General features: G+C 42.1%; 1 protein-coding gene across 2 annotated transcripts; it reads left to right on the forward strand.

The window, feature by feature from the left end:
• Positions 1 to 12,021: 12,021 nt before the first annotated feature.
• ZNF518B (zinc finger protein 518B) lies at positions 12,022 to 29,133 on the forward strand. Of its 2 annotated transcripts, XM_059721578.1 has the most exons (3): positions 12,022 to 12,113; positions 20,870 to 24,315; positions 26,723 to 29,133. In XM_059721578.1, the coding sequence occupies exons 2-3, from the start codon at positions 21,060 to 21,062 to the stop codon at positions 26,743 to 26,745; spliced, it is 3,279 nt and encodes a 1,092-aa protein (XP_059577561.1). In that variant the 5' UTR covers positions 12,022 to 12,113; positions 20,870 to 21,059; the 3' UTR covers positions 26,746 to 29,133. The 2 variants fall into 2 exon arrangements, with proteins under 2 accessions (XP_059577561.1, XP_006264794.1); XM_006264732.4 differs by having other exon boundaries at positions 20,870 to 29,133.
• Positions 29,134 to 72,089: the final 42,956 nt, after the last annotated feature.

Here is a 72,089-nt window from a genome sequence, read left to right on the forward strand (position 1 = left end):
CCCATGTTTATGTAGCACCAGCTCCATTATACAGAACATGTGATAAGGATACCTGACTACTGACTCCCAAAACAGGTCTTATACTCCTAGCTCACCAATGGTCACTGCTCTAGAAGTGGTCAAAAGAAGAGATACAAGAACACGTTGAAGGCAAATCTGAAAAAATGCGATATTAACTACAATACGCAGAAGATTCGAGCATTGAATTTCCTCCAGTGATGCCATGATGGCATCAATCATTTTGAGCAAACCTGCCTATGAAAGCAGATGGACGAGAGAGACAAAAGGAAAGATCTGTGACCTGACATCACAAGAATCCACTCCTTTCCCCTGGAACTGTTTCCTATGTCTGCAGTCAAACATGTGGACCTCAGATTGGTCTCTTCATCATGTCTGGACTTGCTGTTGACTTCTCTGTTTACTGGAAGGCTGTCATCCTAATACTGAGGGACTGTCAATGATGATAGTGATTAGAGCACTAATGTGGGAGGGGAGGGACCTGGGTTCAGGTGCCTGCTGCAAGTGCTGTTTATGTATTTATCCCATTTGCATTTACTTCTGCCCAGCTGTGTGTCCTAATCAATAGATTAGAGAGTTATGCTCATTCTTGCTTTTTCTTTCTGGCCCAATGAATCGTATTTTCTGCATCATGGACCAGCTTCATCAGGAGGGCTTGGGCACTTCTATGTCAAAATATGGTATAGACTTGGTGGCTGGAGCTCTTTCCATGGAGGTGGGAGGTATGGGTTTGAACACCCTCAGAAAGGGAAGAGAATTGAACTTTGATTTCCAACATTGTGGTGGTTCCTGGATGAAAATTACTACTGCCACCACCAACACAGTCTGTTTAAAAAAAACAAACCCAAAACCTTGAGTTTCTGAAAGGAATGACTTAGGCGCCTAAGCTTTATGAAGGGTTGTGAATCATGACTCCATGTGGGAAGCAGAGCCCTTCCTGCTGCCCAGTTAGATGCTTAAGGCCCAAACAGGGAAAAGATTTAAAATACCTCCCTGTCTTCTGCATTTCTTGTTGGTTAGCTTAGACATCAGGGAGGTAGAGGGTCTTTTCATCTTAGCCTTGGCTATAGCCTGGCATCTGAGGCACTTCTTGGGAGCTAAGAGATATAGCATTGAACTTCTCAAGGCTGAGAAGGGCATTTAACTTAGATTTCCAACTTTCCGAGCTCTGAAGGTAGAGTTTTTTTTTTTTGGGGGGGGGGGGGGGAGGTCAGTGCTCTGTCCACTAGGCTCCTATAAAGGATGGAAACAATGACACCATCACCACTTAAAGTGGCTACTTCTGCATTTTATGCAGAGCACAATCTTGTCAGGGTGTTAAGTGTGCTCTGAGGATATTTTATCGGATCAAACCCTTCAGGCAAATGTCTTAATCCTGAGTGGGCTTAGGTATGATTTGGGTGCTGAGTTGCTCAGCCTTATAAAAACTATACATTACAAATATAGAAAAATTTATGGATGACTTAATAACTTCTAATACTGCAGCTCCAATGGTTAATAAGACTTGTGGTTATGATTTAGTTGTAAACACAGAAACAGGTTGTAATTCTATAATATAAATATTTGGCATTCTCAAATTAGGATAGATGTTTAACAGGAAACACAGTCAGAGGAGAACAAAAGCTTTGGATTTTGTGAATTTTCTTTTAAAATATATTAATGAATTTCTGGATTCTGGGAGGAACAACAGTGTTTAAGCAGTGAACCAAATGCGGATGTCAGATATTGGAGACACAGGAAAAAAGAAATAAGACTGATTGGCCAAGAACAGTGTGAGCTGAAGATGGACCAAAATATTGGAGGATGTTGGCAATGCCACAGGGCTTCTTCCTAGAGAAGCTCAGGAAATTGGGGGGTGGGGAGAGACAGACAGACAGACAGACAGAAAGAGACAGGGTGAATGAGTGAGAGGGCAAGAAAGGACACTTTTAAAGTGTGAACATGCAGGAATGGAAACCACAGAAATAAGGAGAAGGTAAACTTTAGACTTGGCAAAACAATAGGGCAATGGATTAAGGGGGGACAAAGTTTGAAGGAGTGTCTATACAAGGGATTTACTTTTTAATTTTATACAAAGATCTACATGACTTGATTCCTTGGTATGAAGTGAGGTGTATGCTCCTGTTGAAAAACAGCAGTAAATACATCTCATGGTGGGTTATACCATGTTAATGTTCATGTGGTCATGTCCAGGGGCACATTTAGAGGGGGCACAGTAGCACTCACCTTTCAGACCATGCCAAGGGACTAGCAGCCAAGGACTTTTTTCTAGGTCCTGGAATCAGGTAAGAATTCCCCCACCCCCTCCTTCCCCTCCATGCTGTGGCATATCCCTTTCTTTTCTATCCCCCCCTCTCCCACCTGCCACTATCCCTACTCTCTCTGACTTGGGGACATGGGGAATTGTAGACCTGCTTCTGCCCAACTTCAGCTGGTATGCATAAGGAGTTGAGCAGCAGTGGCATTGGGAGGGTTCCTCTTCCCTGCCCAGTCCCTCTGGGTGTTCCTGCCAATCCAGAAGCAGACTCAGGGAGGGGGAACCCACATACATCTGCTGCAGCTGTCCCTGGCTGAGCCCAGCTCCCCATGCAGCACAGCCCCAGGTGAAGTGGATCAGGAGTGGCTCTTGAGCTTCCTCCCACTCCTGGGGCAGCCAAGGACAGTAGTAATGGCAGGCTCAGAAGAGAAGGAATGGAAGAGGAGACGACATGCTGCACATGAAGGAGAAGGAAGGGAGGGAAATTCTTTCCTGATTCAGGGCCTTAAAAATGAATCCTCAGCTACAGCTCCCACAGCAGAGTCTACCTGCCCTAATATGGGGGAAGGAGGGGTTGGTTGGGAGTGGGGGTGCTGCCATCCTTGCAGCACTGTTTGCTGTATCCACACTCCCCTTACAAAATCCTGAATCTGCCCATGGTCATATCTCTACTACAAACTATTTGATAGTCTTCCAGCTGCTTTCCTACATTACTTAGTCTCACGTGGATTGGCTATTCTTTTCACTTATATTCTGAACTGCTCTAAGATTATGGTGACCAGCTGTTTAAATGTAAGCAAGCAAATAGGTTCTGTCTATTTGTGTCTGCATGTTCCAGGGATGAGCTTCCTAATTTTTTGTTCTAGCTTTACGTCCAGCCAATTCACCATGTGCCCAAATGGAGCTATTAAAAGATCTTCTGAAGAGAACGTGAAGATTCAAGAAGGCCTGAAGACATTAAAAAAGAGGCATTTTTGAGGGAATTACTAACAAGGTGGCCAAGAAGGATTACAATACAATGCCCTACAGTGTTGCAAAACACCCCCAAAGATATGAAAATGACTTACAAGACAGTGAAAGGCAAAAAACAGGTTTCTAGAAGGGCATGAGTGACCTGTATATATTATGAGCGAGACAGTATTCTGGCACAGGGCATTGAGCTTTGTTCCACACTTCATCTCAGTCACGGTGGCTGATGAGTCCTAGATGCTCAGGATTGTGCAACCAATAACTCCATACTTAAACATGTGCCTGATAGCTGGGACTTCTTTGATCTGACCAAAATCCATCTAGAAACAGACACCCAGGCTCCTATGCCTGTTGTCAACCAGCCTTTTGTTCTTGAAAGCATTCGTGATGCCAGCAGCATGGCAAAGGAGACGAGTAAGAATCATTATTTTTGCCTTTATTAGAAGTCATTGGTATTGTATTCTGTGACTCACATCTCGTATATGTCTTTATTTCTGGAACTGAATGTTGAAATCATGGGTAGATGTGAGCAAGTAGTCTTTCTGAGAGAAACTGCACCTCCTTCCAAGTTAACCTGTCTGCATGCCCAAATAGCACTGTATAGCAGTTGATGATAATAATACAATAACCAGCTTTGTAACAAGAAACCTGTCAGCTACAGCTAGTCTCCATCTCTTTTCCTGGATCCCTCTTGTCTGCCCAACTGAGCCATTTCCAACCCCTCAACCTCCCTGCCTAACTGGTGACCACGCCACTTTCTGCTTCTGTCCCTCACAGGCCATACTCTGCCTACTATTTCCTGTATTCAAGTGCTAACCATACCCGGAAAAAAGGATACTTTACCCTAGAATATGGTCATTGGGAAACGTGTTGTGTAGCTATATTTCACAGTATAATGTATATTTCAATCAACCAATAAATTAATTCAGTTCAGCAATGAAAATTATTATTTTTTAGTACAAATGTTAGCAAGGACTTTTTCTCATTACAAAACTAGTATAAAAACTAGTTGCAGCAATAAACAAACTACTGGTAGGAAACTCATACGCTGTGCAGGACTAGTAAGAAAGTATCAACATTATTAGGAAGAAAATTGTTAGAAAGAGCTTTTTGACTATAAGAGTGGCGAAGCATTGGAACAGGTTACCTAGAAAAACTGTGGAATCTTAATCCCTGCATATTTTCAAGACCAGGTTGGACAAAGACTTGCCTGGAATGATTTAGTTGGGATGATTCTGCCCTGACCAGGGATCTGGACTAAGTGACCTCATGAGGCCCCTTCCTGCCCTACTTTCCTGTGATTTTTCTTTTTTTTTTAACTTCCATTATGTTTGTAAATGATTGCAAAATGGCCCAAAATAGCAAATCTGAGTATGTCCATGAGGGGAGGGGCATAAAAATGAATGTTAAGTACAGGAAATGCTCTAACAGGGCTCTCATGTTACACAGCAGGACTTCTTTTTTCTTGAAAAGGCTGCCATACCCCAGCCACAAAGAACATAAAGAAGAGCCATTTTGGTGAATAATAGCAATGTACATGTTGATAGATTTCTTAGATGCTTCAGAAATGGGTGTGTTCTAGGACTGTGCAAAATGTTGCCACCAGTTTTGTTTCAACGCTGTTTCGACCTGTTTCAAAGTCGAAACAACAAAATCAAAATGAAACAGATATGGTCAAAACAGCCTTGAAATGAAATGAGGCAAGTCAAAACGTTTCGCTTGTTCGACGATGTTTCGATGTTTTGCCCATAGGCTATAATGGGGAAGGTCAAAAGAGCCTATAACTTTGTCATTCCTAGCTAGATTTGGATAAAACTTGCAGAAATAGTAGCCTGTTCTGAGGGCATAAAGCATGCCAAATTTCAATAAGATAGGTGCAGGGGGTTTGGAGAAACTGCACCCCAAAGTCTTGAGAGCCAAACTTGTATCATGTGTATGTGTTAAGCCACAGCAGGGTCAAATGCTAGCCCCTGCTGAGGCCACAAAGCCTACCAAGTTTCAAGAAGATAAGTGCAGGGGTTTGGGGGAAACTGCACCTCAAACTGCAGACAAGCAAAACTCATGACATGGGTGATCCTGTGTGTGTTAAGGCACAGCAGGGTGAAAGCCGCAGGCCTGCTAGCCCCTTCTGCAGCCAAGGTGCCTGCCAGCTGTCAAGGAGATAGGTGTAGGGGGTTCTGGGGCCCTGCACCCCTAGCTGCTGACAGACAAAATTTGTGACATGGGTGCTTGTGCAAATGACTGTCTGTCTGTCTTGGGGCAGTTGATCATCTGTATTGACTATTTCCTCTCTTTTGTCATGATTTTGTAGGTGTTAATCCATGCTTGTTAGGTCGCTATGTAGTAGCTAGGTACTGTGTATTGAGCTGGTCCTTAAGTGAATCATGATTAACTGGTAACTGGTAACACAGTAGCTTAGCAGCCAGGCCTGCAATAGTGTCCCCACCCCCTCCAGTGCCCCAAGACAGACACAGTTGCACAAGCACCCAAGTCATGAATTTTGCTTGTCCGTAGCTTGAGCTGCAGTTTCTCGCAAACCCACGCACCTATCACCTTGAAATTTGGCAGGCTTTGTGGCCTCACCAGGGGCTACTACCCCTGTGGTTTTGACTCCACTGTGGCTTAATACATACACGTGACATGAGCTTTGATTTAAAAAAAATGTGGGGTGTAGTTCCCCCCAAACCCCCTGCACCCATCTTCTTGAAACTTGGCAGACTTTGTGGCCTCAGCAGGGGCTAGCAAGCCTGCAGTTTTGACCCTGCTGTGGCTTAACACATACACGTGACACAAGTTTTGCTTTTAGGATTTGTGGTGCAGTTTCTCTGAACCCCCTGTACCTATCTCCTTGAAACATGGCAGGCTTTGTGGCCTCAGCAGGAGCTAGCATCTCTGCAGTTCTGACCCCACTGTGGCTTAACATGTACACAACATGAGTTTTGCTCTCAAGAGTTTGGGGTGCAGTTTCTCTGAACCCCCTGCACCTATCTTCTTGAAACTTGGCATACATCATCCCCTCAGAAGGGGCTACCATTCATATAAGTTTCATCCAAATCTGGTCAGAAATGACAAAGTTATAGGTTGTTTCAACCTATAATAATATCCTATGGTTGAAACATCGAAACAGGATCGAAACAGCAAAACGTTTCATCGGAACGAAATGGAACAGCCATTTCAACTCAAAACAAAAGTCAAAATGAAACAGTGTTCTGTCGAAATGTTGAAATGCTGGTTGAAATGAAACATTTCTGTTTCGCACAGCCCTAGTGTGTTCTCTACTGTAACATGGAGCAGGGATATATCCTTGAAATGTTAGGATTGTCTATAGACGTGCAAATGGTATGGATTACTCTTCTAGCGCCAAGCTTACCCCAGCTTGAAAACAGTATTGCTAACTATCATGATTTTGGCATTGTTCTTAAAGTCTACACTTTGGGAATGTTTTGTTTTTGTTTTGTTTTGTTTTTGCTTTATATATATATATATATATATATATATATATATATATATATAATTTATATATAATTTTTTATATATAAATAAAATAAAACATTCCCAAAGTATAGACTTTAAAAATCATGAGAGTTAGCAATAGTTTGCAGGTTGGTGTAAGCTTGGGGCTAGAAGAGTAATCCACAGCATTTGCACATCTGCAGGCAATTCTAACATTTGAAGGATATGTCCCTGCTCCATGTTGAAAGAGCTAAGTTTTTCACATTCCTGAAGCATAGACTTTAAGAACAATGTCAAAAATCATGAGAGTTGGCAACACTGTATAAATGTGAAATGCGATGCCACAGAAGACTTGAGCATGTCATATGCTGTCAGCCAGCCATGCACTGGTAGCAATCTGAGTGAGCCAGAAAGGAGTCTTTTATTATGATGCCAAAGCTCATGGGAGAAAAGGTAGAAAAAGATTACCATTTCCAAACTCTCCCTAGAGCGCCCTTCAGATGACATCTCAAAATTGTTGACTGAAAAATCTTTGTTGCAATGGAAACTGAACAATTCATAGATTCATAGATGTAGGGTTGGAAGGGACCTTGCAGATCTTCTAGTCCGACCCCCTGCCCTGGGCAGGAGAGAAAACTGGGCTCAAATGAACCCAGATAGGTAATCGTCAAGCCTCCTTTTAAAGACCCCCCAAGGTAGGAGCCAGCACTACTCCCCTTGGAAGTTGGTTCCAGATCCTAGCCGCCCTAACTGTGAAGTCGTGCCTTCTAATGTCTAGTCTGAACCTACTCTCTAACTACTTATGGCTGTTATTCCTTGTTACTCCGGGAGGCGCTCGGGGGAACAAGGTCTCTTCCATTCCCTCCTGGTCACCCTAGTAAGTTTATAGATGGCCACCAGGTCCCCTCTCAGCCTTCTCTTGTGAAGGCTGAACAGGTTAAGGTCCCGGAGCCTCTCCCCATGGGGTCTGCCCTGCTGTCCCTGGATCATGCAAGTGGCCCTCCTCTGGACCCTCTCAATGCTGTCCACATCCCTCCTGAAGTGCAGCGCCCAGGACTGGATGCAGGATTCCAACTGTGGCCTGTCCAGTGTTGCATAGAAGGGGAGAATCACCTCCTTGGCCCTGCTTGTGATGCATCTGTGGATGCATGACAAGGTGCGGTTAGTCCTACTGACTGTGTCCTCACATTGGCGGCCCATGTTCTTCTTGGAATCAGTAATGACTCCAAGATCTCTTTCTGCCACTGTGCTTTCAAGAAGAGAGTTCCCCAGCCTATAGGTATGCTGCTGGTTCTTACTGCCCAAGTGCAGTACCTGCACTTGTCAGTATTGAATCCCATCCTATTCTCATTTGCCCACCCCTGTAACCTGTCCAGGTCCACCTGTATCCTGTCCCTCCCTTCTAGCATGCCCACCTCACCCCAAATCTAGGTGTTGTCCATGAATTTAAACAGGGTGCTTTTCACCCCCTCGTCCAAGTCACTAATAAATAAACTGAACAGTGCAGACCCAATGACTGAGCCCTGGGGGACTCCACTGCTCACATCCCTCCAGGTTGAATATGGCCCATCTACCACCACTCTCTGAGTGCGGCCTCTCAGCCAATTTGCTATCCATCTAACTGTGTAGGCATCAATGCCACAGTTGCCTAGCTTTTTAATGAGAATGGGGTGGCAGACAGTGTCACAATGAACAATACTGCTTGTATCTTTTTTTCTTACTTTGTAAGCAAGAACACCACTGAGGTGTTCAGATTCTTATTAACTGACAAATATCAGACAAAATGTCATTGAAGGAAACCAGAACCAAAGAGAAGTTCCATGACTTTGTGAAAACATCTGAGTAATGAGGGAAGATGGTTCAGAAATTAAGAGGGTTTCTCAGTGATGAAACTGAAAAGGACAGAGAAGCAATAAAGACAGTGTTTCCGTACCCAGACAGCTTCCAGTGAAGGGGTTTTCTGCAACCAGAATACTATTGACAAGAGAAGGGAAATGCAGAGGGACTCAGCAGAAAACATGAGCAGATGCACATTGCTATTGGAAAGCATATTGCATTAAAGGTTTCTACCCCACTCTAGCCTCAAGTGTGTCTAGACTGTGGCGAACTCCTACTGGAAGAAACATTTTGCCAAAAGAACCACCAGCTGCACTTCCTTCCATTGTAGCAGATGAAACAGCAATTTCTGAGAGATGACTGGGACCTTTCACTTCTCCAACCCAAATATAAGATTTCTGCATACAATTCCAGCCCTTGGGATTCCTATTTGGTTGTGAAGAGCAAAGACTGAGGCAACCAGCAACTATAAGCTTTATTTGAATTTGGAGAAAAGAAGTCTAAAAGATTCTGAACTAGAGTTTTTTTTTCCTGCTTTTGCCAACCCCACTACTGTTGCATCATTTGCACAACGTTTTAGCATTTGCAATTTTAGGACAACAAAATGATCTCTTTTGTTCAGCTGCTTCTCTCTTATCCCTCTTATTTTCACCCAAAAGCCAGAGTATTCTGATATAATGAAAGCACATCCCCAAGTCTTCCTACAGAAGTCCTGCATATTGAAAAGCAAATCCACTTTTTAGGAAAAGGACATCCCCTCTCAAGCCCAGCAGTCACATTGTGCTAGCATCTCCATATCATCCACAGTGAAGCCATATTCCTGATTATTTTTCAAATTAATAATGTGCACAAAGCATGTTAAACTAATGGTGCACCCCATCATAAACCAGCCCCCCTGCAATCCCCACCAAACAGAACCCAATGTTTTCTCATGTACTATACCACTCAATTATGGCACCTGTATGAGCTTCCAAACCAGTAGTAGTGTAGCTACCATACTGTAGTGCTGTATATATGCTAATGAGCTCTACTGTGACAGAATATACCGATGTGCTCAGTGCCACACAAAAGTAGCTTCACTACTTCTGGTTCAGAAAGTAATTGTAGATTACAATATATTTATAATTTTAGGTACTTACTGGCTATACTTCTAGCCTTTCCATTATCATCATCTACTGCTCTTCCAAGGACATACTCTATTGTTATCTTATAATTGCTTAGGAGATTAGTTATGCAGTTCTTTACTACAATCCAAGTGTCCAGCGAAAGGCTTCATAAGCCATGATAGGATGAGGAAAGCAGGTCTCAGAATACGAAAGTGAATGTGCACGCTATAAGCGTCTATAGGTTTCCATGATAACAAATCTACCTTTTTCAGTAAAGAAGAGATGCAAATTTCTGAAAACTCTAGCATCGTGATTTTTTTCAGGCCACCCCTTGCTAATACTGTTGGTAAACCTTTCACAGTGATTAGCTAGGTCTTCAAGGATGGTAGAGAGAGAGCTCTATGAATTCTAGGGACTATTACAAATATTTCATATCAGGAGTATGAGTTGCACCAGTTGCAAATGTGACTGGGGAACACTGTGTATGCAAAGCCATCAATAATCTCAGGTGGACTGGCAAATCTTAAAACATGTGATGATGGTACCTTTTAATAGCAGCACATATTTGTAACACCATAGTCTCAACCATCAATCCACCTACACCACATTGGTTAGCTCCTGATTGATAGCAATTTGGTTAGTGGCAATGTCCCATGCCAATGTCCATATACTTTGGAAAGGATACAGGAATGCTCATGGTGGTTTGCTGCCACTTTAGCTCTGAAGTGACTTCTGCTCAGATCTCCAGGAAAGGGCTATTTGTCACCCTAAAGTTTTGCAGCTACTGCTAGTTATGCCAGGCCTGCAGCACAATACTACCAGTCAATGCTCGTTTCTCAAGTCCAAAAATGGCACTGCACTGATATAAAATGTAGTACCGAATGCATTTGTAGAAGCTGTTTTTTATACCTAATTTTCAGTACCATGGCATTGAAAAATGTTTTGCCCATAAATAAAAATAGCCTATTAACATCTTAGAGAGGAATCTAGTTTGTCTTTTTGATGCTTGGATTTTCAGAGTTTGACCCTCAGAATGGTATGGCTTTCCAGATAGATTTGCTGGCTATCAAAGAGTGAGCTGCTGGAATACTTCTTAAATGCAGTGTGTCTAGCAGTGCTGGCAAGAAACTTGATAAATATCTGTCACAAAGCTGAATTCATAATTTGGAATTGAGCTCCATGTGCTAAAACAATGACTCATCGTGAAGTAAAGCTAGGTTGTTCATTTGGCTGTTCAAAAGCAGTTATAATGAAGCATCTCACTGCAGAGCGACCTCACTCTCCCCACCTCCCCAGCACTGAGAATACCTAAATTTAGAAATGATGATGATGGTGGTGGTGGAGTCAATAGACAAAAGATACAAAAGGAATGGCAGCAGCAGAAAAACAGAAGACTTGTGGCATGTCTTGGAATGAGAATGGGCAATGATGAAAGCAATAATGAAAAACAATCCCCAGCTGACTTCCTGCCCCTGGGGCAGGGGGCTGGACTTGATGATCCTCTGAGGTCCCTTCCTGCTCTAATGTCTATGAAATCTATGAAATTCTGTGCTGATGGTTCAGACAGATTGAGAACTGGTAACCAAAGGAAAAAGTGAGAAAGAGGAGTTAGAGTAGCTTGGTAGCTAATTTCCTTGAAGGCTTAAATCACATGGATTTAAGTCACATTTGACTTGAGATTAAACGCTGGCATTCAAATCAAGCTGGTCACCTGCTTTTCAGCTTGGATACTTCACAGGAACTTAATGCGGGTTTGCCCATATCCTGATTTTAATGCGGACACGGAGCTTGTCCATCTCCTGAGTTTGGCCTCATACTGGTTTAACGAGGGGAAGGGGGCTTATCCCTCTCCCATTTTTATGTTTGGCTCCAGGCACTTCACAGGCCCTCAACATGGGGCCGCAGCTTGTCAGTCTGTAAGGTCTCGGGCTCGCTGCGAGAGACAAAACGTTCAATCCGAATCAAGCCGGTTGCCTGTTTCCAGCCTCAGCCCCACCTAGGTTGTTCTCCAAGGTGTCTTTTTTCTTCCCCCCCAGGAGCTGGCACCGGGCAGTTTGCAAATCCCGCATCTTCCTGCCACGTGGAGCCAGGCCTTGGAGCAGGTCCGGGACAGCCCCCACGATGAGGCTTACCCCAACCCCAGGGCGACACAAGCGCGGGCCGGGGCCGGGGCCGGGATCACTGAGCAGGGCGGCAGGCGCGCTCCAGCGCGGGGAGGCCCCTCCGGGCCCGCCCCGCCGCGCGGCGCCACCTCGGCAGCGCCCCCCAGCCGACCGCCCTGTAGAGCTCTACTGTGCCGCGGCGGCGGCGGCGGCGGCGCTGGCCAATAGGGAGCAGCGGCGGCGGCGGCGCTGGCCAATGGCGCGGCGTGGAACGCGCCGGGGAGCTGAGGTCACTTCCGCCGAAGGCTGTCGGAGTCGGCGGCGGCGGCGGGGAGCAGCGGGGTCGCGGGAAGAGGTGCTGCCGCACAGCGGGTGAGTCCAGGCGGGGCTGGGCTGGGCCGGGTCTCGGGGCGGGCGGGGTCCCGGGCCAGGGGGAAGCCGCACCGGGGTCCCGGGACGGGCCCGGCCGGGCGGTGCTGCCTCTTGCGGCCGGCGGCGGCTCTGCACGGACCGCAACGCCCTCATCAGGGCCCGGCTGTCGGGGGAGGGGGGGGAAGAGAGAGCCAGAGCCGCGCCCTCCCGAGCGGGGGCGCCGTCGGGGGTAGGGAGCTCCGTTGGACCCTGCAGCAGTGACAGTGACCTGTGCCATGGCTTCGGGCAGCAGATGGGCTGCAAGGGACCTCGTCCAGCCCCCTGCTCGAGGCTGGATCACGGAGTCGTAGAGAAGCGGGGCCAGAAGGCGCCTCCGGAGATCATCCCGCTGCCTGAGGCAGGGCTGTGTCCAGCTAAACCCTCCCGAATAATGCACAGCCTAATCTCTTCCTAATACTACCGTCAGCCCTGACGCAGCACAAGGCCGAGCACCCTAACCTGCCGCAGGTAAAGCAGGGAGACCAGGGCAGCCAACGTCTGCTCTTAACCAAAGGTGTTGATACATGCTGGAGGGATGCCTGGGGGAGGGCCAGCCCTCACCACCGAGGAAGGCAGAATCCCCCCCAGTCTGACCAGTCTGAGCGCCGGGTAAGGTCCTGTCCTGACCCCGAGCATGGTGATCCGTCTCGTTCTGATTGGAGGGGCAAGACCCTCTAGTGAGCAACTTCCGGCTGTGGTCCTAGCAGGAGTATTGGCACATCCAGTTGAAATCTCCAGGGATTTTCATTCATAGATTCATAGATTGTAAGGGGCTGGAAGGGACCTTGGAAGATCATTGGGTCCAGCCCCCTGCACCGAGCAGGAAAGATAACTAGGGGTTAGGTGACCCCAGCAAGGTGACTGTCTAGTCTCCTCTTGAAGATTTCCAGGGTAAGCGATTGCACCACCTCTGTAGGGAACTTATTCCACAGTCTGGACACCGTAGCTGTGAAGAAGTTTATTTTTGGGTCCCATTTATTGCTGCCCAGCCATTGTGCATAGTTAGTCATGCCTCTGCAGTTTGTTTCTCCCACTGTGTTTCCACTGGGAAGCCATTCTGTCCTCCTAAATTTACATCCCTGTCAGTTCTTCAGAAAAAGAGAAGCTTTGGCCATTAGTTCAGTTACCTGGGAAGATTCAACCTGGTTTATTAATACACAGATAAATATCATCACTGTCAGGGCAGAACTGCAGTCAGTTTATCTAAATTAAATCTTTCTCTGTCTGGAATTTCAATATTTCAAAATGAAGTCTCCTAAGGCAGTTGTAGAGCTGAGAAGTTTTTACTCACATGTAGTGATTTATAATTAATGTTTTGGGTGAAATGATGCTACCTTATCAGAAGTTTAGAGTAAATGTCCTGAGATATATTTTCAGTATCCAGTGTCCACACAGTTACAGAGAAGACTGCCTCATCCAACGTTCATAAATATTGCAGATTTATTCTGTTCTAGACATCTGGTTTGTTTGGGCTAAAAGGACCAAAAGATACATGCAAAATAGGCAAATTTTAGAAGGTGTTGAAATTTGTAGTGTTATACATAATTGCAAACTAGGTACAGGTATAAATGCTTTCAGGATTAGGGCCCAGGATACATGAATATGCATTTATAAGTAGGATGTCCTTCCTCCTCTATATTCATGTTCCTCTGTGCCGTACTTCATTGATATATGCTTATTTGCCTTTAAATGTACAGCTTCTAAATTTAGTACAGTATTGAATTCTGGTTAAATATGTCTTGACTATTAGTAAGTATATAGTTTAAAGATTATAAAAGTGCCTTAGATAGAATACTATGAATTCTAATGTTAAAAGCAGGTTATATTATATTTCCAGTTATAAGCAAATGTAGGTGTGTCTCAGACACCTGCGTATTCAAGTACTCTTCAAAAGTAAGCACTTTGAGGCATTTCTGTAAATTCATAACAGGACTACTGTGTAACTTTCTACTTGAGAGAAGTCACAGAATTTTGTACATTTAAGATATAACTAAACTGATGACACAGTCCTTCACTAAACCATATGATCTCTTTCTCCATTTTCTTTCTCTCAATGCAGAATCAGGGCTCTTGACTACTTCATAATATACTGAAAGCTTGTTTTTAACTTAATGTTCTCGCTGAATAAAATATGTGTAAATTATTTTACAGCAATAACTATAACTTGTCTTTAACAAGATATTTTGCATAATTTTATAGTAAGTTGCAGTAAGGTTTTTTTCTGGGTATAATTAAAGTGGGGACTTCCTACATGAAGTCAAAATGTGAAATAATTGTGTGCATTTTATAATAAAGGCAAGCTTTGAAAACTTGATACATGGTCCTTTGCTGTCTTTAATCATGTGTGTATGTGTGATTATTGTGAGAGGAAAAACTTTTTATTGAGCTTTAAGTACAGTAGCTGTTGGGACAACATGATTAATAATCATTTGGAAATTAAGTCTCCTCTTTGAAATAAATTAATTGTGTATTGTCCTTTTGACTTAATTTAGTGGCTTGCTCTGCAGTATATTATCGATTGTTCTGCAGTACTCAGGAGAAGCCCTTTCTTGAAATGTATCACAGTTGACACATTTAATCTGACATTAGTGAATGGTAATGGCTAGTAAATTGGGCCAGCATTAATGGAAACTCTGGTTAATGGAGACGCTTCAGTGACACACAAATGATTCTTAACCAGATTATTATATAGATGTCAATTTCAGATACAATCACTTAAAATAAAAATGAAACAAATATTTTTCTCTTAAAGATGGAGTGCAGTGCATATCCCTGTTATACAGTGGCATCTGATGTCATCCAAATCCTTTTTCTCTTGTACTTTTCTCTTATCTTGGATTTGTAATACTAATTTAATCATCCCATTTAATCTGCAAATCTAGGGAATATGACCTGTTATACGTTTTGTTACAATTGTATCTTATTTGCTTCGGTGGTGTTGTAAAACTGAATATGGCAAAATCACACTGCAAGGCATTATTAATAACATGCATTTAAAATAAAGAGATTCCATACACTAAAAAGGGAACATTGCCTTTTTATAATGGGCCTAATTTTGGCACCATAGAATTAAGTAGAAGTTTTAAGAACATAAGAATTGCCAGTGTCTCATTTAGATCAGTTGCCAGTACCAGATGCTTCAGCATCTGATGCAGGAAAGCCTGTGCTTGGTGATTCTGGAATAACCTGGATGTAGAAACAATTTCTTTCTAACCTCTAATGGAATGGGGTTAACCTAAGCCTTCCAACATGTACGTGCCATTGCAAAGCTGACATCTTGTGTATCTTGCGTTTCTTGACCTCACTGATATATGTGACTCTTATCATTGAAGGTATGATATCATGTAGTAAGTAGGCAGGAGTATTTACTACATAATTTTAAAGTGTTGCTTTACAATTGCACTGAATATTAAATTTATGACATAAGAATGAGGAATGCCCATTTCACTTTCTCTGTATTATTCATTATTTTATATTCTTGTGTGTATTCCTTTTTCACTTTCTGTCAAAAATAAGCCTTTTTTCAGTTCCTTTTAATTCAGGTATCTTGTCTTTATTCTAATAATTTTTGTTGCTTATCATCAAATTATTTCTTCTTGGTTTTTTTTCCCCCTACATCTTTTAAACATAGGCAGTAGAACTGAAAACAGCATTCTAGGTCACTTTAACATTTTCAGGATTTTCTTCCATTTGGTTCTTTAATTATCCTAACGCTTGTTTACCATTTGATTCCACTAAATCAGTAGTTCTTAACTTTTTTAAGACTCAAGGCACTCCTCCTTAGACTCGAGACATCCCTTGGAAAATGCTAGCTCTTAGCTTTCACTCGACTACAGAAATAAGATAGAACAACTCTTCCGTTGCAAAGCAGTCAGAAAGACCATAACAAATAAGAATGTTTGACCCTATGACTTCCTATTGGAAATATCTAGGTTTATTTTGTGAATCAGGCAGGTGTTTGCACATCTAAGAGTAATGATATTGCCTGGCATCCCACAGCACTTTTAAAAGAATCTTGTGGCATTCCAGGACTTGATGGTACTTGGGTTGAGAATCACTCCACTAATGAGGTTCACAGTGCTGCCTTTGAGCTGCGCATTCTTTACTGAGGATTAGCTCTTAGAAAAAAATATGTGCTTATAGCTAAAAGTTGCTCAAAATAGAACCACTCACATCAAAACCTTTCCAGTTGGAATGTCCAAACGTGGGGGGGGAGGAGGGGTGGGGGGAGACCACTAGTTGGAGTTGGCAAAAAATGAAAAGATGCATCATCAAGACATCATTAGCTACATAGGACCAACTCAGGGGATCATAGTAAACTCTAGTTCATTTGATGGGATGTGAAGTTACCAATAAAATCATAAATGCAAACTTTGAGTTATGTATGGGTGGTACTAGTCACCTTAGTGTGTGTGCGCGCGCACACACACACACACATATTCAAACCCATGTAATATAGTGTGTAGTGGCTGCTGTAGTGATTGTGACAACTGGTGTCAGTATATCTACGTATCTGAGGCCCTGGAGTCTGCTCTCGATGGTCAGCTTCCTTCAAGGCGACGTCTTCTCCAGAAGGGGGGGCAAATGCTTGTCATTCTGTCACTAGGTCAGGTGCTAGATGAGAGGGTGCTACTGAGGGTCACGCTTCACTGCCTTTTATCCCTTTCTGGCAGACATGTGTGATCCCCCAGCATCATCTTGGCTACCCAAGCTGGAGGTCATGTCCCACATGGGTCTTGAGTACTACCTGACAGCTGTTAGTCACAGGGGTCTCTGCCTGCTGGTACCTGAAGTTCTGGGAGTCCACCCATAACTTATTGACTTAATGGCTATATTGTCATGAGTTACAGGAATAGTTCATAGGGTGAGTGCTCAGTTCCAGGAATAAGTTCCTTAGCTTGATTAGCTTAAAATGGGAGTTCCTTTGTCTACACTATTGTCTACTGATGATCATCATTCACTTGCATTCACTCAACAGATTTTATCACTTTACAGTTACAATTTCAATGTGGTTTTAACAGTGGTCCAGGGTATAACTTCATTCTACGGGGAGTACATTCCTTAAGAGTTTAAAAGTATAAGATATAAAATACAAACTGCCATGGTAAAGATGAGGCAGATGAAACATGAAAATGTATTGTGAGAACTATATAAAAATGCAATGTGAGATGGTGAGGATCAAAGGCTACTGGGGACAGTAAGTGAGTTAGGTTAGCACCAGGATATATTTACAGTCTTTGCAGTGGATATTTTAGTTTTGGGGTTTTTTTAGTGACACTGAGCTTAATTGATATGTAGATGTAGTGTCTAGGTTTCTCCTACAGAAAGCCACTTCAGCTTTCTGGCTTGCTCTGTCTTGCCACACCCATGCAATGAGTGTGCTAGGTCTCTGCCTTTCTTTTCCTTCTAAGTGTTGGCACAAAATGGGGGTCGGGTGGGGGTAGGAGGGTGCAGGCAAGAGGGGGCTTCTGTTATATCCATGTCCAGAAGAAAAATGTACAAAGGGGGCTCTCTGCTACAACACCGCCTGATTATTCACTCTTTTTCAATCCGTTTCATTATCTGGATTCTAATGTAAGTTTACTGAAAGCTTGAGATTTTACATACATCTATATATAGGATTTCTTCTCCTAAATGCAATATCTCCTTGGTTGAGAAACTCAAAGGAGAAGGTCTTCTGAAATGCTCTAAGAAGGTTTCTGCTGAATCAAACATACTACATTTTAAACTGGACAGCTTATTTGAAATGTTTGCTTGATCAGTCCTTTTAAAATGGCTGACATTTTCTTGAAAACATATTTCAAGAGCTTCTCTTGTCGGTTTACTAAATACTGCTCCAATTAATGTACCTTTTTAGTCCTGTTCTTCCATATTTTTGGTATTTATCTTCCTGTTGTTTTAAACAGCATAAACTACTCTTTCTTGTAATTCTAACATTTTGTGATCAAGTCACAGGAAGCCTAAGTGTAGTACATGTCATTTCTGCAGGTCAGTGTATATGATGTTCTGTTAGTCTCTTTGCCATTTTTTAACTCTTTTAATTGTGAAAAGATTATGCATCTCTTTAATTATTAATTTAATTTTTTCCACCTTGTGAACTTGCAGTTACATTCTAAACAATTCAAGCCATTGTTGAAGTAATCTGTGGCCTGGATTCATCCCTTTAGTTTTGAGAAAAATCAGATAGACTTTTTGCATTCTTCTTTATCCTGAAATGCAGCAGAAGACCTCCTGTTTCTGAGCTTAGAAGAAATAGAGATTTGGATGAAAAGTAGTTGACTTGGCTGCAGCTTGGGTAAGACAAAGGCATTATTAGCAGCAAGAGAAAAGAATCTAGATAGACCTTTTAGAAATTTTCACTTCATTCTTTATTGAAGGCATATGCCCTCCAGTTAACAAATAAATTATTTTTTTTCCAATCATAAATAAATCTCAGTTATTCAGATGACTCAGTGGCAGCTGTAAATCCTTGGTGATTGAATAGGAGACTAGCCAAGTTCCCATTTGTAAAAAATGGCAGTGTCATCTGTGCCCCTTTGAGAACGTATAATTACAGCTTGTTTTGATCCATACAATGCACTCTACCATTTTATTCAGTATATAGCAACCCAGCTGCTAATTGGAATGAACCAAGGGAGTGTATTACAATACATTACTCAGATTTGCCTTGGTTCCATCTGAATTTGATGAGATCTGTGCACTTGCTGGTATCTTTAAAGCCCTTTCAGTGCTTTGAGAATCACTCTTTTCTCAGCAGCATTCCACAGAAGCAATGTACTATCTCAAAGAGAGATGTATGCTTAACGGAGCCATCCCTAGGGCATTTGTAGGAAAAGTCTCAGTTCCACCGAAGTCAAGTTGCTGTAAAGCCTTTTATCATGATGTAAAAAATCTGAAGATGGACATTAGCAGATGAGAATATTTTAAAGTAGTCACTGTACTGTGCTTATGGAATGGCAAACCAAATATTACCTATTTGTAAGCAGGGAGAAAATAATTTAGTAGATTTGTGAATAGGACCGGTCTCGCAGAGAATGCATTGTAATGCAATGTCACCTAAAAATGCCTCTTTCCTTGTATATGCATGTGCAGTCTACCTAGACAGGTACCTCTATGTAGTGGGATCCACATATTTAAAAATGCACACCCAGGGAAGACGAGTGGGTTTTAAATGTTTGTGGAATCCATAGACGGACACTATCAATGATCTTTACTTAGTTTTTATGAATGCTCTTGAAGAACTTTTTACACATTTAGCTAGGCAATGCCTGTTGTAGATCAGGTACCACTTTAATATAAAACTATGGAAAAATTTGAAAATATTCTGAAATATTCTTCAACAACCAATGGTTGGTGCCTTCTATTTTTCTTCCTTCTGCCTTCCAGCCTACTGTTTGTTGTGTTCTTTTCATAGATTTCATAGACATTAGGACTGGAAGGGACCTCGGAAGATCATCGAGTCCAGCCCCCTGCTCGAAGGGCAGGAAGTCAGCTGGGGTCATAGGATCCCAGCAAGATAAGAATCCAATTTACTCTTGAAGGTATTCAATGTAGGTGCTTGAACCACCTCCGATGGCAGGCTGTTCCATACCTTGGGGGCTCGGACAGTAAAGAAATCCTTCCTTATGTCCAGCCTGAATCTGTCTTGCAGTAGTTTGTAACCATTCAACCTCGTCATCCCTTGGGACACTCTGGTGAACAAACGTTTCCCCCAGGTACTGGTGGTCACCCCTGATAAACTTATAGGTGGTTATCAGATCACCCCTGAGCCTGCGCTTTTCCAGGCTAAAGAGCCCCATGGCACTCAGCCTGTCGTCGTAAGGTCTGTTTTCCTGACCTCTGATCATGCGTGTGGCTCTTCTCTGGACTCTCTCAAGCTTCTCCACATCCATTTTGAATTGTGGAGCCCAAAACTGAACGCAGTACTCCAGCTGTAGCCTCACCAAGGCAGAGTACAAGGGGAGAATGACGTCCTGGGATTTGCTTGAGAAGCATCTATGGATGCAAGCTAGTGTTTTGTTCGCTTTACTAGCCGCAGCATCACATTGCATCTTTTGTTGCATCTTGTGTTTTCAAACTGCATTCTCACTTTTTTCTGGGCAGAGGACATATGTCTGTGCATTAACTAAGACAGTAGACTGATCTTAATGCAAATCTTTGATCACTACTGCATCGCAAGAAATAAACTTTTTTGTACAGAAATGGGTTTGTTTGCATCATTGCTAGTATTAGGCAAACTGGAAGCTTTGTCCTAGTTTTTTTATGAACTATTATCCAAATTTATTTTAATGAGAAACATTAGCACTGACTATCAGAAAATTTCATTTAAGTGTAATAGTGTACTTGAGGATTTGTCTAACTGCAAAATGTGGTAGTTAAGGACATCTCAAAAAATAAAAACTCAACATGAGAATGCATTGCTTTTGCTCTCAGCTGACTGCCAGATTTCTTGTTTGATTAAATACTCCTAGTTTAAAAGAATATAAAGTAATGCATAGCATGGAGAAACTACCTTAGAATATTGTTCAAGTTTTACAACATACAGATAATACCCATTGTCAGTATGTGATTGCACTAGCAGTGCTAAAATATCATAGATTTACAAGCGGTATTTCAAGTCAGATTTTTTTTCATTCTGCAGATCATTATGATGGATTACCAAAACATTTGGAAGTGTGTTTCAGTAACTGAACTGATCTTTTGTTTCCATTTTTTAGTGCTTCAAGCTGACAGAATTGAGCAAAGAAGTGAAAATACAGAATCTTTTGAATGCAGAACTTACAGCAGCATTTCTTCATAAAGATAAAATTAATGCTCTTCAGAGAAGTTGCTTAAATAATAGCTAATAAACATTTGAAATACTACCACCAAGAAAATAATTTTATCTCCTGTTGCTATGTTTGACTTATGTGGCAACAGGCCACTTCTTCTGAAATGCAGCTGAAGAAAATGAGGGAAATTTTGCCAAAATTATATGCCAGCCCTGTTAATGACAAAAGTAATTCCTTGACTACATCCCCGAAGAAAGTTACCGAGGATAAAACAAATCTTCCAAAAAGGAATGAAGGCCAAAATTGCTACCAAGGGACTGAAGCAGAAGATAAACTGACATTGGTAGGTTGTATAAAATGCAGAAGTGTGCAAAAATTTTCAGTGCATGGATTGCAAAAGTGTGATAAGCTTAAGAGGACTGAAGACAGAAATTTTATCTGTAACAAGTGCAGTCCACCAACTTTCAATTTGGTATCTGATAATGTCAGTGCCACAGACTTAAAAAAGCAAGGTAAACCATCTTCAAGTAAAATCCAAAAAACGTTTAAAGTAAAAAACTTTCAGCCAGGTAAATATTACTGTGATAAATGTCGATTTTCAACAAAGGATCCTTTGCAGTATAAAAAGCACGTAGCTCAACATGAGGAGATTAAGTTTCTTTGTTCCCACTGTAATTATGTATCCTACACTAAAGGAGAATTCCAGCGGCACCTGGTAAAACACACTGGAATTTTTCCATATCAATGTGAATACTGTGAATATGGTGCCATTCGCCATGATTATATAGTAAAACATACCAGAAGAGTACATGAAAAGATCACGAGGAGTCGACGAACAAATATGGCTGTAAAGCGTGAGCAAAAGAGGTCTTGCTTGCCAAAGCAAGGCACTTTACCTATAAAGCAGAGATGTGATAAAAAAGTACTTCTTCCAAATGAGTTTTCAAATTTGTCATCAAGTGCAGCTTGTGGTAAGATTCGCACAGAATTGGCCAAAACAGTTAGTTTGTCTGATGATATAAAATGTAACATAGATACAGCATCAGTCCAAGATAAAAGCTTATTGGGGCCAGCTGAAGTGAACATATATGAGAATCCGAATGTGGAAGTTGAAGTTTATTCTCCAAAAAAGAAGCCTGTACAACCTGGAATGCCATTAACAGTAATTGCACCTTCAGAACTGGTTGTTCCTTCAAATTGTTTAGCTCAGTTACTAGAGATGAAAATAGTGAATGGCACGCAGCAGTTGGTTCTTAAACTTATCCCTCTGGAAGAAACAACTAATAAATCTATGAACTGTGATGAAGAGGAACTTGGGAACCAAGATCTAGAACAAATATACAAAGGAAATAAAAATATGTCAGTGGCTGAAAACAAATTATTGACTACAGAAGCAAATGAAGACAGATTAGATCATGTTGCTAATCTGCTTGCTTCAGATAAATGCAACAAGAATTCTGAATGTCTTAATCTGTCTAGTTCGCATGTTTTAGATTGCAACTCAAATATGCGTAGGGAAGGCAAATTAAGGTTAACTTGTGATATGGTGAAAGATTTGAGGAAAGGTGCTGAATTTAAAACGGGTATCCCAAAACTTTCTATTCAATCCCTGGTAACTAATCATAGTGAAAGCAGCTGCCCCAGATCTTCAAATAAGTTAACTGATGAAAAATGTGTTTTAAGTCATGATTTGCACTGTTATGAGAGCCTGAATACATCTATAGGTCTACATGCTGCTGCTTCTGAAGATAAAACAACCCAGAATGTTTTGTTACAGGCTTCTCAGGAGAAGAAAAATTCCTCATGCCTTGTCCTTGGAGAAAAGAACATGTTGCCTTTAAATAGCAATGATAAAAAATGTAGGACTCAGTTCTCCAGCTCTCCAGAAATATGTCTGTTCAATGACAACAATTTTGTTAAAGAGCCTCTTACATCTTCTGAAGCAGGGAAAAAATCACCCATGGGTAAAACTGTATCATTGGAGGATTTAAATGTTGGCTTAAGTAGTGTAAAAAGAGTCGATTCTAAAGGTCAAATGAACAATCTCCTTTTGGAATCTTTAGAATTACAGAAAGTTGAAAATGAAGATAGCTGTTTAGAGGGTCCTGTTATTTCATCTGTATTTTCACTTAGCTCTGGTGCTGAAAACATCCCAGAGGGCATCAGATGGGACAGGAATTCACGGAATAAGAAGTCAACAGCTTTGTTATGTAGAAAGATTGCTCAGTTGATGTCTGCTGCTGAATCCCATGTGAAATCTACGTTGGCTGCTTCACCTAGGCCTGTAAGATGTCATGCTTCCAATGACAAGATGCCTTTGCCTCAGGAAACTTCAGCAAACTGTGAAAAAAATGTCCTCACTACTGAATTGGAACAATCTTCATCTTCACTTCAAGCATTATCGAAGGGTGTGATTAATAATGAAGAGTGTAATATAGAACAGCCACTGACAACTACAAAAACCCCTAAAAGTAGGGTTACTAAAAACTCACATGTTGCTACCCCAGTGTTTATTCCAAAAGGGACAGTTCTTAGAGTGCTGAATACCACCAGCAGCAAGAGCCCTAAAGAAGTAGAAAATAAAGATAAAACATCACCTCCTTCTATATACTGCAAAGAAATGTTCTTACCAAGGCCGGTTCCTTTCAGCATTTCAGAGAAACTAAGCAGAAATCCACCTACTTTGGCAAAAGAGAATGAACTTAAAGAACAGTCCAGAAATATAACACTTAGATCAAAAAGAGAGGTGCAGACAAAAACTAGTAGCAAACAAAATTGTATGTTGTTGTATCAAAAGAATAATAACCTAATCAAGCAGAGCAAACCTAATTCAAAGAGTCAACTTGCACCAAAAAATAAGGTAAAACAAGCAGGTTCCAGGGATTATATTTCTAAGAAGAAAACAAGAATCCCATCAGAAACCAGTTACAGTTCTGAGATGACACCTCTTTTGACAGCAAGACGTCTTAGGCTTGTACCTCTTAGAGTGGATCAGTTGATAAAATGTCCTCGTCGTAACCAGCCTGTAGTTGTGTTAAACCATCCTGATGTTGATTCACTAGAGGTAATTAATGTAATGAAGACCATCAACAAGTATAAAGGCCATGTTCTGAAAGTAGTTTTGTCAGAAAGAACAAGTAGTTGCCTTGGAGTGAAACGACATCATAGGCGGCTTACACTTCAGGGTGTTGAAACGTTAAGCCAAGTGAAAAAGCCTAACATGTTAAAAATGAAGCTAAAGAAGACCCATAAAAACAACTACCAAGTAGTGGAAACTTCACCAGCTGAAACACTGAAGTGTATGTTTAAGTGTTGGTTTTGTGGAAGAATATATGTCGACCAGGAAGAATGGATAAGTCATGGACAGAGGCACTTAATAGAAGCTACTAAAGGTTGGGATGTTCTTTCTCTTCCACTAAAAAGCCACAAGTGAGAAACTGGCTATTATTTCTCTTAGTTTAACATGAGTGCCATTAATTTGTTAGGAAAAAAATGCAGAATGAAATTATTTATTTTAGCAAAAGCTTTTTATTTTTGGCCAGATGGGGAATGAGAATAGAGATTATAAACAGCATGCGAAAGTATTCAGCACTACAGAACATTCTTTTGCTTCAAGAGGCCCTCTTCTAGCTTTTTGAGAGCATTTCCTTTAAAATGATATACTACGCAAGCATCTTTCCAGTGACCATTTGCTGCACTATAATGCTAGATTTGCGTTAGGTCACTGTGGGTTAAAATCTTAAATTATGTGACATATATCAAATTGATTTAATCAGTCAGTAACAGGAGGTCTTCTCAGTGCTGATCTCTGTTACCCGCCCACCTGTTCCTGGGCCAACTGCCTGTGTTTTCGCCTGCCATGCCTTGATGTTAATTGATTAATAGGGATGCTAATTCGGCGGGAGGCTGCCCATTCTCTGCCCCGATGCCGGGGGTGCTATCTGTGGCTCCTTTTCCTTCCCTGCACCACAGCCCAAGCCTCGCACATGGTATCTAGGTGTTCTTATCATCACCGGCCCCACACTGGGCCCCAGAATTCTTCTATCAGGACCCTTCCAAGATCCCTCGATTCAGGCAGCTACCCTGTTTTCATTCGGCTATCTAGCTCCCTGAAACCATTTTCCCCTCTCAGATGTGGTCCCCCCGGGACCTTTGGCTACCAGCCCTGGCCCACCTCCAGGCCAGTTGGGACCCCAGGCCCTCAGCTCTTGGGCATCCCTCGTGGTGGGCCCCTGGCCCTTCTGACCATCCTGGTCCTGGCCCCAGCATGGGCCAGTTGGGGTACTCTCTTGATCAGGTCTGAGTCTCTAGCCCCTCACTCTCTCCAGGGGTCTGCCCTCTGGGTTCTACAAACAAAGGGGTTACCGACCCGGTGGTGGGGGCTAGGGGTTAAGGTGCCCCGACCAGCTTTTCACCGGGGTGGTAACTGGCCTGGCATTTCCTGGGGGCTCCCGCGCCACTGGGAGCCCCACCAGGCCACCCACTCCCAGCAGGGTACAGTTTTAGGTCATGCCCAAGACCGGGAGCCTCCTATCCATCCCCTACAGCTCCTCCCTTATCTCCAGATGTAGCTCTGCAGCCCTCCAGCCTGGCAGTGTTGTTGCCCTGGCTTCTAGCAGCCGAACTGCCTTGTTTATATGGGCAGCCCTGAATCTAAAATGGCTGCCCTCATTAGGCACCTGGCAGCTGCCTGCTCCAGGCCCTTAAGTGGCAGGCACCAACAGTGCCCTGCCTCACAGTCCAATTTTATTATTAGAGTTTATTGGTTCAGAATTTTGGCCTCTCGTGAAAAGCACTTTGACCCTCCGTGAACAAAAAGTATGTCAGTTTGGTGACACATACAAGATGCCATGTAGCAAAAAAAAAAAAAAAATAGGAATTTTGTGAATCAGAACTACATTAACTAAATAGAATGACAATGATAAAGCTAATTTTTGTAGTACAGCAGAAGGTCATTGAGAACTTATTTATACCACCTTTTTATTCTGTACAAACAGGGCAGTTTAGATTCCATGCTGGCTTAGAACTGTATTTGATGCCCCTCCCTGCCAAGTCCTGGACTGCTAATGAGAAATGAGCCCCACCCAGGTACTCATGCTTCCCACACACACAAACCTGTCAATTATACAACATAGGTGGTTTATAGGTTCTGAGTGAAATGCTGTGGATCCCTTTAAACCCTCCCTGTTGCCTAATTCTTGGGCATAGAAGAGATGTGTGAGTAGCAGGAATGAATCGGGGCTTGGCAGGGCAGTGGTGTAAACATGGCCACTCTGAAACTAATGGGTTGTATCCAGATGTAATGAGAGAGGACCTGATCTTGCAAGCACTAAAGGGCACACCATTCTTTGTTATTCATAGTCCCTTAGTTTGCAAGATTCCATGTTCTGACAGAGTATCAGCCGGCTAGCTAGTGCACATGTAGGAAACAAACTGATCTTTTGAAAAAGAAATCATATTAACCATCTCTGCATTGGTAGCTTCTGTCTGGATTTGCAGTAGACTTTTTTTATTATTTAATTCCTATTTTTTTTTTTTTTTTTTTTTGGATTTGCATGTCATTGGAATCTATTTATGTAAGCCTCATGTCAGAAGTTATTTGAGCATATACATAATCAGGCATGTACATAGTCCCTTTGACTTCAGTGTGTTATTTAAGTTAATAAGCACACAAGTTATCCCAACTACCTTGCTGAATCAGGGACATAGATTGAGATTAGAGTAGGGAATGAGGAAGGATGGGTACTGAAGTTTAATAATTGGATCTTTGTGTACAGAATTTTCTTTGTTATTTTATAGCAAAACAGAAGCTGGCCTTTTAAAATTTCATTTGGAAGAGGTGATGTTGAAGTAAGCACATACTTGCAATCAAAATTGGTTCTTACATTTTTACAGGTAAAAAAATCAGTACTGATTTTTATGCTGGATATATATGATACATTTGAACTTGGACTGCTACCTGAAAATGCCTGTAGTTCTTAATTGTTTTTCACTGTTATCACATTTTGTAAAGAATTTAACTAGGCTGGAAATATTTTTGTTCTGTTTTTATACTCCAAGACAGTAAACATTTGTTTTGATAAGGTATGTACTTTATCTATTGAAATGTAAATATCTTGAAGCTAAAAGCACATCTTGTTACTTAAATTTAATTTACAAGAACATGTACAACATTTTTTCATTAAACCATTTTGCAATACAGTATTAATATTCTTTAGACACTTGGTGCTTTCAGAAATCAGATGTGTATACAACATAAAATAACATTGCAGCTTTTGTTCTGTAGGCTAAAATGTCCACTGAACAAATTTTTGTCTGGCTGTTTAGTTGGTAATAGCTAAATGTCAATTTTCATTTTGTATTAAATTGAATTATTTTTTTAGCTGGTTACACTAAAGGTTTTTCTTTTCACTTTATGTACTTTGAGGCCAAACTTAAGAACATAATTTGCATTTTAAATGATGAAAGTGGTTTTCCATTTCTAAATCCTTGCATATTACATTGTAGTACATATTGAAAATGTTAACATATGAAGAAAACTGTTTATGGCTGAATTTGATCCATGCATTAGACTTATTCCATCCAGGCTGTTGACTGAACCTACTTTAGTTTCTGTAGAAGGTGCTAAGGTAACAGTTATGAATTTTCACTTGAAGACAGTGGATATCAACTTGTCTGGTAGGCATGCCACAAATTAGCCCTGCCCCCTTCCTGAATGCCACTCTGATCTTTTTCCCTTATCCAATCTGCTGCTCAGGTTTCTGCTTCCTGCCCTGTGTTCCCTGTCCCATCTACCATTGTGCTGCCTGTCCCCAACCAATCTGCCATGTGCCACAGACAGAGTTTGCCTGTGCCATTTGTGGCACACAGGTTGGACATCTGGTTTAAAAGATGTTGCAGGCAAAATTTGAACTTATTTGATGAACCCTATGTTGTAAAAACCTGTGTTGGTGCTTAGCATCATAAGTTTATTTTAGATGGTTTAAGTACTGTAGTAATGTTATGTCTTTCTGTATAATTTACTAAACAAATGCAAAGGCTTTGTATACCAGTGACCTAGAAGAGTTAGAGTTGTTAAACTACATGTAACTGTATTCTCTTTGCATTTAATTAAAAATATAAATGCTTTTATTTTAACATGAAAACTGTTAGTAAATTTAATTGTATGATGCTTATAGATATCTGAAAGCAGATTCTGTCTTGCCTTTTTTTTTTCTTTTGTTGAGGACATCCAAACTCTGTCCAGATGATTCCTTTTTAATTTTGCTTTGTTTTTGGGTTATTTTTTGATTCAGGAAGTTTCTCATCTCAAACACTTAATTCAGGACTGTGATCCAATTTTTTTCCTGCAGTTAGTTTCGGAGAACAAAAAGAGGCTGTTGGGGGAGGTGGGGTAGCATGTCTACGCATGCATTGACATGCTTTTTTGGATTCAGGCTGAATCTGAATCGAATACAGCCCGTTTCACACACCTCTAATGTATACTGTACCAATAGTGAATGGTTAAACAATAAGTATTCAGATAGATGAAATGTTGCTTTGTTCCATTGCATGCTATTAGTTTGTGTTCCTAATGTGATCTCTCATATGACTTTTCTGGTAACTAATGTGGGTTTTTTCATGCCAAGAGGAACTATAAAAGATTAATCAGCGTGCTGCTAAGTTGTTAACAAGAAAGAATATATCTTGTTTAGACATTAGCCTCTTTTAATAACTTTTCATGCAGTTACTGTACAATGGCATTTATTGGCACATGCAATAATGCTCCAAACTTTAGTACACAACATTGTTCATAGTAATCAGCAAATTCCAAGCAGATCTATGGTTTTATATTTGAGAAGTCTCATGTAACAGAAGACAGCTGTCTTCCTAAGGTTTAGATCCCCTGTATTTATTTTGAACTCAAGGCCTAATCTCCAAACTTTTATACAGTTTATAAATAATGAAGTGTTGTTATTTTTAAATTTATGGAAACAAATTGAAAATGTTAAGGTAAGAAGCATCTTCTGTCCAACTTGAAAGATTGTGTAAGGTAACATTGTTCTTTCTGGGTTCCTGATTGATCCTTTCCATCAATAAGTGTGATGGGGATGCATTTGTAGAAGTCAATGATTTCCTGTACAGAGTCAAATTTCTGAAAAACATGGAAAAATATCACAATAAATGCAGAGATATTTAAAGTCCTTTTCTCTTTTAACATGGACTAAAAAGTTGTCATTTTGTTTTTTCACAAAGTACAGGTAACAGTATTTTATAAGAAATAAGGAACTTAAAAGAATTAGCAGGGGGTGGGGAGTGCTGGGATCATAGCTTCTCCCATATTTCATTCCACTTGTCTCAACAGTGAATTGTGGAGTTAACTTACTTGCTTCCTTTATATGAGAGAGCCACTTGATAAAATGCATAGTCTTTGGAGCACAGACTGGAAGCTAGAACTCCCAGAGCAAGGGTAAAGCATATGGCTTGCAGACCATATTTGGCCTGTGCAGCCATATGATCTGGAGTCTCTGGACTAACCTCACATGCTACATGGAGCCCATGCCAACTCGAGCCCTGTGTGCTGCATGTGATGTGTGGCTGGACCCAGCACCATGCTTGTTGTACGCAGCATGGGGGTTTGGTATGTTGCCTGCATGGATTTGCACCCAGCTCACAAGCTAGACCTGGCACAGCACGCAGTGTAGGGTGCCAGAGTGTGGTCTCCATGCAGCACCCTGCTGGACTGGCCCTGTGTGCTGGCTCTGGTGCAGCCCAATTCAGACCCACCCTGGAGCCAGCATGCAGGGTTGGTCCAGCAGGATGCTGCACGCAGCCCATTTCCCCAGATCAAGTCCCTGTGCTGTGCGCAGTGCTGGGTCCAGCCTGTATGCCATGTACAGCACAAGCCCTGGAGCAAAGCTGGTTTACACTACATGTGATGCATGGGCTGGACCCCATGCTGAGGGTGCTGCACACCTGCGTAGGGATCTGGACTCATCCAGCCCCCAGACCTGCCTAATGACCCTTATCCAGTGGCTGGATGTGTTTGACACTCGTGCCTTATGCCATAGTCATAATTTCTCTTACTGCTTGTTTTGCCCTAGGATACTTTCTTTCCTTCTTTTTTGCAAAGTGGGAGTGCTTCAAGAGGAGGCTGGATAGTCCAGAACAGCTGTAGCTTGAGGTTCAGACTCTTTCTAAGTTAGTTGTAATTGTGGGTTTGAGTTGGAGGTGGAAGCCTGGCTCTCCTATGTCCTAAGTGCTCTAAGCAGCTAGATTTTGTATATCAGTTGTTTGGCAAAACTTCTTTGATAGTCATGACATAAAAGAATTTAGGATATTCTGTTTTCAGTCTAGGTCCCAATTTTGGGTCTAGCTCTCATGTGTGATTGGATATTGTGTGGTATTTTAAAAAAATGTGTATTTAAGTGGGTGCAGCTGGGTTTAATTGGTGCAACTGTGCCTTCTTTGCTAGCAACACTATTAACATTTTCACCTGAATTATTTTTCTTTTGCTTTTATTCATGTATTATGGCTTTACCAAAGTATCTACATGGAGCTTGTCAGTTATTGATAACCACGGTGCTAATGTAGAAGTAGCAGTTTTCTAGGATAAATCTAAGTTAACCAGAGTTCTTTATATGTCATGATGAAATATACAGGAGACCTAATTCTGCTCTTGTATAGAAATGTAATTGTCATAATTCCTTTGAAAATTCCTCATGAAGTATGAAATATCAATTCTATTAAATCTTTTTTATTGAGAGCAATACAATATTAAAAAGTTAGTAATATGTATAGGAAAGATCAGGGATAGAGAGGCTAGAAAAAGTGCAGGATTATATAAATTATATAAAAATTATTCTTATTAAATGGAACAGAATCTATCCAAAAAAATTCCTATGCGAAGAGACTGATTGATTGATTTTATTTTATTTTATTTTATTGAACACAACAAGAATTTAGGGGAAGAAGGGTTAAATGCAGGTTTTTAATAGGTCTGCAGCTGCTAATTTTTTCCCCTTCCAGATGTATTTGAACTCTACTATATACCTCAAAACACAATATAACAAAGAGCCTTCCTACCAAAGAAATGATGCATGGCATCTTGAAAAAGGATTTGAACAGACAAAGTGAAATTGTAGATGGTGGCTTTACTCTACATTTTCACTGACTACCTGTCTTGTATGCATTCCAGCCCAGCCACTGGCTGTACTTTTCATTCCATCCAGGAAGAGCACACACCAACTGCTGAAACTTCCTTAGCCTGATGAAGGGTTTTTGAACCTGAAATCTTGTTTAATAATTATTTTCCAACTATTTGGGTTGGTCTAATAAAAGATATCAGATTCACCCAAGGAACCTTGTCTCCTTAATGTTGCCTTTAAAGGATGCACCCAATTTTAATATGGCTGTTTTTGTATTGCATCTTTACAGAGCTGACCAGTTCTTTTTCTTTGTTACTCTTTTTATCTGTAAACATTTTCCAGGTATAAGTATTTAGTAGCTATTTTACTCTATTATTAAGTAAAGGGAAACTGCTATTTAAAATCTATTGAAGTTCGAAAGATGTGCTAAATTGGTCCTGTACTGAGTATCCATGGCAGTTATTTTTTTGGTTTTACAGTCACATTTTCCCACTTCTACAAAATGTTTCCCCTCCTTTCTTATGCAAAAATGCACAAATGGTAAGGGAAACCGGCTTGACTGCACTGGTATATATCCTATACCAGCAAAGTGCCCGTCAAGAATGACGGGTGGGCGGCAGGGAAGAAGCTCCACCACCCACCACCCCATGCTGCTGCCGCTCCACATCCGGCCACGTGCAACCCCACCACATCCCCTGCTCTGTGTCCGGCCCCATGCAACCACCCACACCCACCCAACCGTACGTCACACACACCCACCAGACCACACGCCACATACACCCAGCCGACCAGCCACATGCCACACCCACACACACAAAGGCCACACACAAATGCCTCGCTGCCTGGCCTGGCCTGCCCTGTGGCAGGACTCGCATGGTGCCACTGTCAAAGTACGGGCAGCAGGCAGGGAGCAGAGGCCACAGCTGCAGCCACCCCTGCCCCATGCACAGACCAGGGGCCATGTGCCCCCTTGGGCTCCCCAGCACCACCTCAGGCCCCCCCTGGCCCTTCTGGTGGTGACAGTAATGGGCTGCCGCAACTCCCTTCCTCTTCCTGCTTCACTATGCTGGCTCCACGTGTGGCACCCCCCAAGGCCACAGCAGGCAGTCGCTCCCCTCGGAGGGGTGGGGGCACGGCCACAGGATGCCAATCAGAAAGCAGGTGCGGGGGGGCACCCTGTGGCCATGTGCTGCAGCTGGTGGGTGCTGCCCACGTGCCCCCTGCACTGGCTCTTTGCACTCTCTCCATGCCACACTGCAGTCAGCAGGTGACCCCGCATGGGAGTGCCTGGTGTGTGGCCCAGTGTGCCCCATGGGGAGCAGGTGTGAGGGGGGGCAACACCCTGCCCTGCACTCATGTGCTGCAGCCAGCGGGTGCTGCTCATGTGCCCTGCATGGCACCCTGCAGCCTCACACCATGCCCCTCGCCTCATCTCCCCCCGCCCTCCCCCCCAGCGGACACCTTTGCCCTCAGCATCTCCGCTTTGCCTCCCCTCCCCTCATCTCACTTGTGTGTGTGTCTGTCTGTCAATAGGGCTTCAAGGGGCACATTCGCAGTTGGCCCGGAGCATTACAGACAGACAGCCAGCCAGCCGGAAATGCCATGGCTTTTATTATACTAGAATTAAAAAGATTCTAAAAGAAATTTTAATGAAACATCTAACAAGTTATTCACCTTTTTGATAGGTAGTTTATAAGTAATCCTCTATTATAGTTAAAGTGCAACAAACAAGCAATAAAGTAGTATATTAGTATTTCACTTACATCATTTCCTCTGAGCCCTGTTCCCAGTGCATACTGCTGGGTTTCTTCCAGAAAACGTATTTTAACGTTGTATACCTTGTTTCCATAATATACAACCAAAACATATGGTTCATCACTTGATTTCTTTGAATAGTTTCTCACCAAAAATGTCCCATCCTGTATGACATAAATTATAACTAGTTACGCGTATACATTCTAATAAATGTCCAGTAAAATGAAGCAACTTAGCCCTGTTGCCCCCTATTCAGGGATAAGCTGTCTCAATCTACCTGAATGAAACAAGACTGTGTTAAGTTATGTTTAAGTCTTTGCAGAATTTGGACCTTTAGAAGCTCCAGTGAACTCAGTGATGCATAAACTCCTGTACTGGCAAGGTAACACAACCTCCATCTGTATGGTTTTCAATGTCGAGACTCTCTTAGACTGGAAAGTGTTTTTCACATTTTAGGTCATAAATAGTAGTCAGCCACAGTAAGGGAGTTATGAATTTAACTTCCTTTTGCATTCAGATATCCATATTAGGATACTAATATCCATACTAGGTACAGATGTTTAGGGAGGTTAGATCATATTAAAAATGGTCACTTTATCTAACTTAATTTGTCCACGTACAGACCTTACACTTAGAACTCTAGTTAGGTTGATCTAAGTGCGAACTGTACAGAAGATCAGAAAGGTTAGATCAGTTTAAAAATGGCCAACCCAATGTAGGTTAACCCTACCTCAGAGGTAGTCTAACTTATATCTAACTGAACTTCTGTACAGTTCCCAGGGCTGGGAAAGTTCAGCTGTTGGCCCCAGCCTTGAAGCTGCACTTTTACTAACCTCTCCCCTTCTCCCACACCAGCACTGGGCTATTTTTAACCTCCAGGCTCTTGCCTCAGCCCCAGATAGACAACCTGCACCCCTACCATGAACCACTCAGCCCACCAACCCCGCTCATCTTGCAAACCACTCCTGGTGCTGAGAAAGTGGGGTGGGGGAGGGGCAGTCAAGATAGGGAAGGTTGGTTCACTGTGGGAGTTCATCTGGGAGAATTGGGGACTAAAAGCCCCTGGTCCTGGGCGGGAGAGCCCCCCCATCCTGCCAACCCCGTCATGAAGCCACTGTTTTCCCTGATCCATTGGCTCCTTCCCTATCCCTGACTTACTTTAGCCAGGCTCCCGGGACTAGTGAATGCTGGTAAAATAAGTCCCAGGAGCGGTTTGTGGGATCAGGGATATTTTGGTGGCACCAGGGGGACTATAGGGAGCCGTTCTGATTTCACCAACCGCCCAATCTCTCCAAGCATCCACATGAACCCTGCTAGTCCCCTGGACCCTGCCAAACCCTCTTGGACCCCCTGCAAACCCTGCTAACACCTGAATCCCCTAACCCAACCTTCAGATCTCTCTTGCCCTCCTGATCCCTGAAAGCCCTCCCCCCCCACCCCCCTCCCCCACTAATCCCTTGTCTCAGTTTACTTAAGATCAGTGAGGCCATTTTTAATTAAATATAACCTCAACCTAACCTCTCCAAATGTCTATACATACCTTAAAAGTGGCCTGGAGGAGAAAATAGTGTGCGTCACTTTTACAACTGCCTTTTCATGTATTTTTTTTCCTAATGAGCATTGTGATCTTGTATATAGATCATTTGTGGTCTATCTTGTGAATATACTATTTTTAACTTTCATTGGGTGTGTTTACATGTGTGCTTTAATGCACAGTAGCCTATTCAACTGTGCATTAAAGTGGCACATAAAAGACTGCTAATACTTTAATGCACAGACAAATAGGCTACTGCAGATTGTGTCACCTAAAAAGTGTTTGCTTGCACTACTGTGCATTAGCGCAGCCTCATGCACATTTATTTAGTGCCTCATATTGGAGGCACTAAATCTAATGTGTACTATGAAAAGTGCATTAATGCTCATGAATATGTGCCTGCCAAGTGGGAGGATCAAACTGAGTTATAACGAAGCAGTAATAAAGAATGTAGATGTAGGTACCTCTGACCTACATATCACATCCTCTTTTTTTTTTTTTTTTAAGATCCCACTTGCATGATAATAAAATAAGAAGATTATAGCAGTTTTGATAAGATAATTCAGCAGTATATGGTATCAGGCAAGCTACATAACAATTGGATAAATTGTGTCCTGGACTTTGTTTTTCTCAAAGACTAATCACATTAGTTTTTGAAGGTCTGATCCTGTGCCTGCTGAACTTAGCAATAAAGTTCCCTTTAAATTTAAGTATGCAAAAAAAAAAAAAAAATTGTGGGAGGCGGGGAAGAAGACAAAAAACCCCCACATCATCATGATTTTAAGAGGCCTAGTTTAGTATGGTTTTAGTATGGTTTTGAAAATAATTTCCCCTCTATCTCTGAAGTCACACACATTTATTTTAGCCTTTATAGTCAAGGACAGACAAACAAGAGTTGTGATTTCTTACTCGGAATTTTGGTGGGATTTTAAAAGAGTTAGGTGCCTGACTGCCATTGATTTTTTTCCAATAAAAAAAAAGGTTTCTTGCCTTTATTGCTCATAACAGGGCAATAAAACAACTCTGAATAACATCCTCAGTATACTGAAGTGTGAAACATCTTGATAAATATGTCTATATATGCAGCAGCTCCTTGCTCAAATCCTCTCTCCCTGGTGCAAAGGGTGGTTTTGGTTGTGATCCGGGGTACTGCATTGGGTAGCCATGTTTTGAGAATGCTATGCTGCAGTAAGGCTATAACAAATACTATGCTTTTCTTATTTGCTTTCATTAATACCTTACTCTTGTACTTAAAAATAATGGATGTTCCTCCTCTGCATTCTAAGATGCTGTGAACATTAGTTCAGATGAATGCTGTCACATATGTAGCTGCAGAGGATCTTCAGGCCAGACAAACCGCCTGATTCTATGTGGCATTTCTTTGAGGAATACTTGAGCTTTCTGGGAAACAGACAGCTTCCTAGTCACCAAAGCTGAGGCGTTGTACTTGAAAAAAGTGCAGATTCCTTTATTCACCTATTTTACAGGAAACTGATTTGTAGAATTTAAGCAATAATGAAGGCAGTTTGGGGCTGGTGTTTCCATTTAACAAAACAGAACAACCTAATGGTTTAATTTAGCCTGGCTGTATTCTCAGTCTCTGCATCTGGTTCTTATCTATGTCTGCCAGAGAATCTGACAATCAACAGGAAATGTGTTACTACATAATGTCCAACAGGTCAATGACTACTTTAGACTTCCTGCTGGAAATTAACTCTTTGTAGTACATCAATAATTGTTTTCTTACTGCTTCTATGAATGTGCACACCCTCTGAAACACTTGGAGATTTTGTGCCTGAATTGGTTTTTTTGTTGGTTTCAAAATTTTTTCTGAGTGGCACTGCATGTATTTTGGGAAGAACCATTTACATGTACAATGAATGGTATGCTTAGCACCCCTAACTAGTGAATCTGTTGTGAGGTTTTAGATATTTTAGATTTTCCTCCGAGAAGATTCTCATCCTTTTGTTTGAGGCAAAAACTCTAAAAAAAAGAAGAGAAGAGGAAGCAAGGAAGCCTATACTTATAATTAATAAAGGTGCACTGATAAAGATTTTTGGGCTGATACTGATGGCTGATTATTAATGAGACATATCAGCTGATACCAATTCCATTGCTGATATGCAAACCCAACAGCTTGAAGAGCAACATTTGGCTGGTAAGTCTGTTGTGGGGGAAGGGGGTGCACAGAGGAGGGGTTGGCTCCCGCTGCTGCGCGCATCTCTGGGGCAGGTATGTGCCCCCTGGGTCTGTGTGTGGGGCAAGGGCGGGCTGCCTTCTGCAGGATGGGGCTGGGGATGGTGCTGGGCTCCCAGTGTGGGGCTGGGCCAGGGCTGTGTGGGTGTGCATGAGGTCAGCAGAATAAGATTGTAGATTTCAAAACGTTGGATTTCATTTGACTCAAGGCGTGGTACCATGGGAAGACAGACTGAAGATAAAGGTGCCTAGGAAGGCTGGAAGCTTCTCAAGGGCACAGTATTAGAAATGATAATGAGAAACTGTTTCGACTCTATGGACGCACAAAAAGAATGGTAAGAGACCAACGTAGCTGCACAAGAAGCTCCTAGGATGCCACAAATGCAAAAGGAAAGCATGCAGGCAATGGAAAGATGGGCAGGTCACCAAAGAAGCATATCAGGAAATAGCAAGAACTTGCAGGAACAAAGTCAGGAAGGCAAAAATTAAAAATGAGCTGCAACTGCAAGAGAAGTTAGACAAGAAATGGCAAGAGTTCACCAGAAAAGAAAGAACAAGAAGACTCTGGATGCACTGTTAAACAGCCAGAGTGAACTCTTAATAGAAGATGCAGAGAAGGTGAAGCTACTCAACAGCTACTTTGTCTTAGGCTCACAAAAAAAAATTAAGCAGCCAACAGACACCTAATAAGGGTTAATTGGATACTGAAGAAGAAAAGCTGAGAAATGAGATAAAAAAAGCTGAGAGCTTTTGATGTCACTGAATGAATTCAAGTCAGCAGGGCCTGATGAACTTCATCCCAGGGTACTACAGGAACTGGCAGGGGAAGACAATACAGATGAAGTCAATACAGTAGATATAGCATATTTGGACTTAAGCCGTCCTTTTGACAAAGTCCCTCAGGACCTTCTTATAAACAAATTGGAGAAATCTGGGCTAGAAAACACTACTGTAAGGTGGACAGACAACTGGATCAATAATCATAAGCATTGGATAATTATAAACAGATTCATGTCAGAATCCAGGAGATTTCAAGTGGTCTGTTTAACATCTGTTGCTGTTCATTTGGTGCTATTCAACATGTTTATTAATGATTTGGATGCTGGAATTGATAGCTGCTTGAGCAAATTTGCAGATGACACTAAATTGGGAAGGTTTGCAAACACAGAGGAGAGGAATGTAACTGAGAAGGATCTTGACAAATTCAAAAACTGAGCTGGTGCCAGCAGGATGAAGTTCAGTGCTGGAAAATGCAAGGTGCTGTACCTTGGGAAGAGTAATAAAAAAACCCATAGAAAAAGTGTGACAACTGGCTGGGTGGCAGCACCACAGTGCAATATGATGTAGCTGCATAAAAAGTGAATGCAGTTTTGGGGTGCATCAATAGAAGCATGAGGTTAGCATTGGAAGCCAGATATGGGAAATGTGAGCCTCTACTCAGCACTGGTTAGGTCTCATCTAGAGCAGTGGTTCCCAATCTGTAGTACGGGTACCACCAGTAGTATGCAGATTAACAGATTTATTATAATTATATGACAAAAATTTGCTGGTGGTACTTAAGGTTGAACTGAAAAAACTGCTGGTGGTATTTAAGATTGCATTGTTGTCACACAAGCTGTCAGAGTTTGGGAACTGCTGATTTAGAGTATTGTGGGCAGCAAAGCAAAATTGCAAGCCTTTTTAAAAATTATTTTTCTATACCCTGGGCACATCTGCACAAGAAGTTTACTATGGAGTAGACTGACTAACTCTGCAGTAAGCGTCCTGCCTCTGCATGTGCAGATTTATTAGGTCAGAGGAAACTAATAAACTTGGCAGCAGGATAGTACTTGCAAGTACAAGTACTATCCTACTGCGGATTTTTTTACTCTGTAGCACCGCACGTGTAGATGCTGATGAGGCCGTGGCATGAAGGCGCTTAAGTGTGGGGGACCCCTCCACCCTGGACCTCCTGCCAGCTGGGGCTGCTCTGACCCAGCTCAACATGCAGCGGTTCCAGGCACACATGTAAACACAATGCCTAGGAGCAATAAACTCCAGTGCAATAAATGCCAAAGTTTATTGCTTTGCTTTAATAGTACATGTAGACCTGCCCTCTTTGAAGTATTTTGCTGCCCTTGGGTATAATGTCACCCATTAATATTATTTGGGTTGTAAATCAGCAACAAATCTGGCTGTATACATTCATTTAATATTTTTAATACATATAATTAATATGTGCAGAATGAACATATTAATGACAATGACTAAACAAGTCAGAAGTGATTTAAGTATGCTGCCTAGTCTATAAATTATAGTTTCATATTAGAATAATACTTTTGTCAGTCAAGATAGTTAACAAACCTTATATTTTTATCCAAGAGGTTAATTAATTGATTTAAAGATGAGTGATACTTACAATGTTTTCCTTTAGCAAAGCGTTCTCTGCTTCTTGTCGATCATAGTCTCCATAGTACCAGTCATATTTATTTAAATCCTTAATTTGGAGATATGATTAACATATAGAAATGAAAAACAGCTTGAAGAAACAAAAATCAGTGGAACTAGATGGATTATAATCAATTTGTATTTGAATAGTTGTATTCATTATGCTGTTTGTGATAACTAATCCATTTACTTTAAGAGAAACATAAACAATTCTATGCCTGAAGTCAGGCATTTAAATCCATATCTGTGATACAGCTATTATAAATCCCTTCTTGTACTGATTCTCAGATTCTGAGCACCTTCAGTTCCTAGGTCACCTACATGCCTGGTGTTTAGGCTCCATACACATGTTATGGAGATACTATATTTACCCATACAGCATTGGTGTAGAGGGTGTATGCAGGTGCACATGCATGCCCTGAGATCAACCATGCACCCTCTGGAAGTGCCAGCCACGAAACTGGAAGTGTCAGTGGAAGCGTACTTCTAGTTTCACCACTGGCTCGGTGATCAGCCACTGGGGGACCCTCCCCTTCCTCCCCCCCATTGTCAGTGGTCTGGTGCCCCCCATGCCATACAGAATATATAGTGATAAACCACTTAGCTAAACAATGTAAAAAGTGTACTTTACCTTTTCCACAGGCTCAGTAAGAGACTGAGTTTGCAGGTTTACAAATGACTGTTTTGATTTATATTCAGAACGGTTGCCCTTTAATGGAGATGGTGACCTCTCAGGAGAATAGCTTATGTTCAATATGGACTCTATAAAAGTAAATTCAGAGGAGAAAAACGTGTTCAAGCTATGGCCTCATTTTTGCTAGCAAATACTCTACTCAGTGAGCTCGTCTACACATGCATAAATATGTTTTTCCTAATGTGCTTTAAATTTAGTAACTCCAATGTGAAGTACTAAATAAACGCGCATTAGGTTGTGCTAATGTGCAGTAGCACAAGCGCATACATTTTAGGTGACAATGCACAGTAGAATAGGCAACTGCACACTAAAGTGCATCTGTATGCCTAAACATGTAATATTTGCTGTCTGAAAATGCTCCTTGGTGATGGTAACCTTTAAAAATAATAGGCCTCAATTATGATCTGGTCTCATACTGATGTAAAACCACTGGTTTATTTTAATTGAGTCTGATATTTGCTTCATTTCAGTTTTCTTGGAAAAAATTATTTTGATCAAAAAGCCATTTTTCTTAGATAACATATTTTGATAAAGATACTTGACTATAGATGGAGAGGGAAGGAAATTGTGGGGTGAAACAACAAACATCTTTTATTGAAACAACTATGTATTTAGAATAAAATTAGACAAGCTGTCACATGTAAGACCTTCAGCTCTCTGATTACAGGAATCTAGGCACAGCAAGTGAAGCACAGCATAGGAGAGGGGAGAAATTCTCAGGATAAAAATAGCATGGGAGATCAAGGCCTATTAAAAGGGGGGAGGGGGCTCAATCTCACTTTTTTGTGTGGAAATAATTCAGGAGCTGGACAAATTATAATGGGCCATAAATCCAATATCAATATTTAGTCCTTGGTTTTTAGCATCCAGCTAGCTTACGAATTTTTCCCATAGATTCATAGAATCATAGATGTTAGGGTCAGAAGGGACCTCAATAGATCATCAAGTCCGACCCCCTGCATAAGCAGGAAAGAGTGCTGGGTCTAGATGACCCCAGCTAGATACTCGTCTAACCTCCTCTTGAAGACCCCCAGGGTAGGGGAGAGCACCACCTCCCTTGGGAGCCCGTTCCAGACCTTGGCCACTCGAACTGTGAAGAAGTTCTTCCTAATGTCCAGTCTAAATCTGCTCTCTGCTAGCTTGTGGCCATTGTTTCTTGTAACCCCCGGGGGCGCCTTGGTGAATAAATCCTCACCAATTCCCTTCTGTGCCCCCGTGATGAACTTATAGGCAGCCACAAGGTCGCCTCTCAACCTTCTCTTGCGGAGGCTGAAAAGGTCCAGTTTCTCTAGTCTCTCCTCGTAGGGCTTGGTCTGCAGGCCCTTGACCATACGAGTTGCCCTTCTCTGTACCCTCTCCAGGTTATCCGCATCCTTCTTGAAGTGTGGTGCCCAGAATTGCACGCAGTACTCCAACTGCGGTCTGACCAACACCCTATAGAGGGGAAGTATCACCTCCCTGGACCTATTTGTCATGCATCTGCTGATGCATGATAAAGTGCCATTGGCTTTTCTGATGGCTTCGTCACACTGCCGGCTTATGTTCATCTTGGAGTCCACTAGGACTCCAAGATCCCTTTCCACCTCTGTGCCACCCAGCAGGTCATCCCCTAGGCTGTAGGTGTGCTGGACATTTTTCCTCCCTAGGTGCAGCACTTTGCATTTCTCCTTGTTGAACTGCATCTTGTTGTTTTCTGCCCACTTGTGCAACCTATCCAGGTCTGCCTGCAGCTGTTCCCTGCCCTCCGGCGTGTCCACTTCTCCCCATAGCTTTGTGTCATCTGCAAACTTGGACAGAGTACATTTCACTCCCTCGTCCAAGTCGCTGATGAAGTATCGGTCCAAGGACCGAACCCTGCGGGACCCCACTGCCCACACCCTTCCAGGTCGAGACCGACCCATCTACCACGACTCTTTGGGTGCAACCCTCTAGCCAATTCGCCACCCACCGGACTGTGCAGTCATCCACATCACAGCCTCTTAACTTGTTCACCAGTATGGGGTGGGATACCATATCGAAGGCCTTCCTGAAGTCTAAGTATATGACATCCACCCCTCCTCCTGTGTCCAGGCGTTTCGTAACCTGGTCATAGAAAGAGACTAGGTTGGTCAGGCACGATCTGCCTGCCACAAACCCGTGCTGGTTTCCCCTCAGCATAATTTGTCCTGCCGGGCTCTCACAAATGTGAGCCTTGATAATTTTTTCAAAGACTTTACCAAGGATGGAGGTGAGACTGACTGGCCTATAGTTGCCCGGGTCCTCCTTCCTCCCCTTTTTGAAAATGGGGACCACGTTATCCCTTTTCCAGTCCTCCGGGACTTGGCCCGTGCGCCACGAGCGTTCGAATATTCCCGCCAGTGGCTCTGCAATGATGTCGGCCTTTTAAAGGTGAACCTGATGTAGACCATCAGTGACTACATCATCACTCTTGACTGGCTAAAATTTACTGAAGCATTTCAATGATTAGGTGCTTGAACATGGCATTCTGAGAAGTAACTTAAATGCTTAAGGCTGCTTACAGTTGTAAACCCCCCTTCTTCCCGCAATGGTGCTTTACTTTAAACTCCATGCACCCCTGTGCCAAGCCCAGCGCATGCCTAGAAGAGGCATCACATTAGTTTGACCTGTCTTGCCCAATGTCTGAATAGATTGGGTGCTTTTTAGTGGTGCTTTTTGGGCACCTTTATCTAATAACTGATTGAATCAGCTTTAGATAAAAGCATCAAAAGGCCCCACTGAAGTGCCTAATCTATATAGATGATGCAGAGGCAGGTTGAACTAATGTGCTGCTTCTTCCAGTAAAACATATCTTTTTGAATAGAGCATATTCTTCTGACACGAGATCTGGACTCTGACCAAGTTCGGACTGGCTAAGTTCGCTGACGACACCAAACTTTGGGGAAGGGTATCCACACTTGAGGATAGGTTGGTGATCCAGACTGACCTTGATAGGCTTGCAAGGTAGGCAGATGAAAACTTGATGGTATCCAATACAGAGAAATGCAAGGTGCTAGCACCACGACTGAAAGAGACTTGGTCATGACTGACCACAAGATGAACATGAGCCACCAGTGCAATATCACAGCCAGCAAAGTGAACAAAACTTTGGCTTGCATCTACCAATGCAGCTCAAGCCACTGTACTCAGCTTTCATGAGGCCGCTCCTGGAGTACTGCATACAGTTCTGGGCTCCACAATTCGGGAAGGATGTGGAGAAGCTTGAAAGAGTGCAAAGAGCCACGTGCATGATCAGAGGGCAAGAGAACAGGCCTTATGAAGAGAGGCTGTGAGCCATTGGACTCTTCAGCCTGGAGAAGCGCAGGCTCAGGGTGACTTGGTGGCAACCTATAAGTACATAAGGGGTGTGCATCAGGATCTGGGGGAATGCCTGTTTACCAGAGCACCTCAAGGGATGGCAAGGTCCAACAGTCACAAACTCCTGCAAGACTGTTTTAGACTGGACATAAGGAAACAATTCTTTATTGTCTGAGCCCCCAAGGCCTGGACCAGACTCCCCCCAGAGGTGGTGCAAGCACCTACTCTGGACACTTTTAGGAAACATTTGGATGCTTATCTTTCTGGGTTCCTGTGACCCTAGCTGACTTCCTGCCCTTTGGGCAAGGGGCTGGACCCAATGACCTTACAAGGTCCCTTCCAGCCCTAATGTCTATGAAATCAGATGGGAGCTTAGGAAGCACCCAAACTGAATGCCTTGCTTTTGAAAGCTTGTCTAACTTTATCTCTACCATGCAGCTGGTCCAATAAAAGATATCACCCCAAAAAAATCCTTGCCTCTAAGCATAATGACTAAGATCATGTACTCTGGAACAATAGTTAACACAACTGTTTAAATCTGAGGAGGCTCCAAGGTCAGTATCAGGGCTTGAGCCAGGGGTCTAGAAGCAAAATTACCAAACTGTAGGCCACGATTAAAAAAAAAATGGTAGTTGAGACAGTACTAGAAATCCAGAGATGGGGCATGTAAGATACTGGGAGGGAGAGGGTGGGCTGGGACAGAAGGCCAGAAACAATGTAGAGACTAGGAACCAACCCAAAACAAGGACTAGGGTGGGAACTGAAGGCTGGGCTGAAGCATAAATCTGGACAAGAGCAGAAGCAGCAGACTGAAGCAGGAGCTGGTAGATAAGGCTTGAAGGTAGGTAGGAATCAAGCACAGTGCAGCTTTGAGAAATATCTCTTTGGTTGCTGCTTCCTTCTACCTGTATCTGCTGCCTTTGGACTCTGTCAGATTACAGGGTGAAGTCAATCACCCCAGCTCCCACTGATGTCAGTGTGAGTAAATAATTTAGGCATCTCTTGGGGATTTTGCAAAAGTGCACATCAGCCTTTCTGGTGGCTAAATGCCCATGAAGTCTAAAATGTATGTCTTTTGTTAAAAGGAGCCTACCTCTCAGAGATTTTGAAAAATTAGTATAATCAAGATAAATTATATATATGATATTTTGTTTTGGTGTTTAGTTTTACACCACCTTTGTGATGAAGCTTCTTAATTTTCAGTGTAGTCCAGGTGTTTTATTATGAATTATGGTGACAAACCACATGTGCATTTGCACAAATTGCTATTAAGGTAGAAATTCAAAGATCTAGCATTTAGGTATACCAGCAGAACTAGTTCCTGCAGGATTTCAGTCTCCCCTTGAGAGTGAAGTCATACCACTTCAGTTTAAGAGATCTGATAACACAAGCTAGTTTGGCTGATACAATATCAATGCAATAAATAGCTCTGTTAAAATACATACAAAATTAAAAAGTTGCTTCCTTTCTGCTTATAAGAGCTGTAACTTAAAGGCTGCTCATGCAACAACCTGTTAATATGGAGGCAATATTATAAGGAAATAGTTTATATTTGTAGTACACAGATTCACAGAAGGGACCTTGTGAGATCAAGTCCAGCCCCCCCTGCTTTGGGTAGGAAAGATTGCTTTTTCCTTTAGTAAGTATTTGTGTATGAAAGTAATTCTGTCAAATGCAACTACTTACAAACTCATAGGGTATGTCCAGATGAGCGCGCATGTGTGGTTTGCAGCACCACAAACCTGTCTGTGGCAACCACAAACTGTATGCGTTGCACATGCACGCCTTCACTGCACATGCACGCATTCACTGCACTGCTCATGGTTATTTTGTTTTTGTTGTTTTTTTTTTTTTTGTTTTTAAACCAAAAGGTACATAGCCCAGAGAGAAGAGGGTAAAAAACCCAAAAAAGAGGTACACAAATTCCCCCTTCTACTTTTTTCTCATCTTACAAGCAGCTACAAGTTCCACTTAGTTCAGCTATACCCATCTCTGTCTGGGAAAAAACATGCTCTCTCTGTTTGTCTCTCTTATGCTTATCAGATCTTTTTTGACCATCCATTAGACTTACTGAAATGTTCTTTTAAATTCCTGTTTGGAAATGGTTGGAAATCTTCCTTGGATAAAGGACTTGGCCTTAGAAAAAATAAGCCTTAGATGAGATGGAGCCAAGTAGGAATGCAGCAAACTAAACAGTTTCTTCATGATATCATCAAGGACTCTCATCTGTGTCAACATTTTATTTTACTAAGTTCGCTTAGCAGTCCCTTTGAACTAACTCTATAGTAAGGAACCCAATACACAGAAATGCACAGAAATATGCATCTATTTTCTTGTTTATCACAAAAGTACTTGCACATGTGTTTATTTGTGACATTAAGACATCCATTTCTGCTTCCAAGTTCTGTATAAAATTTGTAGGTCCTTACCTGAGCCTTGAAAATGTTTAGAACTCTGCATACTTAGAGGGCTACTGGAAAATAGTGAATGAAAGTAATTTTAAGCAAATGTAAACACAAATTTTATCACTGATTGTGATATAGCACATAGATAAACAGAAAACATTTAAGTCTAAACCCTGTTGTGTTCCACTGTATATGAGCCTGGTACAGACCTGTTCATTAAATTTAAGAATAAAATTGAGAAAATGTAAAATGAATACCAAAAAAAAAATATAACATTTTAAAAATCCTTTGATTTCCTGCCCATAAAAAGAAATAGTATTAAAGACTAGTGCATAGGAAATATGATTTTATACTATAGTATATTAGAGAAGTGGAAGACCCATAATATTAGTTATTGAAAAAGTAGTTCAGCCAAATAATTTGAACATATACTACAGGGAACAATCCTGCAGTGAAATTGCAGAGAACCTCATCAGCGGCTTACATGGGAGTCCTTACTGATTTCAGTGGGCTAAATTGGGTATTGACAGACAGCTGAGTGAGAGCTGGAAGCTTCAGTTTTCAGTTCATAAAACTTTTTCATCAATTTATGCTTCTTATGGATTGATATTCTGAGTTCTGCTCTAAGTCTTGGATTGAATTGTTGCAGATCCAGAATGTGACTAAGTCAAGTTTCATTTCAGATTCATGTTGAATTGTTGGCATATATAATCATTACGTCAGATTCACCTGCACAGCCTCACTGACCTCACTGAGAGAAAAATATATCTGAGAAAATGTAGGAAAACAACATTATAGAGAGTGTAATCTTTGCATCTTTGTACAACTACTGCATGTGTCCCTTAAAAAAATTTCCTTAAACTGAGATTACTTTTTCTGGTCACATTGATTTGGAACATTTGTATATAACCGGTTCCTACTCTTCTGTATTTTTGGTACTTTGAACTGCAGACATAAACCCAAAATACTACTTGATGTCAATGCTACAGAAATAAAATCTTGCTACAGAAATAAAATCACTGACTACTTGATGTCAGTGCTACAGAATCTGTTGTATAGATACATTCACTGCTTAGAACACTCCTTAATTAAAGCCTAGGCTTTTCTAGTGTCATTGAAATCCATTTCTAGTATTAGTAAGAATCTTTCCCTGGATTTAAATGAACATTGAATTAGGACCTAATTATCTGTTAACCTTCCTTAATTTGCAAGGACCTTGACTATATAATTCTGAATTCCAGTATCTCTAGTACCACAAAACAAGAATCTACTTGCAGACATTAGGGCACATCAAGTAGACTGAGGTTAGCCAATAAGCAGGCTCTGTTTTGCCAATCATTAAAATTCTACCGGTAGAAAATGCTTGTATGTCATGTTTCCTAGAAAAATCTAAATTATTCATATACTTCAAATCTTCCTGTACTATCTTTTAAAAAATAAATAGAGGAGGATCAGTTTATTTAGGGAGAGTAAAAAGACTTCTGGAGCTTAGAAAATAGCAACCAAGGAACCTGTGTACAAAGCAGTGACTGATCTAAAACAGTGGTTCTCAACCTTTTTCATACTGGGATCCATTAGCATAATTATCAGCTTGCTGTGACCCACAACCCCCTGGCCCCAACCCACACAGTTGTGCTCGCTCTCTCCCCCCTTCTCTGGCTGCTGCATTTGGCCCTCTCCCTCCCTCACTGATTCCTGGGGTGCTCTCACAACACTGCGCTGTGGGCTTGCCATGCCCCTGGCTGCGAGCCAGTTCTAGGCAGGCTGCCAGCATTGCAGCTTGCACCGGGAAACCATGCGATTCCCTGGGACCTCCCTGCGACCCTTTACAATGTTCTTGTGACCCACTTTTGGGACACAAACCATGGGTTGACAAACGCTGATCTAAAAGAATAGGGTATTCCTCATTACGAAGAGCAAGAGCAGGACACTCAAGAAAAAATATTTATTAACATAATGCATGAAATTCACTGCCATAGTATTACAGCAATAAAGCTATAAATAGGTATAATGAACAATTACAATAGCTTGAATGAAAATGTCATCTCTAAAGAGTCAAGGTAAAAATAATTATGCATTGGTATTAGAAAGTAAAATAATACAGCCTCTATTGCATAGTTCTGAAGAGCTCTCCAAATCTAGAGAGCATGACTTCTCTGAAGCATCCAGTAGAAGTCCATGCAATTCCTATATTCCTACCTGCATTTTGGAGGATATTTTGTATTATACTCTTGTGCTTGGGAAGATGATTCAAATTCCATCCTGAAATCTGAAACGTTATAAATAAGAACATATTATTCCTTCTTCCTTCCAGCTCTGACTAAAAATAAGAATGTATCTAATAAATGCAATGAAAGGAAGAAAATCTACAAGGTGAAGTGATTCAATAAAACAACTTGCAAATGAGCCGAAATCAGCTCTGACATAAACGGGACAAACTGTTGTTTTCAATGGGAATAATTTATACCAGAGCTGATTTTCAGTCTCAGCCTTGGGATTGCACCAGAGCCAGTTCAAGGCACTGGTGTAGTGTGGAGACTGGGAGTAACACTTGCATGATACAGGAGCTAGCTCAGCCCCCACATTGCATCAGAGCTGGTTTCAAGGCTCCAGTATGGTGTGGTGGCTGGGAGTAGACACTAGCACCCCGCCCCTGCACAACATAGGAACCAATTCAAGGCTCTGATGCAGTATGGAAGCTGCAAGCAACGCCAGCCTGGCACAGGAGCCAGTCTCAGTCCTTGCACTGCATGGGAGCCAGTTCAAAGCTCTGATTCAATGTGAGGGCTGAGACTGATACTGACACGACATGGGAGCCAATCCTAGCCCCTGCACCATACCGGAGCCTTGAACTGGCTCCCATGTGGTGTGAGAGCTGGGTACTGGTGGTGTCCCCTGTCCCCACATAGCACCAGAGCCTTGAACTGGCAAGGTTTAGGTGTAGCTGGGAGGGCTGGGAGCTCAACAAATTGCTGTTTGTTGGGATCTTACCTGCTGGCTTAAAGCTCCAGGGTGGTAAGGGGGTTGGGAGCCTGACAAACAGCTTTGTTAGTTACCCCTTTCCTCCCTCCTCCTCACCCTCTGCATCAGAGTCTCCTGATCATATTACCTCTGTGAAGCAGTCTGATGTTGGCTCAACATGTTAGGTAATGATCTGGAGATACTCCTTTCCAGAAAAGACCCAACTTTCCCATGCCAAGATGGCACTTAGCACTGCTTGAGTTTTTTGGATACTAGTTTTGTAAATGCAGTTAGCACATGCTAAGTGTAAAGTGTAACAAAGCCCTAATAGATGGCTTTAGCTCCAGCTAAGACTCCTCCAAATAAGCTTTCCATTAGCATGCAGCTCACCTATACCTCTCTTCACTGCAGTTATGCAGGCTGCAGTTTAAGAATCTGCTTTCATGCATCCTTCAGTTTTGAATTTTAGCTATTACTTTCATTCTAAAAGAAGTCATCAGAATATAGAGCCAGTCTCTCAGCTGTTATAAACCAGAGTTAACATCAGCAATGCTATGCCATGTCACAGCGCATGAAATTATGGCCCAGAATATAGTACTCTTGAAACAGGAAGGATAAAACAATGAATCTGCAATATAATGCAAAGTACTGACCTCTTCCTTTTTCAGGTACCTGTGCAGAATGATAAAAAGATAGTGAATATTGGAATCTCTCAAGAAAATAATATATTATTTTTTCATTTTCTTGACCTATTAGTTTGTTACTACAGGGAAAGATAAAACCAGTAATTTCTTATGATCCATACTGACAGGCAACACACATCTTTAAGTTAGTGCAATTATCATTTATTTGAGTTAAAATGGTTTAATCAACAGTATTGACCACAAATTAGTATGTTATTTAAAAAAGTGGAAGTTAGATCAATAATAGGTCAAATTAATCCCTTCTCTGATTCCACTGAAGTCAATTCAATTGTGTCAGGAGGGACTTGGCCCAATGATTTTTAGATTTCAGTGTTACTTTGGTCCATTAAACACATATGATATGTTCAGTATCTTACATTAATATTAGAAGTAAAACATCAGTGCATGCATCTTGCACTCTGATCATTCGTTGAAAATTATTTAACTTATATTTTCTTGTTTGCAAGTATAAATGTTTATAACGGCACTGTTGTAAAAATAGCTATATGATACAAATGATCTGAGTGGAAAACTCTTCTTTTCCTCTGACACTGAGTGTTTCTCCTGGAAATCTGTTTTTTAAGCTTTCAGATGAGTAACCTTTTAAAGAATATTTGTGTGGCTGGCAGGGTCCAATTTGGGTGGGCAAATTACTAGTATATGTTCCCATTTGCTGTTCTTAAGATATTCTTCTTTACTGGTTTCTGCAATGAGTCAATATCTCGGAGAAGAGACAAAAGTATTGCACTTACTGAGTAAAAAAAATACTAACATCTTTGTATTAATAAACTACTGTAATAAATAACTATCACAATGCATTTTGTAATAACCCAGAAATATAAAAAGTCTGTTAATAAAATTGATTAACTAATGAAAATTAATACTATAAGTAATCCATAACTCAACTACCACTGAAGTCAATGGAAACACTTTTACTAACTTCAAGAGAATAATGCTTGAATGTTTGTACTATGCTGAACACTCCTTTTTCCCCCTCAACTTGATACAAAATAATTTGTATTTTTCATTTTGGTAGTACTTAAATTAGTATATAATCTGGGAGCAGGCTTATTATTTCTGGCTTTTGTTTTGTTCAGTTATTTTTATTGACAATTAGAGCCACAAGCGAGAACAGAATCCAGAGTGGTGTTACTTTGGATTTATATCTATGTGACTGAACATATAGTGATTCCAGTTCTTTTCTAGAATTAATTAAACCTTGGAATTATTTGAAATGTTGAGGTGATATTGTTACTGTGATGGTCACGTTGCCATGATGAATTATTTGAAGTAATTCTTTCAGTTAGAGCTAGGTCGTAACCCAGGGTGCTGCCAGATGTGTAGCTCCCTGCTCTAAGTCATAGCACTTCACAGAAAGCAAACTTCACCCCGCCCCACATCCCGCCCCCAATAGACGTTTGGTCTTTTGTTCTGGGGGTGGGATCAAGCTCCACTTTGGGTCATTCTAGAAGAGGAAATGCCTGCCTGAAGCCTCTCTCTCCTAGCCCTGCTTCTCCCTCCCAGCTCTTCAGGAAGGGCGGGGGGGAGGGGGGTTGAGGAAGGGGGAGCATGCTGTGGGCTGGGGTTTGCACAGCCTGAGCTGGGGGGGCTGCAAGACAGGGGGGCTCCAATTCACCCACTCCACATCCAGCTCAGACTGGGCAAACCCCAGCCCACAGCATGCTCCCCATCCCTCATCCCCACCTTCCCGTTTCTGCAGACAGCACTGGGTGCAGGGCTTAGCTACATCAGCTCAGCCCTGATCATGTGCAAGGACTGACAAAAGTTAGATGAAGGGTTAACACAAGGGTTAATTTGTCGCATGTTTGGCCATTTTTAATGTGCTCTGCAACTGTGCACGTCTGTCATGGCATGACTAGAGTGCATTTTTGGGGCCAATCGTGACAAATGTCACTTCTTTCACTGCCCCCATACACACAATGAGTTAAAATGCACCTCTGAGCAGAGGGATTACACGAGAATTTTGCATTACTTGCATCCTATGTAAACTTATATAATAGAGATGCATACACTATGTGCTTGCCTTCTGAACAATGCTAAATTTGACATGTTGTTGAGGACTTTGTGTACAAGTCCTGTTGACTATTGGATTCACTGATTTCAGTTGAAAATTGCACAATGTAGCCTTCAGACTTATCTGAGAAGTTAATAAGGACTATTATTTAACAAACAAAAGAGTGGGAAAATTCAAAACAGCAGTGATTCTGTGGCAACAGGGATCATTAGTACTTCTCAGTATCAGCAAATACTCAAAGGCCCTGAACTCTTCAGTGGCAATATTTACCAAAATTTGTCACATTTCTTCTATTTTAAATAAAACAGATTGCTGATGTGTTTGCCAGTCACTGAACATTTGAAATTCATTTCAGTGTTCATCTGACACAATCTTAATATGGGCGCGCACCAGTGAAATCTAATGATATAAAATTGGGCATTGTTAGTACAGAAGAGGACTACACTATCCTTGGGGAAAAAAGGGTTAAAGCAATGTAATAAATAGCATCAAATACACAGCCCTACTGTAACCCCATTAGTTGGAAACCACAGAGGAGAAGAACAATCTGGATATATTAATGATGGTATCACTAGGACCAGCAAAGTGCTACATCCATGAAAAAGGAAAATGTGACCATAGATGGATATATCACCAAGGTATTCCAGTGTTCCAATATCAGTGCTATGAGTTCTCATCTGGAATGCTCTGTAGAGTTCTGGTAACCCCAGTTTAAGAAAGATAAACTAAAACTGGAGTGTATTCAGAGTGGGCTACTAGGATGCTTAGAAGAATGAAGAATTTTTCTTGCCATAGGAAGATAAAACAAGATGAATGCAAAGTGGGAATATCATTATTCTGTATAAATATATCACAGGGAAGGAACATGGATACATCAGGAAAGGAACAGAATACTGAAGCTAATGGCCAACATTGGCACAAGAATAAATGAGTGTATATGGACCATAAATAAATTTGGAAATCAGAAGAAGCTTTTAAAGTATAGGAGTTGTGTCAGAGCAGCCTCCAGTAGGAGCTGTGGGGCAAAAAGCTAACTACTTTTAGAATGGAGTTTGATGTAATTGCTTCCAATAGCAAAGAACTGGAGTCACTGACTCAGGAGGTCCTTTTTCTGTGATCCCATGCAGTAGAGCAGGGGTACAAAGATACAGCCCATGGGTTGGATCCAGCCCACGGAGCAGATGTATCTGGCCTGCCAAGCTAGCAACAAGCCATTAGAAATTGTAGAGTATGACCAGGGTGAGTTGTCTGCTGCAGAATCTGGGGCCTTTCGGCCCTGGTGGACATAACAATCAGTGGCAGGGGGATAAGCAAAGATTGACACAGCCCTTGTCACCTTCTGTTGCCAGGGACCTGAAGACACTGCTATGTGCTGCATGCTACTGCTGGAGCTGCTGCCCAGGCACAAAACACATCAGCTCTAGCTTCAGCTCCAGCTCCAGCAGAACATGGCAGGAACTACTGCTATATGCACTGGGTAGGAGCTGGATGTGCTGCTGCTGCTGGCAGAACTTGGGCCATCCTGTACCCTGAACTGATTCTGGCCAGTAAGAAATCCCATGGTCCAGATCTGGCCTGGGGCAGGAGGTAAATCTGATACCCTTGCAGTAGAGAAATGTATTAGTCTTACATTGAAATTATTGTAAGAAGGTAATATAAATATTGTTGAGAGTTAACTTATAGCCCCTCTATATGTTTTTGAATCAATCCTTTTAAAGTCTCTAGTACTGTAGGCATGATATTTCCTATTACATTTTAGATAGTGAAAATACCTTTTAGAAACTATCATTTGCTATTAATTTCTGACATTTTTACTCATATCATTTACTATTATTTTAAGCTCTTGTGGTCTTTTGTTCTCATTTTTCAGTATCTAGGTGGAACAAGTATACAATGTATTTTTATAAAATAAAATTACTATTTTATATGTATAATTGCTAAGTTTCATATACTTCTATGGTTCTTTAAATGTTTAATTTATGTTTTTATCTAAGTGCTGGGGAAGTTAACTTTACACTATGTTCACAGATCACATGTATACAGGTAACATTTCAATCTTATCAGTCATCAACAGAGCAGTTGCTTTGAGAATACTACATTTGGTAGCATAGCAGTAGGTGAAATAATAATGATATGGCACCTAAGAATCTGTGTATAAACTCCAAACAATCTGCATTTATTTTGTGTGTTGCTTATAAAAACAAAGATTCTTACTTACTTCATTTAATTCTTTAACAGATTGCTGTCTAGAAAAGAAAAGAGAAAGTAGATGCAGAAGTTGTCATTACTATAGCATAAAAATTATCCTGAGTAGTTAAGTTCTTTCATTACATTATCACTGCATAATTTATAGCCCTGGGCATGAGAGAAATCTTATTAGTGCTATATACATTCAGAAATGAGTTATTTTTCACATGAATTACTTGGAGAAAAACATTATAATCTTCCATAAAAAGTAGTAGCATATATTCATTCCATAAATGAAAGAGGTCTATATCATAGGATTTTATTGTAGAATGTGGAGGGGGCAGATCTATATAATTATGAAGTTTCTTCTCAGCATTTTTTTATCATGTCAAAACAATCACAGCCCAAACTTTTATTTAAACTATACACTTATCTTCCCAGAGAATGGAGATAATAGTACACATGACATGTTCAAAATGAGTAGAATGAAAAATGTAGAAGAAGGTAGATAAAAGAGAACTCAAGATATAAGCACATAGAGACAATAGTATTTGATTCAGCAAAGCATTTAAACAAGCTCTTGCCTCCTACTTAAATAATTTCTTGTGTAGATACAGATTTTAGACCTTCTAAGGAAATTTCCAGGAAAACAAAGTTTAATTTGAAAATGATGGTTTGGTAAAGCCAAGATGTTATATCTGAAACAACTTTTGTTTCTTAAACTTTAGGACCCCTGCCTGGAGTCCTGATAGATCACTCTATAACTAGCAACCTAGTGCTTTCCAGGGCTTGTGGCCCCAGGGCTTGCAGTAAAGTGCTTCAGGATCCCCAGTTCCGGGCAGATTTGCAGATTGCTTCAGAGCTCATGACTTCAGGATTTCAACACTGGCAGCTCTAGAACAGCCAGTTATGACAATGTTCCTACACTGTTGTGGAGTTGGGAGTCTACGAGAATCTGTGACTCAAAATGGAGCCATAGATGATTCTATACTAGCCAGTTTCCCACTGAAATTGATATTTTTGTTAGTTTCAGAGTGGCAGAATCCAGGGATCATAATATATTTGGGAAATAATTTGGGGTGTTTTTGAAATTACATATTATTATACATTTCAGGTTCACAGGAAATTACGAAATTCAACCTAATTCAAATCAACATATTTCTTGTAAACCAGAAATTCTGCTTTTCAATCGGCTGCAATAGATTTATCCACAAGCTTAACACGCAGCCTCTTTGTTTATTCTGTCAGATCTTTAGCTTGTGCAAATTACTAGAGCTTAGATGAGGCATGGCAAAAATACAGCCCATGGGCTGGATCCGGCCCACCAGGCACTTTCATTTGGCCTGTAGTGCCTCACCTCGGGTGAATTGTGCCCTGCCCAGCCTTTCCCCACACGAGGCTGGGAGCGAGAGGCCCATGTGTACATCCCCCCAACATACCCTATTGCACCTCGCTCCCACCCTCTTGAGCAGAAGGGCCCTGTCCAGCTAGCACCAGCTTCTAGGTGGGGCTTCTGCTGCAGCTGCCCCATGGGAACCAGCTTGATTTCCTGGAAGTGCAACTTACTCAGGGAAGCAGGTAGGGAAGTTGGAGGGATGGAGTTGCAGCTGGGTGGAAGCATGGAGCGCAGTGTGGAGACTGTGCCCAAGGAGGTGGAAGGAGCATGGAGCTCAGCTGGATAGGGTATGGGTCTAGGGACCCCCTACAAACTCCCCTCATGGCATGCAGCTCCCACTGCCTGACATCAGCAGCAGACAGGGAGTTCAGGGCACTCGTGTCCAGTGCAGGTGCCCGGTGGGGCATGGCTCTGGCCAGTGCTGCATGCAAGGGGGCAGGGCTGTAGCACAGCCTGCCTAGCTGCCTTTATCACTGGGGCTCTGCACCATGCCCATGTGCCTGCAGCTCCCACACTCATAGTGGGGGAAGCCCTGCGCTGGAGCTTGCTGCCTTCCCTGGCCCCTGCTGTGTAGGTCCCTACACTCTGCTGGGAGTGGAGGGAGCCCTGCTTCCTTGTGGAGTTCAGGGCAGGGCTTCCCTGCTGCGAGTGCAGGGGCTGCAGGCACACGATGCTGAGCCCTTGCAATAGAGGTGGCCAGTGCTGTGCTGGGGGCAAGGAGCACAGCCCTAGTGCAGCCTTCCTGGCCACCTCTATCTCAGGGACTCGGTATGGCACGCCTGCAGCTCCTTCACTTGCAGTGGGGAAACCCTGTGCTGAACTCCATGGGGAAGCAGAGGGCAGGGCTCCTTCCACTCCTGGTGGAGTGTGGGGACCTGTGCAGCAGGGGGCAGGGAAGGCAGCAGGCTCCAGTGTGGGGCTTCTCTCATGAGTGCGGGAGCTGCAGGCACACAGTATGTGGCATGGAGCTCCGGCAATAGAGGCAGCTGGGCAATCTGTGCTCCCCACTTCCCACCTCACCATGCAAAGTGCTGGCCGGAGCTGAACCCACTGGATGCCTGCATCGGGTATGAGTGCCCTGAGCTCCACACCTGCTGCTGCTGCTGGCAGCAGGGGCTGCATGCCATGGGGGGGGGGTGTGGGTAGAACCGATACTGCACACACCCACATCCTGCCCCCACAACTCCCATCAACATATACTTACACTCCAACATATTCTATGCTTCCCATACAGCCATATCCTCTCACAACCCCCCACACTCCCGCACCCCACTATACATACACACACACAATATAAAACCGTGTCACTTTATTTTTGAGTTATTATGCAATCCCTTCTATGTACAGTACATGATCACAAGTCATGACAAATATTTTTCATAATAACATTAAAATATATTATAGCAGGTATTTGACTTCTAGTGTATGATTTGGGTTTTTTCTGGTTCTAAGATGGCAACTCCCCCCCAAAGGAGTATGGGGGGGCAGCAAGGGGAGGAACTTCCAGTGGCAAAGGTCAGGGGGTAGGGGGCAGGACTTCCAGTCCCAATGTGGTGATCAAGAGGCGGGACAACTGTCAAGGGGTGGGGCTAACTATGCGGTCCCTGACAGTTTGCAAAAGCTTAAGTGGCCCTCCTCCCGAAATAATCGCCCACCGCTGACAGATCATTTGACTTTAGCATAGACACCGAAGATCTAGCCTATCCTGGATACTTAGAAGCTGAGAGTTGCTCTTAAATTTATTTTCTGGACTATCAAGAATGATTAATGTAATTGCTAAATGAGGTGCAAAAACTGCTTTTCCCTCTGCTTTTCCCATAGGACAGTTTAAATCTGGTTTTGATTATACAAGAATTTCATTTGGTGTACTAAGGGCATAGTTTTCAAAGGAATCTAGTAATTTGTCAGTTTAAATCCCATTAAAGTTATTAGGGAACTAAAGATGCAAATAAGTGCCTTATGGGGTTTTCAAAATCTCTTAGGCACTAAATACCCTGTGGTACTATCATAATAGAAAACCTTCTTGATGGGATGATGGCTCAAGTCACCCCTACACATACAATTATGGTGCTTGAATAAACTGTAGAGCTGTGGAGTTAATTGTTCCTGGGTACACTGTTTGAATGTGCTCTCGGGAACAATTAACTCCAGAGCAATAAGTTCTGCAGCTTATTCAAGAGAAGCATGTGGAGCTGGGGTGGAGCAGCCCCAGCTAGCAGGGGGCCCTGGTGTTCAGCTTGCCAGCCGAGGGCTGTTCCCTCCAGCTCAATGTGCTGCAGCAGTGCTGGTTCGAGCATGAGGGAGCTTCAGTGTGGGGCTAGCTGGCAGGCAGCCCCAGCACTGAAACACCTTCATGCCCTAGCCATCTGCCCTTCATGCCCATGTGCTGCTGTGCACGAAAAAATTCTGCAGCAGGGTAGTGCTTTCTGCGGAGTATATTAGTTTTGTCCTCTGTAATAGAGGCTCACGTGTAGACATTGAGTGTCTCTACACATGCGGCAGACTTCAGTTGTTACTGCAGTCATTTAGTATTTGCTTAAACAAGTACTAATTAACTGTGCAGTACCCAGCACAGTCTTCATGGATAAATCAGACCTTTTGGACTGGAGACTAAGTAGAAATCTGTCGAGGAAGATTCCAGGTAGGAAATTTTGGAACTTGTTGTTCAACTGAGAACATGTAGACATACAAAAAGGTACAAGTTGCTGAGGAACTTATACCAGTTCCTACTGGGGAAGTGTAAATAGTAGAAAGAAGGTGGCTGGTGAAGAAGAATAGCTCTATTCCAGAAAAGCTTCAGCAGGGAGGGAACTACAAACCAGGCAACAATGGTACGAACCAGCTAGAAAGGCTGGGTGGGGTGACCTTGTATTTTCTTGTGATGCTTCATTCATGAACTGAGACCCACCACCACATCAAAACAACAAGCCCCCCCTCCAACCCTCCCCTTATAATGTAGAAGAGTATGTTGAAAATATTTTGGTGCTGAGGATGGGCTGCTTGCAAGACCATTTCATAAGAAGTTATGACCCTGAGATGGTCCTCTGCCACAAGCACTTAAGAGGCTAAATTTTATTTTATGAGGCTTAAGCCCAGACCCTGTAGAGACTTATGAATGTGGTTAAACTGACAAGGCTACTTGTAAGTGTGGAATTAAGCATGTGCTTGGCTTCAGGATTCAAACATACATACTCTAAATCTGTTTAGAAAACTGGGATTTCGATTCCTTTCATCAACTTGAAACTTTTACCTGCTGCCTGAGTGGTAGCCATAAATGGACTGCTAACTCTAACCCTGTTGAAGTTTCCTAATTAAAACAGTAGGTTGGGATATTAACAGAGAAGCACACTAGTAAAGCAGTGTGAGAAACTTATGAAGTTCTTGAACTGATGTAATCAGGTTCTAATCAGTGTTACTCCTCTCTTACAGGATTGCCAAATGTTTGTGAAACTTTGAGAAATATTTTGGTATCTGTAACTGCAGAAGATATTGGAAGTTTATCTCAGAGTAAATACAGTTTTGGAGAGATACTGCTTTCCATTTTTTCGTTGAAGAATATATAAAGCTCAATGTGTTTATATTGGAACTTTAAGGGACATTGCAGGGATTGCATGACTGAGGGATTAGTCATGGGACTTGGAGCCTTTCATCTCTAGGTCAGTTCACCAGTTTGAATATGAGAGAGGTGAGAGCTCCTAAATAAATACTAAAATGTTATAATATCTGACAAGTTTTTGGTCCTGATCCATGAAGAATTTAGGCCATGTTCAAAACAGCCTTTAAATATCTTTTAAGCAGTGTCCAGCAAAGCACTTAATCATTTGCTTACAGTTAAATCTTGGAATTAAATACTATTGATTTTAAATGCAAAGTTTAGTTTAATTGAGAAGAACAGCTTGGCTGGTGAGGTGGCACTTCATGTCCACTTCAGTCTAAATATTATTGGAAGACAGTAAAGGCCCTAAAGGTTCAATTGACATAGAGACTGTCTTGGGATATGAGCAATGTCTTTCTGTTTATATGCAGCTACTCCTCGTTTAAAGTCATAGTTACATTCTTGGAAAATGCAACTTTAGCAAAACAATGTTAAGCAAATCCAGTTACATCACAGTAGTTACTTACTAGCAGATAGTGGCCAAGCAACGTTATAACCGAACATTGTGTGACTATTAGAGAACAAATATGTTCTCTAATAGATCAGCAATGTAATAACAATACAATGTTAACCGGGATGACGTTAAGTGAGGAGTACCTGTACTACTAACTCTGCTATTTAGTGCAATTATTTTTTTACCTAGAGATAGTCAGAAAACTTCAACATTTTACTGAAGTGGGGTAAAGCTTTCACAATGATTTCCCTGAATATTGTACTGTATTTTCCATTTACCTGTGCATCTACATTCATTTTGGTGTCTTTTAAAGTTGCTATCATATTAATCGAAACAAAAACAAGTCTATTGTCCTTTGCAGCTGTTAAAGCAGATTTTTTTAAAAAGGAAATCAAAGAGCAAGATTTCATATTTTGTTCTATTGCAAAGTGCCAGAACTTTCTCACAGAATCCAAAGATTTTACTTGGCAAGATTAACAGAACATGAAACAAATCTGCTTATTAACCCTTACCTTGTGTTCTTTGACACGGGAAAGGTGTGAGCTTGACTGAATGTTTTCCTTGTTTGAGACCATTGACTGCTTGTCTTTGGTTCTGGAGGAAGCGGCTGATATTGCTTTGGCAATGTCTTAAGAGGCCTAAAGCCAAAAAAGAATTTGAAGAGCTATTAGGATGTAAAGGATACACAGAAAAATCTTGTAATTGCAGGATGCACATCTAAAACACTGGGATTTTATTTGGACCACTTCTTCCTCTCTACTTGTACAATGCTTAGTCTACTGGAGCCTGGGCCTCTAAGTACAATAGGGATATTACATTACAATGAACCCAAGGAGCCAGATAATCATACTGTACTGCAGTGCCAGTATGGGTGTAGCTACATAAATATGGGTCATGTGCAGCCATACACCATGGATGTTTCCAGGCAGGCAGGTTCTTGTATGTGGGCCTGGGCTTGAGTGCACTTTGCAGTGTAAACATACCCTTCCTTCTCAGTTCCTTGAGACAAGGGCTGTCTTTTGTTCTCACATGCTTACTGCATAAATGAGGCAATATAGTTCATGACTAGGATTGCAAAATGCTACCGCATAAAACTTATACTAAAAGAAAGTTCAATACTGAAGTGATAAGGTTAGTACAGGGGTGGGCAAAATGTGGCCTGTGGAGTGGCTTTGTCTGGCTTGCAGTGGTTCCCTCAGTCTCGCCTGGTCCTACCACCCCCTGAGCATGCAGTGGGGCTGGGGTAGCTCTGTGGCTGGACTACCTTTCTAGGCAAACCAGGCTGTGGCAGCTTCTTGCATCTCCTGCTGCCACTGTCCCCAATGCCGCGGTACTGGTGAGGACCCACACCACTGCTCCAAACACCAGCTGGTGTTTGTGAGGTGCATGATTGTGTGTGGGAGAAGGTGTGGTTGTGGGGTGTGCATGGGAGGGTTTGTGGGTATGGTGGGGTGTGCATGGGAGCCCCCCACATGTGCCCTCCTGAGCCGGTCAGCACCCACCCCTGCCTGGCAACAATCCAGAGCCTGCACACCCTAAGGTGCCTCCCCACCACTGATCAGTGGGAACCCAGGCACAGCCCCAACCTGGCCTGCCCTGCACATATTGCAGACTCTTCTGCTCATGCTAAACAGCGGCAGCAGCACCAGTGGGGCAGAAACTCTCGCTCAGTGTGGGGAAAAGTGGCTCCTCCCCCTCACTGCTGCCTGGCACTCTGCTACAGCTGCCTGAAGTCCGTGCTGGGCTGTCCTGTGGCTCCTTTGCACTGCCACCACTGCCCACCACTGCACGAGGCAGCCTGGAGGTGGTGGTGACAGCAGCAGACATGCAGGGCAGCCCAGTGTGTGCTCTGGGTGGGTGTAGCAGGCAGTGGTGAGGGGGAGGGGCCACCTTTCCCCTATGCTGAGTAAAAGTTTCTGCCCTGCAGGCACTGCTGCTGCTATTTAGCATAAGCAGGCGAGTCCACAGCAGGTGCGGGGAGGGGTCCATGTGCTATATAGCTCTCTACTCGTGACTGGAACTGGATGTTCTTGTCATGAGTCCTGCGATCCTCCAAAAATTAATATGCTAATGAGGCACAGGGCAACCTGATCTGGCTCCACCTCATGGATGGCAGAGCCATGCTAATCATGTGTGACAGACTGAGAGAGGGAGTAACAGAAGGATTCTGGGTGAACTGTTTAGGGCTCTATTTGGTGATGTTTGCTGGACCTTTAAGGTTGGTGAAAAAACAGGATTCACTGGAAATGGGAAAGAAAGGCACAGCTCAGCTGTAGTGAAGAGGAAGTGGAAGTTATTCAAAGTGGTGACTTGGAAAAGCGTCCCTGCTGATGGGGACTGTGTGCAATAGGCATTATCATTTATTTTACTCAATTGAGTTTCACTAACGTATTACTAGTGTATCTTGGTGGTAGGTTCCCATCAGTATGTTTGCTGAATATGGGCAATGTGCTTCATAGCCATGCTCAGTGTTGGCTGCATTTAATCAAATTTATAGCTGGTTTCCACATGCTGCCAGCAGTTTAATGATGGTGTATTTAAGATGTATGCAAATGTAAGATGTGTGGTGTCCCCCCATGCTGACTGGTGAAAAAACCTCATCTTTAATTTGAGGTGATACAGTAATTACAATGTTAATGTAATATGCATCGGGAACTCAGATGGAAATCATAGATTAGCTTTCTAAAGTATATCTTATTTACAATACTTGGTAGCTTTTGAGGAGAATAACAGGATTAACAAGGGAAAGTGTTTTTAGACACCAAACGTGGGGGTGGGGGTGGGGGGTGGGAATCACGGGAGCAATTGTGGAAGTCAAGAGGGACCTCTTTGACTTCAGTGGGATCTGAATATGATTGTGTGTTTCTGGTCTATAGGTCTTATCCTATTCAAATCATGGACAAGCGTCCAAATGACTTGAGCAATGCAAAAGCAAGCTCTAAGTTCATAGCCTTTAGGGCTTAATTTGTTCTAACTGGACATGTCTACAAATGCACTTTATGTGCATTAGCTTATTTTAATGCACATTAAGCATCACAAAGACATGTGCTTTCACTAATGCTCATTAAAATAAACTAATAAACCTTTTTCTAGTACCTCACAATGGAGGTTCTTTATTTAATGCGCATTACTAAAAGCACATTAATGAACATGTAGATGTGCCCACTAACGCCTTAACTTTTACAACCTAGGAGTATCCAAATGGAACCGGTTGGAAAACTGACCTATTTATAAATGCACTTCAAATTGCATTAATATCAGTAATATGGCTAGACTCATGTACTAAGCCAACCAAACTGAACACACTATTTAGGAAATGCATGAATATTTCATATCTGAAAACTTACCGTGGAGGTGGCGTAGGGCTCTAAAAGAGAGCAGAAACAATAACACATGTAATTACTTTATTTTTACAAGAAGAAACTGAAAAGAGCAAACCATATTTAGACTAAATGCAAAACTTCTCATTTGAACTCCTTAACCTTTCACTTGAAGTACAGCACAAGAACTTGCACGAGTACTCCAAAGGGCCTGAATTTTTTTAAGGATTTCCGAATAAGCTTTCATTTTTGTAGGTGCAGATAAGTAAAATTACATTTAATTGCAAGACTAATGCTATCACATCAAATATAAATTCAAACATCTAGACCAGTGAATCTTAAGCAGAGTTCCACAGCACCCTGGGTTGCCTTGAGATCCTTTCAAGGATGCCACACAATGTTAGTACTGTTAGTTGTGCAAACATGATTCACAAGATAAACCCAGAATGATCAAATAGGAATCTATGTTGTTAAAAATATTCTGACCTACTGTGGTCTTTCTGAGATTCTTGCAGCAGAAGAACTGCTGTATTATTTTTTCATAGTTATAAAACAAGTGAAAATGAAGAGCTGGTATTTCCTAAGAGGCCTCTTGTGTCTAATGAGAGGACTCCTGAGACTAAAAAGCTTGAGAACCACTGATTTAGATAGCTAAGAGCATGATTTACAGATGCAGTTACTTGCACAGAAATCAATGTAGCATCATTGGAGGTTCAAATCACACCTGCAAAAATGCACCCTAGTTTTTAAAATTAGTTCCCTAATTTAATGCTTTTTTATGATCAAGTGCCACGAAAGAAGTTGGTCAATAATGAAGGAAATTGTTCTTACCTGGGATTTTCTTGTTCTTTCTTTTTTTCCTAAAATAGAGAAATGTTGACTATATATTTCAGAAACAACCCTTTAGTCTATCTTGCATTTCAACACTATTAAGCAAGACCATCTTGCAAGCAACCCTGAAGCTTTAAGCTGCACCATTGTCAGGGTACATTTCCCACCCTACATTCCCCAAGTGCCAGGGGATTAGTAGTATGTAGCTGGCCTTTGACAATAATAAAGTATCAGACCCCTATGCCTACCTGCCTGCTCACTTACTCAAACCTGAGCAGGAGTAAATGGGAGAGAAAACGTCTACTCTGATGCACCTAAATCAGGGGCAGGCAATAATTTCAGGTGGAGGGCCACTTAATGAGGTTTGGTGAGCCTTCAAGGGGCACATGGGTAGCCCTGTCCCTTGACAGTTGCCCCATCCCTTGGTCACCATCTTGGGACTGGAAGTCCCACCCCTAACCCCTGACCTTTGCCACCAGAAGTCCCTCCCCTTGCCCCCACAGAAATACTTTTTTCAGGAAGGAGGGTTCCCATCTTAGAACTAGAAAAAAAACCAAATCATACACTAAAAAATCAAACGCCTACTATAACGTATTTTAATTTTATTACAAAAAATATTTTTGTCATCATTTGTGTTTGTGTACTGTATATAGGGGTGATTGCATAATAATTCAAAATAAATTCTTAAGTCATTTATATTGTGTGTGGGGTGTGGTTAGGCATGGGTGTATCTGTGTGTATATGGTAGGGTGTGTGTGTGTATGGTGGGGTGTAGGATGTGTTTGTGTGTGTGTATGGTGGTGTATGGTGTGTGCATGTGTGGCGGCATGTGGGGGCGTTTGTATGGTGTGATGTGGTGGGGTGTGGTGTGTGTGTGTATGTGTATGTATCGTGGAGTTTGAGTGGCAGGGTGTGGGGTGGTGCATGTGTGTGTGGTGGGTTGGGTGAGTGTGTGTGTAGGTATGGCAGGGTGTGTGTGTGTGTGTATGGTGGTGTGTGTGTGTGTATAGTGGGGTGTGAGGGGGTGTATGGTGGAGGGGTGTTTGTGGTGGGATGTTGGCGGTGTGTGGTGGAGTGTTGAGTGTGTGTGTGTATGTTGGGTGCATGCATGGTGGGTTGTGATGTGTGTGGGGGTTATATGGTTGTGTGTGTGTATGGTGGCATATGTGTGTGTGTGGGGTGTATGTGGGGGTGTGGGGGTGGTGTGTGTGTGCATGATAGGGTGTGAGGGGTTGTGTGTGTGTAGTGAGATGTGAGAGTGTGTATATGGTGGGGGGTGAGTGGGTGGATGGGTGTGTATGGTGGGGTGTGGGTGTATATAGGGTGTGTGGGGAGTTTGTGATGGGGTGTGGCTGTGTGTGTGGGGGCATAGAGTATATTGGGGGGATGTATATGTGGGGTGTTGTGGGGACAGAGTGTGGGTGTGTGGTATTTGTGTGTTGTGAGGGAGTGTGGGAGCGCTGTGGGGACTACCCCACACATACTCCCTCCATGCTGCACCAACAGGCTGAGGCACTTGGGGTGCTGGAGCCTGGCTCCGGCTAGCATTGCACACAGTGGCTAGGATCACAGCCCCCCACCAGGCCATCTCTATTGCTGGTGCTCCCTGCACTCACTGCAGGGGAGGAAAGGCCCACATGATGGAGCCGGTTGCCTTTCCCGCCCCAGCCAGCTCCAGTGCATGGGTCTTTCCTCCCCTGCCATCTGAGTGTGGGGAGTGCCAGTGATAAGAGGCAGCTCAGTGGGGGGCTGCGCTCCTCGCCACAATGTGCAGTGTTGGCCGGAGCAGGGCAGCAGCACAAAGCACACAGACTGCCCTCGCCTGCTGCTGCCATGGCTGTGCACCATGGGGGGCATGTGGGAGGGGTCCCCGCACCCTCCCACCCTTCCTTACATCCACACGCTGCTCACCCGAGGTCTGTGCTGCTGCTGCCCCCCTTGGTGTGACCTCCATACTGCCGCCAGTCCCAGCTCCAAATTCCTGCCCCGGTGCAGCCCCACCCTTGCCCCTGCCACTTCCCTACCTGCTGCCCAGAGCCAGTGGGATGCTGGAAAAACCTGCAGGAGCTGCAGCAGCAGCCCCGTGCGGAAGCTGTTGTTGGCTGGGTAGGGCCCTTCCACCCATGTGGGTGGGAGTGAGGTGCAATAGGGTATGCTGCAGGGGGTGTATACTTGGATGCCACACCCCCCCTTCACAGGTGGAAGGGCTGGGCAGGGCACAATTTGTTGGTGGGCCTTGTGGGCCAGATGAAAGTGCCTGGTGGCCTGAATCCGGCCTGCAGGCCATAATTTGTCTGCCCCTGTCCTAGATCCAAAGTTCAGCCCCACTTGGGCACATTTATGAGCATTCATACACATACTTTTTGGTTCCGTGATGTACCAGAGTTCCACCACTTTGGAGCTGATACACACTGTGCTGCATTGTGTGCAGTTGTATAAGCGGTGAAATATGCATCAGCGTGCAGAAAATGGTGGCGGTGTGCTTTTGAACTGAGGCACCTTCTATTTGTTTTAGTTCAAAAGTTCACCATCACCATTTTCTCAGTGCTGATGTGCACTTTGCTGCTTATACAACTGCATGTGTTGCAGCACCAGGTGTTTTTCAAAATGCCAAGTGCTGCAGTGCTTACATGTGTAAAAACGCCCTACATTTTAATTAATGCACTTTAGGTAATGCACATTAAATCTAGTACCTGAGGGCATTTATACACACACTTTTTTATCCCACAATGCACTGGAGATCCACCGCTTTGGAGCAGACTCAATTAATTGAGACTCAATTAATCGTGTCTGCTCTTCATGCGAGCTGATGTTCACCATGCTGTGTCATGTGCAGTCATATAAGTGGTGAAATGTGTGTCAGCATGCAGAAAATGGCAGCAGTGCACTTTTGAACTAAAGCACCTTCTATGTGTTTTAGTTCAAAAGTGTGCCGCCTCCATTTTCTGTGGAATTTGCATGTATAAAAATGCCCTCCATTGTGAGGTACTAGAACGATGAATATTAGTCTATTTTAATGTGCATTAGCCTAAGAGCATGGGCTTTTTGTGATGACTTAATGATCATTAAAATAGGCTAATGTGCATTAAAGCGCATGTGTAGACATGCCCAATACTGAGATTTTAAGGGGAATTCTTAGTCCCTCTGTGGTAATGAAATCCTATTAACAATCTAGCTGAGAACCACATCCCAGAACAGTGAGGGCTCCTATACACGTGTGGGGAGCCTGCTCTGATGTGCTGTAATTCTAGCATGTCAGAGCAGACTCGATTAATTGAGTCTTCTGGAATGTGGAAATTAATGTGCTCCAGCAGCCTCCTGCATCACATGTAGCAGTGTCCCCATGCTGAAAAATGGCAATTTTTCAGCACAGAGACAGTGATAAACGTGACGCACCTAGAGCTTTTAATTAGTGGAGCTCTCTGAGCTGCACTAACTAAAGTGCCCCAACATGCCTTCAGAGCACATGTATAAACTCCCTGAGTGCTGGGGAATACACAAGGGACTTGTACTTTGGACCAAGGCTGACGGTAGGTTTTAGTCTCCTCTGCTTTTTCCTTTGAGCATAGGTGCATGTTCCTGTATGGATTTCTGATACACTTGATACCTCATTCTTAACCATTTATACCTATCTCTATATAAATGGCAGGATTAAACATGGTTAGTTAATTGTCAGGAAAATATAAGAAACTGGAATGTTATTCTTCATTACATTTTTATACAGACCAATTCTGTCATCACTTGAAAATGGTAGTTTGTTAAGTATGCTAACTAGGATAGGATGAGAGAAACCCCTGTGTGTGTATCTTATACAATTATTTGAAGTATAGCAAGGCCAAAATTAAACTAATTTTCATGAATCCTAAAGTCTGAGCTCACTTTCAGAATAGTTCATAGATCATTTACCATATTTACTCAAATATAAGACAGCTCGGAATATAAGTGACCCCCTAATAATTAGATTCTACACATGGACAATTTTATAAATTTGTTCTAGGTATAGAATCTAATTATTGAAGGTTTGCCTTGAATTTATCCCCCTCCCACTGGTAATTCAGAGAAAATAAATATGGCGGGGCGGGGGGGGGGGGGGGGAGGTCAGGTAAGCTTCCTTGCCCTCTGTCTCTCACATCTTTCCCCTGAAGCCCTTTCCTCATCTCCTTACTGTCAGACCCTGCTCTCCCTGAGCACATGGAAGTGAAGCATAAATTTGAAAACACAAACCTCAAAATAAATAGTCTTGCAGCAATTTTTGTATAGTAACTATAGACTTAGTTCATGCAGAAATGATGAACCCTACCTTGTTTTGAAACTGCTGCACATTTTAGCATTGGTACTCCATAAATACACTTTTAACCAGCACTTTTGTCCCTACTTACATATAGAACAAACTGGGTGCATCTACATGAGATGTTTACTGTGGAGTTGCCTAATTAGTTCTACAGTGGACATGTCTACATGAGAAGCTAAATATGCAATAGGCTTATTCTACTGTGTATTAGTGCATCATGGTGAAAACCTTGCTAATATGCTAATACACAGTAGTATTAGTCTACTGGGCATTAGCATCACTTAATAGGCATGTGCCAGCACTAATGTGCAGTAGCACCAGTTACTGTGCATTGAGTTAGTATCTGTTATTACAAGTACTAAATTTAATGCCTTAATAATGTGTAGACATACCCAGTAAAATGTCAGCTATTAATTAGTTTACTCCATCTTAATTCTGATGTAGGATAGTACTACCAGACACAAATACTATCCTGTGGTGGAGTTCTGTACTCTGTTGTAATGCATGTTTAGATGCTGATGGGGCTGGACCCAGGAGCAATAAACTTCAGCAAAAGCTCACAATTTACCATTTAATTCATTGAGATGGGCCCAGCAGAGTCAACAGCTTTTCAAGCCATGGTGACCTCAAAGCTCAGCACTGCTTTGTATGTGTGTGTGCTCCTGATATCCACACAAAGGATCCATGTGCTAATTACCCCCCTCCCCCGTATTACTGGAACCAGATGTTTTTGTCATAAGTCCTGGGATCCTCCAAAAATTTATATGATGATGAGGTGCAGGACAACTTGGTTCAGCTCCACCTCATGGATGCCAGGGTCACACTAATCATCTGTGACAAGATGAGAGAGGGAGCAACAGAGGGATTCTGGGTGAATTGTTTGGGGTCATATTTGGTCATGTTTGCTAGACATTTAAGACTGGTGAAGAAACGGGAATATTGGAAATGGGAAAGAAAGCCACAGCTCAGCTGTGGGAGTGAAGAGGAAGTCAGAATGTGTTCAAGGTAATGGCTCACCATGACTTGAAGAGGAGTCCAAGCTAAGGGGGGGCTGTTTGCAATGGGCACTACTATAAATCTTACTTAGATGGGTTTTAGTATATTTTTGCAGTTGCTCAATACAAGCTATGTGTTTTGTAGCTGTGCTCAGATCTGACTGCATTTGATCAGCTTCATAGTTGGTTTCTGTTATAGAGGACATACTGCTTTTGGTAGTAGTTTAATGTGTTTAAGGAGGTTTCCTTGTATGTAGATGTAAGAATGGGGGTTTTTTCTCTTATGTTGATTGGGGGAAAAATCCTGAGCCAATATAGTATTTATATGTATGAAGTTGTGCAGGATTCATTAGGTTAGATTCTGTCCCAACTTTTTGATGCATGGGATACTTTTCCGCTCTGCCTATGCCACTAGAAATAACAAATGAACAAACAAACAAAATACTATCACCACATCTATTTTTGTAATGTGTCTTCATGTAAGCTTTAAGACTAAGGCACAAACATTGAAAATCCTGTCCCTCCTCCCCATCCCAATCCTTTCTATCAGTGTTTTTTCAGGGACTTAAGCCAGATGTAGCAAAATTGCCCTTAAGCATCTAATATATGGAATAGGATCTGTTCCCTTTTGTTTTGCTGATTTATCTCACTGAAAGCTTGCTAATTCTAACAGAGAAGGCTATAAAATCAAATCCCGTGGCTTAATTACGTCATTTCATTAGTATATTTTTTCTACTGTATTATGACTGTCAATTTTTTACGTGTCTTAAATGCTTTATTTGAATTTAAATAAACATGTTTTGCTCTAGATGTTTTGGTTTTTGGTTTTAAAAATAAGTATCTCTGTGAACCCACATCACAGCTAGTATAAAATGTGATGTGGCAGTTGGGTTGGTCTAATAAAAGATATCAAATTCACCCAAGGAACCTTGTCTGCCTATGAGGCAGTTGTAGTATTTGGACTGTTGTTGCCATGATGATCAGGCAATGTCCAAGACCCAAGATTTTTTTGTGATAGCTTTTATTGGACCAGCTCTGTGAACTATTAGACAAGTTTTCAAGCATTACTTTATTTTTTCTTTTTTATACAAAATATTAGAACTTTATCATAGACTCCAAAGAGTTCCCTTGGGAAGATGAACAAATGATCACTTGATGCTGAAACTTGTCCCACATCTTTCCTTTCTGCAGAATTGGTCCAATACAAATATCACAAGAAAGCCTTGCCGAAGTAATAGACGCTTACTTAGAGCAGCATTATAATGTGGTAAGGTGCCTGGGGTGGCTGCTGCACATGGGGCAGCGACAACTTCCAGTTGTTAACTGGACCATGTCCAGTGATTGCAATTGCCCAGCTGTAGCAAAAGCCAGGTTTTTCGCCTCCAACTCAACCCCCACCCCCATTGGCATTTGAGATTGTTGCCCATGTCACCCTGCCCTAGTTACATTACTGGTTACTTGCCCTGAAAAAAGCAAATCTTAACAAATTCCTCCAAAGTGAAATAACTGTAGGTTAAATATGCAATGGATTTATAGATTTATACAAACAAAATTGTATTGTTTATGCCATCTTGTGGTTCAGTCATTTACTAGCATCAACATATTCCCTAATCCCAATCCCAGATTTTAGTTTATCCTCCAAAACTTCATTTTATTTTATTTTCATTAATTCTTATCACACTTATTTCTTGGGATCATCAGATAAATATATACATCTAGTTTTGCACAGAAGAAGGGAATAGTTTCAAAACTACCTAAGGAACTTTAGAGCATATGTCTGATCTCCTAATGACTTAGAGGTTTGCCTACATGGTAAAACTGTTGTGAAATAAACCAGATTGCAAATGAAAACCACATCTCTCTTTCACACTAGCCATCGTCCTCCAACCATGAATGATCTTATTTCATACCAGCTGTTCCTTTTTTGTACAGGTTTCCCCTGCTTTATGCAGGTTCTGCATGTGCAAATTTGCCCTTATGCAATGACCCTTTTTACACCAAAAATTTGTTATATGCGAGGTAAATTCACTCTCGTGATCAGTGTGGTGGAAGCCTGCATTCAGCTGCTTTGTGTGGTGCATTGTGGGTGTAAAGCATACCAAAATGTAGTCTCCTGTGTGGATCTGTGCTCCTTGCTCATTGTCTGTGACTCATGTTTCTGTAGTTGCCATCCCCATTATGATAGTGCTCTGTACTTTTGTATACTATCTAGTGTTGGTGAGTACTAAAATTGTCTTGTAAAAATGGTAGAAATGGGTCTGGGGGTGAGACCAGTCAAGGTCTTGGAATGTATTCCTATTTGTTACATTGTAAAGTGGGTTCCCTTTATGCAAATTCAAGTTATGTGCCATTTTCCAGGAACACGTCTACAGCATAAAGCAAGGGAAACCTGTAGTTTATTGTAATCCACTGTCAAAGCAGATCCTTGCAAATAGTTGCCAAGTTGATTTTTCAGAAGTGTCTCATGGCTGATGCTGCAGCAAAAGAAAGGGCGTATGATCTTTGAAAAAAATGTGTATGCATACACATATGCACACACTAAATTTTGTGCAACCTATAAAACATGGAAGACTAAGTCTTACTTATGTCCAGGGTGCACTTAGTGGCAGAGAACCGATTTGGTGAGATATGCCCAAGGATATATAAAAGGGTGTGTGTGGGTGTGTGTGTGTGGGTGTGTGTATGGAGGGGTTGGGGCTGGGGATGGAAGGGGCGGGGTATTAGGTAAAATGAGAGAAAATTTCTTGATTCTGTACATAGCATTGCTAAGAATCCAGTACCAGTGACCATGCTTCAAGGGAAATGTGGCAATCCTAGTGGGACTGGCAAAGCAGGGTGATGATGAGAGACTGAAGGAACAAAACATATTCTACTTAAAGAGAAGATTCAGCCATTGAGTTGACAGAAAAAAATCTTTGTTGTTTATTCCACCTTGTGTCATACATAGAAAGAGATATTTGATAGCCTTTTGATTTTGCTGACCATGACATAACAAGATCTGGAAAACAAAGACTGAGAAATTCTAACTTAAATTAAGACACAATTTCAAATAAGTGGGGGGTGATTAAACATTTGGAGTAGCTTAGCAGCTAAGAGTGCCTGTATATGTGTGGGGTTGCTGCTTTGATACACTGTAATTACAGGACATCAGAGCAGACTTGATTAATCGAGTCCACTGGAGCATGTTAATTAGCATGCTCCAGCAGCCTCTGCATCTCTTGTATTCAGCATCCCCGCACTTCAAAATAGAAACAGGGGTGCTTTAACTAAAGCTTGTCAAATGAGCTTTAGTTAAAGTGCCTCCACTGTCATCTTGAAGCATGGGATGCTGAATACATGAGATGTTGCAAGCGCTTTAATTAGAGTGGCTCTTAAAAACAAATGAAGATTGTGCTAAATGTAATGACTGAGCAATCTGATGTAAAGGTACAAGTGTATCAATGGAACTATATGATGCAGGCTTGTTGGTTTTTAGCAGGTTTGCTAGAACCAGTTGAATGCCATGCCATAATATTTTTGCAGGCCTTAATTTAGCAAAGCAGATGGTACCTATTTACCTTTTGAGCATGTAATTAATTGCTTTTGATCATTTAGATTTATAATTACAAGAAAACATATTTCTCCACCAAACCCTTGATCCCACACATCTCCCCAGACCTATTGAATTCAGTTTACCGGATAAGGCATCAACATAACTATAGGAACTGAAGAGGGAAACCTTACTGAGAGAACAGGAACAAACCATCCTGATGTGCAGGAAGCATAGCAAATGTTGCATGTGACCAGCTTGGCTTAGCAGAGAATTCTTTGGTGAGCTTAAAGACAAAAAGGAAGCTTACAAGAAGTGGAAGCTTGGACAAACAACTTGGGAGGAGTATAAGAATATTGTTCAGGCATGCAGGGAT

The sequence above is a fragment of the Alligator mississippiensis genome, chromosome 2 (genome assembly GCF_030867095.1).
Source record: "Alligator mississippiensis isolate rAllMis1 chromosome 2, rAllMis1, whole genome shotgun sequence".
Taxonomy (NCBI): domain Eukaryota; kingdom Metazoa; phylum Chordata; order Crocodylia; family Alligatoridae; genus Alligator; species Alligator mississippiensis.

Excerpts from the sequence above, each read along its gene's own strand:
- ZNF518B (XM_006264732.4), top strand. The coding sequence starts at position 21,060 with ATGTGGCAACAGGCCACTTCTTCTGAAATGCAGCTGAAGAAAATGAGG.